The sequence below is a fragment of the Natrix helvetica genome, assembly GCF_964273705.1.
Source record: "Natrix helvetica genome assembly, chromosome: 1".
Taxonomy (NCBI): Eukaryota; Metazoa; Chordata; class Lepidosauria; order Squamata; family Natricidae; genus Natrix; species Natrix helvetica.
This window is the reverse complement of record NC_138548.1, coordinates 75,550,014-75,622,102: the sequence shown is the minus strand read 5'-3', so window position 1 is coordinate 75,622,102 and position 72,089 is coordinate 75,550,014. Positions and strand designations below refer to the sequence as shown.

The 72,089-nt window shown below is 39.9% G+C and overlaps 2 protein-coding genes across 2 annotated transcripts in view; both read right to left on the bottom strand.

The window, feature by feature from the left end:
- Nucleotides 1–4,448, bottom strand: part of SLC8A3 (solute carrier family 8 member A3) — a 251,075-nt gene extending 246,627 nt beyond the window's left edge. Inside the window, exon 1 of the mRNA XM_081937752.1 lies at nt 4,379–4,448. The gene's annotated coding sequence lies outside the window, so the exon portion shown is untranslated. The remainder of the gene's footprint in view (nt 1–4,378) is intronic.
- A 38,091-nt stretch (nt 4,449–42,539) lies between these two features.
- On the bottom strand, nt 42,540–69,613 carry COX16 (cytochrome c oxidase assembly factor COX16). The gene is made up of 4 exons (XM_081937782.1): nt 69,491–69,613; nt 56,461–56,538; nt 49,479–49,541; nt 42,540–43,390 (listed from the first exon to the last, which is right to left on the bottom strand). Exons 1-4 carry the CDS (start codon nt 69,548–69,550, stop codon nt 43,298–43,300), a joined length of 294 nt encoding a protein of 97 aa, XP_081793908.1. The 5' UTR covers nt 69,551–69,613; the 3' UTR covers nt 42,540–43,297.
- Between the last annotated feature and the right edge of the window lie 2,476 nt (nt 69,614–72,089).

The following is a 72,089-nucleotide window of genomic DNA, read 5'->3' as shown; positions in this document are numbered from 1 at the left end:
TTCATGAAAAACGGGCCCTTTTTTGCTCTTTTTTGCCCCCCACCCCCTCAGTACTCTGCAAGTTCCCCACAAGACTATTCATGCCTTTTTTAAAAAAAACAGGCCCGTTTTTGTGAAAAATGGGCTGTTTTGGGGAGATTTGCAGAATGCAAAAATATTTTTTTCCTTTCAGAAAGCTGTTTAGTTAGAAGGATTGATGAGAATTACATTGGTCAAGTGCTGTTCCTGCAGAAACAAAGTTTTAGGTGCTACAGGTTGTCAGCGATTTCCTTCTCCAGCACAGGGATAAATACACCTGGAAAAATCTACCTACCTACCTACTCTCTCTCTCTCTCTCTCTCTCTCTCTCTCTCTCTCTCTCTCTCTCTCTCTCTCTCTTTCCCTACCTACTGTATTTCTCTCCCCCCTCTATCTACCTATATACCAACCTACCTACTCTCTCTCTCCCCCACTACCTATCTACTGTATTTCTCTATTTTTCTCTCTATCCTTCTACCTACCAACCTATCTACTCTCTCTCTCTCCCTATCTATCTACTGTATTTCTCTCTCTATCTCTCTATTTCTCTTTGTATCCCTCTCCCTACCTATCTATCTACACACACTCTCTCTCCCTACCTACCTACTGTATTTCTCTCTTTATTTCTCTCTCTCTCCCTTTGTCTACCTACCTACCTACTCTTTCTTTCTCTCTCCCCCTACCTACCTACTGTATTTCTCTATTTTATCTCCCTCTCTATCCCTCTATCTACCTACTTAATTTTTTTAAAAAAATTGCCTCTTCAAAACCTGGGTGCGTCTTATACTCTGGTGCATCTTATACTCCGAAAAATATGGGTAGCTTGACTCCCTCTTCTTTGTGGCATCCCCTCAAATATTAGAACACTGCTATCATGTCACCCCTAGTCCTTCTTTTCACCAGACTAGAAATACCCAATTCCTGCAATATGTTCTTCATATGTTTTAGCCTCCAGTCCCCTAATCATCTTTGTTGCTCTTCTGTGCACTCTTTCCAGACTCAACATTTTTTCTCTTTCTCTGCATTTTTTCTTTTTCTGCAAATATCATTTGTATTTTACTTCCCTGATGCATAAAACTATGATAGATATTAAACCTGCTAATCAAAAGCAGCTTTCTTCACAGGCTATGTGGGATGGATTTATAGAATCTGTAGTCTAAGTAACAATCTGAGGGCTGCTAAATTAAGAAAGGCAGATTTTAGAAACCGGAGTTGCATGTCTGAATTAGATAAACAAATATTGACGGTTAGAAATCAAAGATCCCACTAGTAGTTGCATAACCTTCTCTTTAATTTGGGTTTTCCCTTTCCCTGTAATCACAGTATCCACTAAATATGCCTTCCTACTGCAAACAACTTCTATTTGCAGAAAAGACATCCCCATGGAATAGAAAGTCCACTAATTCAGGATAATTACTAACAGATACCACACCCAGGTAACTACACTGAAATTATAATGCAATATGTAAAAGAAAACCTCCATCAGCCAAAGTAGAAGGAAAGAAACTATTTTGGACCATTGAGCACAGCCATACATGAGTGAAAGGTTTTGGTTAGGAAGAGAAGAATCAGACACAATAATCTTTCATTATTTACACAGAACTCCCTCCAATCTCAGTGTATCCAAAGGTTGATGGTGAATTAATAATAGGCAGCCTAAGACTGGCTTCTGCCAGACAAATATTGAGCCATATAATAGGTCAGAAACCCACAGATTTCTCCTTCACCTCTTCTCCATCATGGATGAGAAGGTCAAGCTAAGAGGAATCGGTGGACTTAGGTATGTCTTATACAGCTCAGTCTTTAGCTGGGCTGTTTCCCTATCTCTGAATCAAATACAAATGTCTTTTCATTTCAACTACTGTAATTATGAAGACGAAATACATTAGAAAGTATTGTCGTGTTCCCTGTCCTATAACACTCTTAAGAGGCAATCTTATTTTAGACAGGAAAAATGGTAACTTGCTCTGAACAACTAATCTTTCCAACTGAGAAACCTCTACTTTGGAGCCACAATACATGCATTCAGTTGTGCATCTACTGAGGACACATTACCCGCTTTTCCAAAATAAGGGTTAAACATAAATGTATGGAATCTCAACATATGTGCACTAAAAGCACCATGCTAGTACTTTTGCAGTGACCTCACCACAGAACCACAAGATCTAAAAACAGCCAGGGGGAAAAAACAGCAACTAGAATTAAAGAGGCAGCAGTTGGAGAGTCTGAGGTCTTACAAGATTCTACCATCAAGTATTCCTTGTCCATCATTTTTCAGGGACTACTATGTTATTTGGATCAAGGCTGAGCAGAGGGCACATCTGGAAAGACGTTTATTTGTCTGGATAATTTGCGGTAGACTTCTTACTCCCATATGTTTAATGATGCAAGAATAATTCTGCTCCTCACTGTACAATTCATATTAAGAAATTTTACTTCTCTAGCAGGAAAAGGATGCCAAACATTTAATTCTTGAACCCATGCCTTTTGAATCAAATACTGGTTGATGGATCTTGGGATTTCATGGAAGAGACATAAGAGTCCACAAACCTGAAAACTACCTACCTACCCCCCTGTTGAAAGAAGCAGTAGAGTTATTTACCAGACAAAATAAGATAAGCTCTTCTTGAGTTCTTTTGGTTAAAAAATGAAAAGAGATTTTGTTGGGCTAACTTCCGCTTACAACACCCAGATAGGAAATGGAGGAAACCATAACAATTAAATAAGTTAAAACATACCAATGATACTCCTTCCAATTTACAATAATGTTCACTCTGCTCATATTTCCAACTCTTTCTTCACAGGAAATAGCATCAATTCTATAAGTGTCTCTTATGTTGAACTGGAAAAAAGTCTAAAAAGGTCCAGAAATCTTATGCAACCATCACTGTGTCTTAGCCTTTATTTTGGCTGCCCCAGAGGGAGAAGGCTACCTCCCTTAACTACATAAAGTTAAGACCCATCTGTTTCTCCTCTGGAATTACCCCCCCCCCCAGGAAAGAAAAGGAGTACTCAGTCCGGGACAGAGCTAAGGGCCCCTCGCAAGCATGGTCTCCCACCGCCACCCCTCCTTGCTCCCTATTAAAAGTCCCCTCTTCTCGTCCTATTTAGGGACGAGGATGGCGCAAGAGCTATATTTGCAAACGAGGTAAACACCACGGATGGAGCGCAACAGCTGCCAAAGATTAATCGTAGAGAGAAAGCGGCTGGCTTGCGCAGGCACTACTCCCTAAAAGGGGGTGGGGGTGAGGGGGGAATCCTTCGCCGGTTTCGGTTTGAAAGCAGCCTCGGATCCGGGATCCAACCACCAGGTCGGATCTTCCTTTTCCAATTCCAATCCCTCCTTTACTGTTTAAACGGGGCGGGAGGGGAGGGGAGATGGCCCCGGCGGGATTATTCTGCTCCTTATAACATTTTGCCACTTTGTACCGAACGGCAGTTTTTTTCCTTTGCCACCGGCGCGAGAATAAACGAAGCCGGCTGCCTCTGAATCTAGAAACCCGGCTTTCCCGGGGAAAGTAAAAGAAAAAAAGAAAGAAAAGAAACCGATTGCTTTTGAATTAATTCGGCCTCTCTTGCTCTCCAGGCCCTCCCTTGTCTTTAGTCTCCGGCCCTGAGAAGCCACCTCTGCCCTTTCTGTCTCCCCCCCCCCCCCGCCCGGTTTCCTGCGGCGTCTATCAGCAAGTTCGGCAGAAATTGGAATTCCGGGCTTGGGTTCAAGGAAGACCCCCCCTCCTCCTGCGCCTGGTGCATATTAGTAGTTACCCTGGTTTATAACTGGATTGGTCTTACACCGCTCTCCCCCACTGTCAAAGCCTGATCCCGGGTATAACCACTGCCAGGGAGAGGAGTTTTTTGAGCGGCCGCCCAAAGCAAGCGGGTGCAAAGCTTCAAACTACACCTCGGATGGAGCGCGCCAAGCCAGCAGACCGCCTCCTTCCCTGCAATTTCCCCCAGCAATTTTCTGTTGGTCTTGAGTGCGGAGCTGGGGGGGGGGGGGGGAAGAGGCTGCAACGGCGGCGGCAGTAGGCTTATCTCCTTCTGCAGGTTCAACACGCGCACGCCGCGCATAGAATTGCACGGGAGCAAAGACTCCGCTCCAACCAGGCAAGCAGGCGAGAAAAGAATAAATAAATAAGAAGTCAAGAACGCCTCTTGTTTTCATTTGCAGCGTTATACCTGTCAGGTTCCTGACGGCCGGTTTTGCAAAACCATCCCATTTCTCTCCCTCCAAAGCCTTCAGCCTCAAACAGGCAATAAATAGCAAGTCCACTTCGCTGGGCTGCAAACCTCCAGCTTGCATTGCGGGGATCGTGCTATTAAATTGGATCGACCCCCCCCCGCATCCCCCGAGACTTACCTTTCGGCGGGGGCGGGGGAGGACGTTCCTTCTTAACTCCCCCGTTACAGATCCTTCCCGAGTGTTTTTTTAGCGCGGTCTCATTGAATCCCCTGGTAGATTGTTGCCAGAATCTGCCGGGTGGGGAGGCGGGGGGGATCTCCTTGACATGTCAGTCGAAGTTGCCTTGCCTTCGGCCGCTACGAGTCAGGGGGAGAACATAGAGAACTGCTTAGCTTTCGGCCGTGTACAGAGGAATTGGGAAGGGAGGGGGGCGTGCGAGAGAGCAGGGAGCCGGGGGAAGAGGAGGAGGAGGAGGAGGATGAAGAAGCAGAGCGTGGAGTGGTGGGGAAGGCTAGAGAGGGAAGTGACGACTTGCAGTCCAAAGGATCGGCTGGGCTTTTCCCTCCCCTCTCACACCACCACCACCACCACCACCATCATCCAGTTTCAGAGGTTTCCCAGCATCTCGGCACCAACCGGGGAAGCTCAGAGCCCGCTTGGCTTGTGGACGAGAAGGTGGGCACAGCTCGCCTTGGGCACAACTGCTGCAGCGAGGGAAGGAAGGAACCAAATCAACAAAAGCCAATCTGCCAGCCTCTTCCAAGCTCCGCGTCACCCTGCCAGCCGGGAGCGAGAACTGCAAGCGAATTACAAGCCCTGCATATTTATCCTTCGCGACGCCGCGCGCAAGGAGGAGGAGGAGGAGGAAGGCGGCGGGGGAGGGAAAGGCGTTTCGGACTCAAACGAGGACTTTGAAGCAAAGCGCGAGGCTGGGAGCCACAGGCAAACCCCTCGCTATTCTAGGAGCCCGGCCAGGGGCGGCCTTTCGGCCGCAGAGGGAAGGACAGGCCGGCGGTCAAGGAGCGCTCGAGCTTGGTGGCTTGAACTCGGCCAGAGAAAACATGAGAGGCGAGGGAGGGTGAAGAGCGGGCGCAAACGTGGCGAAACGTACCAGCCAGCCCGAGTCCTTTGCGTTTGCCAAGGACCTCCCGGAGACCTTAAATTAGCCTTTTGGAAATTGCTTAGGAGAGCCCGCCTTGGGTTAGGCGGCGTGGCGATGTTGGGGAAGCCACCTGACCTGCTGGTCGAGCACGGAGGAGCCCGTCCACTTGGGAGCCTTTCTTCCCCCTAGTCAAATAACTACTTGGGAGGCAGCGGGAATATTTGAAGGCTAAAAATAGGACGTGCCGCCTGGCAAATAACTGCTTGACTTTAATAAGGAATGAGTTTGCTGGAAAATGTGGATTTGTTCAGCCTGGAAGAGGTTAACCCCTGAATGTTGGATCTGAGGGAAGCCAAGCAGAGAAGTTTCCTGACCCAGAATTGCCTCTATATTTATCAGAAGCAAGCACTGGGAAAGGAGCTTGAAGAAATGTGGCCCAGCTCTTCTTCTGTGGTGCTTTAGAGGGGGCAGCCTCCTTTGATGCAATGCCTACTAAATGTAATGGACTACAGCACCCATCAGCCTTCTGCTGTTCCATGGGAGCAGCAGGCTCTTAAGAAGTTCAATTGTCCTTTGGAATAAATGAGACCTACACACACACACACACACACACCACACACTTGAATTTGCAATAATTCACCAGGCTAGTTTTAAGATGAAGTGCCCTAATTTTCTTTTGCTTTGTAAACAACAGTGAGCTATCGGGTGAGCCAGACATTTCTGTAATGTTTGTTTCTGAACAATTTCTCTGTATCGTCAATCATCAAGAAATATATTACATTTTCCAGAGACTGGCTGTTGCTGATGAATCCTGAACACTCTTGTGAACAGCATTCAAGACCATTTTATGGCCTGAAACCTCTTGCTAAATTTGGAGAAAGAGGCTGAACGTGTGGGGAGTAGAACATTCAGACCCAAAAGGGTATTGCTAGAACAAGGTCTTTCAGTCTCGGCCACTTCAAGATGTGTGGAGTTCAACTTCCAGAATCCCCCAGCAAAAATATTGGAGAATTCTGGAAGTTGAATTCCACACACCAGTTACTGAGATTGAAAAACACTGTATTAGAATGAGAAACAGGCTTACTTCTAAGTAAAAACTTGCTCAGAGTAGCATTTTATTCATAGGAAGGATTCGTTCTAGTTGAAGCCATGGTGAGATACCAGGAATCTTGGTTTCACAAGTTCTCCTTTTCTAGCAGCCAATGCAGGAATTATTTCACTATATTTCTGGTTATTCCTGGATTCATTATACCCTCAGATCTTGGGTTGGTTCAAAATACTGCTTTTGATGCTTCTGCTGGATTCTAGGTTTGCTTTGCACACTGCTGTTAAGTTTTTAGATGGGCTGAATTCATCTTCTAGTGACTGGCTTAGTTGCAACTAAGACAAGGTACTAAAGCATTACGGGCTATAAGTTAAGAAGAATGTCCTGTTTTACTTAGTTCATCTCTGCCACCCAGATCATTATCCACTATAGTACTGATGAATTTCTCCCATGTATCACAGAGGCATCACATTAAGAGAAAAAATGGGCTGTGGGAAGGATTGGAAGAAAATTAGACAGGTGGTAACATGCAGCTGCTCTGAGAGGCACCTTCCAGTATTTGGAGGAAGTATATGAAGCAGCAAAGGAAAAACGGTAAATTTATTTCACAACAGAAGGTCAATTACATTTGTTAGGTTTCAGTATTTTGTCCACTTAGCATCTGTTGGCTATTTTAGGCAGGCGCAAACATGTTTCCTCCCCTTCCTTGGATCATCCTCCAGAGCAACTTTCATTGGACAGGGATAAAAATTGGGACTTTCAATCTAGTGCCCTTCCCTGCACTTACCAGCAAGGTCAAATGCAAAATATGAATATTGGGGGAAGCTCAGTGGTGGAAGAACCAACACTTTCTAATTACTCCCGTGTTCCCATTAGTCAAACAGGAAATGAATGGCTATTTCACTTTCCCCTTTTCCTACCATTTCTCCCCCTTTTTAATATTTCCCCTACCACTGATTTTCCATCGTTTCTCCATCCTTGCTTCTACACTTTTTTTCTTACTGGTTGTCCAGTTATAGAAGAAATCTTCTATAGGAAGGACCTGTATAAGGAGGACTTGTAAGCAGACCTTTTCCCAAAGAAAACCCTCCTTCTCTTTCAAGAAAGGGCAAACTCTGCCCACAGCCTGGAGTTCAATACTGACGGGGCTCAAGGTTGACTTGGCTTTCCATCCTTCTGAGGTTGGTAAAATGACTCATATTGTTGGGGGCAATATACTGGCATTGTAAACCACACAGAGGGTGCTGTAAAGCATTATGGGGTAGTATACAAGCCTAAATGCTACAGCAATGCTCTTGCTATTTTGGTCTATGACTGTACCTTCTTTAATCAATTAAACACATATATATTGTGATCATTGGGGACTTTTCAGACCATAGGACAGTATCTTAAATAGCTTTTCACCAAAGTTTGTGTTGCGGAGTTCCTAATCCTAGTTTCACAATTTTATTAAGCCTCACAGTTTTGCAAAATCCCTATCAAGACAGAGTGACAAACAGTGTTAAAGCCATTAACGGTTTGTTATGCGTAGAGCAAAGGTAACATAAAAATGTGCCAGTGTTATAGAGAGGGCATAATTTACACTATAATATTATCTATTGATTCATCTCCTGGAAGTTTGTTTATTATCTATCAAATTTATATTTGCAAATCTATATTAATTGATAAATTTAGTCACCAGGCACTATAAAAAATACCAATAAAACAATTCTGTGTAGTGTCTTATTTCAACTGTTTTCAAATAAGGCATCTTAAAAATTAGATTCATTTTTAAGTATGTTGGATAATTAGCACTGCATTTAGGCTATAAAACTCATTTGTGCTCCAACCCTATTTAACTTGAATGTCAAACTTGATTCCAAGAATGTCATTTGTCTTCTTTACAAAGGTTGCATGTGTTATTCCTCTATAAAGCGAGAATGGAGGGTTTTTCTCCCCAGATTGTTATTTACAAAACAACTACAAGCTGCTCCAATTAAAACAAGCAATTTTAGATGTAGCAAGCAGCAGCATGAACCAGTCTGCGATTAGAGCTGAAGAGTCACACCTGGTTAGTATTTGGATGGAAAAAGTCCAGCAATGAACCAGAACTATGCTGGGAAATGGGGAGGGGGGGAACAGATCTTGGAAGAAAACAATAATAAACCACTTGCAATATGCAACATGATCATGTCCATGAAGTCTCTAAGCAAGTGCTTCTTAAAGTGCTCCTACTTTCCCAACAACAACCCTGTGAGGTGGGTTGGACTGGGAGAGAGCGACTGGCCCAAAGTCGCGCCCAGCCAGCTTTCATGCCTAAGGCAGCACTAGAAGTCACAGTCTTCCAGCTTCTAGCTTGGTGCCTTAAGTCCACAACAACTTCAAGGTTGAGAAACATTATGCTCTCTTTCAAGTCTGCATAGACCAGGGGTGTCCAAACTTGGGAACTTTAAGACTTGTGGACTTCAACTCCCAGAATTCCCCAGCCAAGTCCACAAGTCTTAAAGTTCCCAAGTTTGGACACCCCCTGGCATAGATGGAATATTGTTTAGATCAAAGATATTCTATCCAAGGCTTTTTTTAAATTGCTATTCTATTTATTTGGGTTTCCACTCTTTTTCTTAACAAAATGTACCTTAGAATACATTTCTTCATTACCAAAATATTTTTCAATACTATCAAATGTCTAGTTCATATCAAAGTAATACAAAATGAGAAAAAGGCTAAATGATCACCTTTTTGATGATAGTTCTCTGTTTTTTTGTTGTATACGGTATATCTGTGCCTGATACTTTTTTTCCAGGAAGAAAGCCTGAAGAGTTGAACCAAGCAGTGATGGCAAAATATTAACTTCAAAATCTTTTTGTTGGATTAAAAACAATTAAACAACCTTAGATAAGACCTTTCAAATTGTTCTTAAAGAACTTTTTTGTTAGTTGCAAAGTTGTGTCTCACCCATCGTGACCCCATGGACAACAACTCCACCCTTCCTGTCCTCTACCATCCTCTGGTGTCCATTGAAGCTCACGCCTACTGTTTCAGTGACTCCATCCAGCCACCTCATTCTCTGCTGTCCCCTTCTTCTTTTGCCCTCAATCTTTCCCAGCATTAGGCTCTTCTCCAGTGTGTCCTTCCTTCTCATTAGATGGCCAAAGTATTTGAGTTTCAACCTCAGGATCTGGCCTTCTAAAGAGCAGTTAGGGTCGATCTCCTTCTTTGATCGTCTTGCAGTCCAAGGGACTCGCAAGAGTCTTCTTCAGCACCATAGTTCAAAGGCCTCAATTCTTTGGTGCTCAGCCTTTCTTGTGGTCTTAAAGAACTTACTGATCTAACAAAAATATATAACATGTCCTTAACTTCATCAAGTGAACCAGAAGTCTATAAAATAGCTAATGTAGTGCCAGTTTTTAAAATGAGGTCTAAAAGATCATACTTTACTGTCTATTCTGCATGAATTAATAAAAATTACAATTAAAGGGGGGGGGAGATCAATGTATATACAGGTAGTCCTCAACGTGGGACTATAATTGAATCCAGAGTTACAGTCATAAGTCATGCCAGGTGTTAAGCAGGTCACTATGTTGTGTTCACACAACAGTAACAACAATCCACTTCCATAATGTTCCAATCCCTCTTGATTTACAAAGCCAAGCACTGCAAGAATATATCTCCCAGGACATGACGGCTCAAATAAGTAGACTTATAGTAAAATTATGAAGTCATTGTGAATAAATTTCAGGTAAGGCTATGTATCAAATGTAAGCTCAAGTAATAACTCAATATTCAGACTTCCCACCCCTCTCTCTTCTGACCATTCTAAGTAAAAGGCTAGAAGTGAAACTTTTTTGGAATGGGAGAAACAGTTTGCACTTCTTCCTTATTTTTTAACTGTCCTCGTCCGATTTCAGATTGTTAATTTCTGTGTGAAAATTATCACAAAAGTACTAGAGCCTAAAATAATTTGTACAATACCGTTTCCTCAAAAATAAGACCTCCCCGACTAATAAACCCAATCTGGCTTTTGAGCACATGCGCTAATATAAGCCCTTTCCAAAAATAAGCCCTTCCCAAAAATAAGCCCTTCCCAAAAATATTGCAACACAGCAGCAGCCATGAGGTGACCACACTCGCAGCCTCCTGCACCTCAAAAATAATAAGACTTGCCTGAAAATAAGGCTAAGCGCTTATTTCAGGGGTCAAAAGAAAATAAGACCCTGTCTTATTTTCGGGGAAACGTGTTATGTAGCTGACCTCAGGAATTTATTGCACAAAAATGTAGTGATGGCAATCAACTTGGAGAGCTTTAAAACAGATTACATAAATTCACAGAGGATTAGTAAATCAATTATTACTAGCATTTGGGTTAGACCATATGTAGAGTGTAGATTCAGGACTCGTTTAGTCAAAGAAACCAGTTATTTTAAGACCAAATAAATATTCTGGATGGAAGCTTATATTCCTCAAATGCCTCTATAGGAAACTTAGCCTCAGTTCTATTATCTGTGGACACAGTCAAATGTCAGCACAGGAAATGTTTTATGACATTTTGTATTATGTCATAAACTGTTCTATAAAATTTGCCAAACTCTAATTTCACAGGAGTCATAGGTTCTAGATTTTGGATGCATTCTGTCAATTAGCCCATTTGAGGCACCTTGGTCTAAAAGGTTTTGCCCTGTGGTGCACAGTTTCTCCAGGTTAAAGGGAATGAGAGCTTTGGTAACATATAGATTATGAGTGAAATAAGAATTGTAAAAATATCTTTACCCTCCTTTGTCTGATATGTATTTACTAATTATTTTGCATTTCTTCCAAAAGTCACTAAACAAGCTTTCTGTGCTCTGGACCCTTCTAGATCATTGTTTCCAGCTTGTTGCTTTATGCAAACCATTACATTCTCATCAAAAGCATTTGCAATTAACACCAGATGAAAACCACTGGTCCATATTACAACTGCCAGATGTGCAAAAGAAACTTAGTTCATAGGGGCACTCAAAATTGCCATTTAAAATGAGCTAATGTTCTAATTACACAAGAATATTGGTGAATTGAAGTATATTGGCAATAATAATGTAACATCAGATATGATGCATAATACATGTACACAATTATTTTATTATTAGGCCCTAAAAAAGCTTCAGGGGGATACTTCATTTCAACAAATGCTTGCAAAAAGCAATATATCCCTTCTCTCATGGATGCTTCAAAAAGCAGAGCAGCAATGTTGCTTCATTTCAAGGCCTTGATTACCACGGAAGTTTCCAAATCCCTCCCCCTTATTTGTTAAAGCTCTTGTTAATTTATTTAAAACATTTAAAGACTAAAACAAATTACTACAATAAGGAAAAGAAGGTGAGAAAAGGCATAATTAAAGAGCCATGGTGACGCAGTAGTTAGAATGTAGTACTGCAGGCTACTTCTGCTGATTGCTGGCTGCCTGCAATTTGACAGTTCGAATCTCACCAGGCTCCAGGTCAACTCAGCCTTCCATCCGTCCAAGGTCAGTAAAATGAGGACCCAGATTATTGGGGGTAATATGCTGACTCTGTAAACTGCTTGAGAGGGAATAAATAAATAAATAAATAAATTTATTTTCAAGAAATAAACAGAATTTACAATGTCATTGATTAAATAATTGAATATCAATTATTTATCAAATAAAAACAAATTCATGATATCATGAAAAATAACCATGAATTTGATTTTTTTTTAAATTTTAGCCTGTTTCATATCTACAATTATACATAAACTTATACATTGTAAGTCGCTCAGGGTCTTCTGGAAGAAGGAGATGGATAACAAATTTAATAATCACTAAATCAGGACAAAACTCTAGACTTGCTATTGAGGTTACTACTATTTATCATTATCTAAAATAAATGCAGGTGATCTTATAAAAAAAAAGAAAAATGGAAGAATAACACACACACACACCCAAACAATCAGCAAAATCTTTTAATTGGCAATACTGGAAAAAATCTTGAGGTGTCACAAAGCATCTTGACAAGAAGGCTGATCTAAGGCTAAAGCTTATGCTAGGCCTTGACTAAGAAAATTGTGCTTCCTCCATATGAAGCCCTCTTGGGGATCATGTATAACTCATTGCACACCTGTTCCCATGTATAAAACCATAGCACACCCCTTCCTTAGCAGGTCTCTCATGGGCCAAAGTTTGAATGATAAACCTCTTAAAAATACTTGCCATCATTCCTCACTTTGGCTGGACTGATGGGAATTGTACACCACTGTACACCACTGTAACTAGGGGCATCCTGCCCCATACATCCCTACGACCAATCCGCTCTCACAGAGAGGGACTCCTCCGGGTGCCGTCCACTAAGCAATGCCAGAGGGCGGCGCCCAGGAGCAGGGCCTTCTCTGTGATGGGCCCAGCCCTCTGGAATGACCTCCCCCCCCCCGACATTAGGATTACTACCGACCTCCGCTCCTTCCGTACAAAACTCAAGACTCACCTTTTCCAACTAGCTGGCCTGGCTCAACTATAGTTTTATCTCCAATCCTCCTGGCAATTTTAAACTTTCTATACTTTAAAAATTTTAACTTGGGGTATTTTAATTTTTAACTTTATTATTATTGTTGTTTTTGTATTGTAACAATTGTTGTGACTTTATACCTCCTCCGTGTAATGTAATGTCTTATTGTGTAACATGTGATTTATTTATTGTACGCCGCCCCAAGTCCCTTTGTGGAGAGGGAGCGGCTAACAAGTCTAATAAATACAAATACAAATAGAAGATTCTAAGTGGGGACAGAGAAGCTGCCAGGAACCATTTGATCACAGGTGGCACTTCGAATTCAGCTTCCTTGCTCATCAGGACAGGAGTGTGACAGATATTTGTAATAACTGATTCTGGCTTAGTGATCCAGATTTTTATTTTTCTCTTCTTCCATTTCTCCTTAATCATTATTGATTGATCTGTCTAAACTAAGACAATGGCTATTGTACTTTGCCTTTCTATTATTATTCTTTTCATTAAAACATCTTTAAAATCTAACCACTAAAAGGATGGCTTGTTTTACTTCTCTGTGGATTTTTTTATCCTCTCAATTCTTTTTTTTTTTGGTAGAGCAGCTTCACTTCACTATTGCACTTATCTGCTTGTTCAGTTAATGCAAGAGATTCTTGCTCAGCATAGAAGTCACCTAAGGTTAGGGTTATTAATACAGAATCTTGCAGAGCAATGGACACTTTGTGATGCTTATGTGACTCTATTGCCTTTTAATTCCATTCCTACAGCAGCCTCTCAAGAAGGTTTTGTTCCAAAAGCTGATATCCAAATTATATAATAGTTCTCACCCTCGTTGCTAATCAATGGGAGGAACACAATATATAAGTGTAATACACCAGGTTTTCCTGGCATATCATTAACAGCTTCACCTGATGAATTTTTATTGGAATTGAAGCTATTAAAGCACTGGAACTTTGCCAGGAAAAAAAACCTAGCAGTTCCTATTAAAAGAATCTGGCTCACCTCAACTCAATTTGGGATCGTGAAGACCTATTGAAAGGGGGGGAGATGAAAAATATGGAAAAATGGGGTGGGGGGAATAGAATAAGATACCATAAGGTTTCTACCAATCTAAGCATACGAACTTGTACTTCAGGTTTTGCACTGCACCATTGTTAGCTTCCAAGTACTCCTTTGGAGTCTAGGGCCACCACAGCTTAGCCTCATAGTGTGCATGTGTTTTGTTTACACATACACACACAGAGTGCACATACCCTTTGAGTCCTGGCAACTGTCTAAACCAGGGGTCTCTAAACTTGGCGGCTTTAAGACTTGTGGACTTCAACTCCAGAATTCCTCAGCCAGAGTTTAGACCTGTCCCTGCAGTTTTCATGGCAAGATTTTTAGAAGTAGTTTGCTATTGCCTTCTTGGTAGGGCTGAGTGTGTGTTTCTGGTCCAAGACCACCCATCTGGCTTTGTGCCTTAGGCAGGACTAAAACTCACCATCCTACAATCTCTTGCCTGGTATCTTAATCACTATGCTAAATTGGCTCAAGCTTCACACTACTTGCCGAAATTCATTCTCCATCCAATTTTCTCATAGCATTTGGCATTCTAGGAGTCAGTGGTGCAGTGGCCTAGAGGTAGAGCTCTCACCTCACAATCTGGAGGCTGTGAGTTCAATCCTAGGTAGAGGCTGATATTTCTCTCTCTGGGCATACTGAGAATATATCTGCTGAAAAAAATTCCGCATTAGCGACAGGAAGGGCATCCAGCCAGTAAACACTGAGCTCTATTTAATTGCCCAGACTCCACTCAGCAGGGTATTATGGGGTCATTAAAAGAGAACGATGATTTGAACATTCTAGGAGAATCTGGTTATGATCAGTCCAACTTTGGTGGAATAAGGGGGATGGTGGTGGAGAAGGAAACTTAACAGCGCATCTTTCCCCTAGGCATTCTCTGAATTTAGAGGCCTTTCAAAGGAGATCCAGATTGTAGAGGTAGGAAGGAAGTCCCCCACTCCTATAAAGCGTGTAAAATAAAATCTGTGTGCTTGATATAGATGGTGTCATAGTTGTGAAACTCTTCTTTGGAGGGCATGGTTGACAATTGTTCATGTAAGGCCATTCTACTTGTTGATTTCTTGACCAATCATAAATCATAGCAACAATCCTTGAGCTCACATAGAGCTATAAAATGAGAGGAGGACAAATCTCTCAAGAAATCTTCTTACAGAAATTGGGTGGCTCTTGCTTGGACTTTTCCAGATGAATCCCTGTTTAGTATCAAAACAATAGACTCATGAGGCAGAGCCAGATGGTCACATTAAAATACTATTCATAATTCCTTGAGCTGGCCGAAAAGGATGCCAACATAAAATTTGCTGCCTTGATTTATGTGCTATTCTATTACAGTGGTGAGGCAGAGGTCTCATGTAGTCCCAAAAATTTTATGGCAGACAAATTAAGAAAAATGACAGGTGAATTTTGTGGCTTTGCTTCATCTCCCACCAAGCATTGGCTTTGCTTGTGAGAATCACAGATCATTCTTCCTAGAATGTAGTAGGGCAAGTATGGGCAAGTTGCCTGGGCAAATGTTAGAAGGAGCAAATGTATTCTGCACTCATGATCTGTTAGCTGGGTTGCTTCTGAATATGGGTTCACTGTTTTTCTGAAACAGCACTAAAACTGTGTTCAAAATTAGCCTGGCTGACAGGTCTCAAGCATGGAGGAAAAGTGTAGGGTGAAGTTGGAGACAATGGGTGACAAGAACTCTAGCCTCAATTGCTGTTGTGTTGTAGTGGCAACAAATTCAGCATCAGACTTGTCTATGGAGATCCTTAGTCATCCAGGTCATGGCTGACAAGACCTGGATGGCCAAGAATTTCCATAGGTATTTGGCTGTGCATTTTGGGATGAGCACCCTTCAAATGGATTGTGAACGGATTTCCCAAAAATTGCAGATTACAGGAGCCATATGTGCTTCACTTTGAGATGCAGACAACACAGACTCATCCCCAACAGCCTGCGCCTGTCTCCAACGGTGAAGGGACACAGAGCAGAAAACATCCTACAACCAAGAAAGCTTCATAAATATTTGCACTACTCAGGTGATCCTGAGGATCCTGAGGACTCAGATAAACCTTCAAGAAGCCTCAAGGACTCTCTAAAAGAGTGCAAATAACCAGCTTCCTGCATGGAATATAAATCCTTCCATTCCCCACCATCCACTCAGAGCTGAAGAAGCTTCTTGGATGAGAAGCGAAACATCTTCAAAGAAAAACCAGAAAGTCCAGTTGTCTCCTAAAAAAAAGTAACTTTGGGGCAGTACCAGACTTGTAATCTATAATTCCAGAAGGACCCTGCAGATGGTCACTAGGTTAAGCAAACCTCCCTTCACCAAGTAAACTGGAAAAAATATGGGCACATGAAATGACTTGAGAATAAAAACTATAATGCACCAGCGGTGGCAAAACCAGTGGTGGCAGAACAGCTGGAAGAACCTGGCTGCTTTGTTCAGTTTAAATCAATGTTTAAATCAACAGGACAAGAGCAAAGTGCTAATCAAGAAAGCACTAACCACTGCTGTATGTCTAATGCTCTTTCAAAAGAAAGCTAAACCTAGGTTTATGAGAAACCCACAAAGGTTTATGAGAAACCCACAAAGGTCCTGGTAGGTGTTTTGAAAGGTCCTGTTAGGTGTTTTGAAAAGTGTCAGTCAGGCACTATGATGGCCAATGCCACTAAGAAAGTCAGCTGTCTGGTTTTCCTAAGCCTAAACCAGAAACATCATGGAGGGCAATTCCCAGCAACAGGAGAGGGAGTGGGTCTACCCTACTAAAGCATTCAATAATATGCACCAAAGACAAATTCCTTGTTTGTCCAATCACACTTGGCCAATAAAGAATTCTCTAAGACAAAGCCTATCCCTGGCCATATCAGCAAAACATCTGTGATGAAATATGCTCAGTCACATTTATGGCCACAATTGTGTTGGGGAAAGCGGCAAAGCCTACTTCAAAATCACAATAGTTTTGCTGCTTCAACTGTGAGCTGGGGATAAAGAGGAAAGCAGTCATATTTATGTGCCACACATAAACAGCTACTAGGTCATAGTCATGCTTGGTTAGGGGGATATAAAGATAAGTTCCTAATGCAGTGTTCCTCAATCTCTCCAACTTTAAGAGGCATGGACTTTAACTCCCCAAATTCCCCAGCCAACGCTGCTGTAATAATTACCAGAACAGCAGAGAATCTATCCAGCTGCCTTTACTAATCATAATTTTGCCATCCAGAGTGATGCCATCTGGGCATGAATGCAGACCTTCCATCCGTAGGGTCTGGTAGTATTAAGTGAAGAATAACTGCCTTCAGAAAATAAGATTATTTACGGAAATCTGACCACGGTAGATCTTCCTTTCCCGGTCTCCAGCTGCAGCCATGGCTAATCATTTCCATGGTGTATCAAGAGATGTGAAATTGCTGTTTAATTTTATAAGTGTAATTTTCACACAAAAGGTGATGACCTAAAGCCTCAGTGTAGCCAATGCAATCACAGCAGCAAAATTATTCTCACTTTGCCTAGTTGCTCCACTGACCTCTTTCGTGGATATGTGGAAAGAGCTTTATCCAGTGTCATGCAAAGCAAAAGAGGATGAGTGTTTCCAGCACAAGCAAAATTGTTATTGTGATTATGAGGTTAGTCCACTGATTGAATGCATGTACATCATTGTCATCATCATTATTATAGAGACTGTAAAACAACGCACTTAAGGGCTTGCTTAGGAAAAGGCAATATGGATATGAAAATTTGAAAGATTGGCTGGACAAAGCCTCTGAAAATCTTGTCTTATGTTGCTGAATATTGAAACCCAGAGAGGACAATATGCAACTGTGCAAAGCAAAGTATCATCTGCAAGCATAGCTTATATTTCTAACAATATATTTGGGGCTTATCCATACCTGAGAAGTCTAGTAGAACGCAATATAGTGGATAGCTACTGTGAAAGGCTTTGTTTACCATGTTGTCTGGAGATGCTTTGTGATTGGCCACCTCCACCGTGGCAACTTTTTTGAGCATGTCCATAACATGCTTTCAGTGTTTCACCTGAATCCTTGCTTCCTTTTGTGTTAGCTCCTGAATTCATTGCTTAATTATTCAATATGCGTATTAGCCGACTCCCGATGACTCTGGACAGTTCGCTTAAAATATAAAAACTATAAAACAATAAAAACAATACATCAGTAAAAGAAAAAAGCAAAGATGCAAAAATCAGGAAGCAATGAATACATAGTTACCCCTCCAAAAGGGCTACACCAGGGGTGAAATGCTACCGGTTCTAACCGCCTCACTAGATTTCACTATTAGGCTATACCCAACCTAGCCAATTATCCTGGGCAAAAAGCCATGTTTCCAAGATCCTTTGAAGCTTCACCAGAGTGGAGGGTCTTCAGGATCTCAAGGGAAACCTCATTCCAGAGAAGAGATGCTTCTGCAGAGAAGATGCCCTTCTGGGGTCCTGATAGATAGTTTTGTTTAATCAAAGAAACCTGGAGTGTGCTAACCATGTTGCATTGAAACAGGCGGGCAGATACTAGGAAATGTACTATGTGATGTCTCAAGCAGCTGGGACCTTTGGCTTGATTTAGTAACTCAGTCCCAGTCCATGGCTCTGAAGCCTGAAATGTTTCAGGTAGAGAGAATAGGATCACAAAGTGAAGGGAGATATAATGACAGAATCCGAATGACTTCCTCCACATCTCATTTGACAAGTTTAATCAACTTGCAGATATCTACTTTTGTGATCAGTGGGTAGAAAACAGCAGTTGAACATTCTTACAGAGATGACCACATGTATCTTTAGTGTAGACCAGTGGTTCCCAAAGTGGGCGGTACCACCACCTGGGGGCGGTGGGATGGCTTAGGAGGGCACTAAGAGTCAAGGGGGCGGCAGAGGAGTGCTGGAGGTGGCCTCCTCTAGCGAGCCATTTAGAACCAGTTCGCTCACTCAACTCTGCCCATCCAGAAGCTGCTCGATCGCTCCCCCCACCCGTCGGCACTATGCTAGCCCTGCCCACTGCTCACTGATTGGCTGGCTCACCAATCGCCCTGCCTGCCTCTAAGAGCCCTATCTAAACCCAGTTACCTTTTTTCTGCTTGGCTTTCTATAGATAGGACTCTTAGAGTGGGCGGGGCGATTGGTGAGCCAGCCAATCAGTGAGCAGTGGGCAGGGCTAGCATAGTGCAGATGGACGGGGAGAGCGAGTGATCAAAAAGAGGCCCCTTCGCCTCCCTTTGCTCTCATTTTGTCTTGATGAGGTTGCTGCAGCTGCCGGGCGCAAATGGACGGAGGTAGCCAGAACGGCCCGAGCGGGCGAGTGAAGAAGGATCAGGTATGACACCGAGGCCCCTTCGCCTCCCTTTGCTCCCATTTTGTCTTGATGAGGTTGATGCAGCTGCCGGGCGTAAACGGACGAAGGTAGCCAGAACGGCCTGAGCGAGCGAGCGAAGGAGGATCAGGCAGGTAGCGGCAGGGCAGCCCGGGCGGGCGAGCGAGCGAGCTGCCTGATCCTCTTTCGCTTGCTCGCTCGCCCGGGCCACTCTGGCTACCTCCGTCCGTCCACATCAGAAGCTGCAGCGACTTCATCAAGACAAAATGGGAGCGAAGGGAGGTGAAGGGGCCTCGGTGCCCTGCCTGATCCTCCATCGCTCGCCAGCTCGCCCGGGCCACTCTGGCTACCTCCGTCTGTCTGCGCCCGGCAGCTGCAGCAACCTCATCAAGACAAAATGGGAGCAAAGGGAGGCAAAGGGGCCTTGGTGCCATGCCTGATCCTCCTTCGCTCGCTCGCTATTTTGCCTGCACAGGACTCTTCAGCAGAAGCACTTTGCTGGTGGCCAGACCTCCCCTCCCCGGGGTGACAGGCGGTAGTTTGCGTGGTGCGGCCAGTGCTAGGTGGTAAGCTCCTGCCGCCGTCCCCACCCCCGCGCCCAGGCTTGCAGGCGGCCATGCAGCCCTGTGCTATAAGCAAGCCAGGGATCTTTGCAAAGCTGCTGAATCCTAAGGGAGATGCGAATGGGACCAAAATTTGAAAAACAGGTGAAATTCTTTATGGAGACCAGAAGCAAACACACACACACACACACACACACACACACACACAGCAAAAGTGTCTGGTTTTGAATATAATCCTCCCTAGTGCTTGGGGGAAAAATAGAGGAACATTTGGATATACATTTTGAATTAACTTGGAAAGAAAATTGCTAAAATCACTTTTAGCTGTGTTCTGCATTAAGGGTTCATGCTGTAGCATTTCTTGTTGAATTAGCAGAGTAATATTTACAACAGCCAGCTAAGATAGTTTTATCTATCTTATAATGTGCGTGGGTAGAGGACTTATGGAAAATGTAATGTAGTTGTGGATGACCCTTTGCATGAGTTGTATTGGGAAAAATTATTATTATTATTATTATTATTATTATTATTATTATTATTATTATTATTATTATTATTATTATTATTATTATTATTATTATTATTATTATTATTATTAATAATAATAATAATAATAATAATAATAATAATAATAATAATAATAATAATAATAATAATAATAATAATAATAATAATAATAATAAGAAAATGATTCCCCAAAGAAGTAAAAGGCTACATTTTGCTAGAGTTATTCTTTGCTTCCAAACTGTTGAGGAAGGGGATTGGACTCCATTGTCTATATTTCCCTTTCCATCCCCATGGTTCTTTAGTGAAAATTATAACCCAAGAACATATAGATCTGTTAAAATGTTCCCATTCTCACTTTCCATATTGGAAATCCCTAGGTACCATGAAATAATCTCATCAAATAATTCAAGCAAATGTTGGTGACATTGAGCTGAAGCCAAAGTTCAAGAAATCGTACCAAGAGTTTTGGTTACAGAAATAAATTTCTGATCATTATCCTGCACTATGGACAGTAGTTAAGAAGATCCTTGTTGCATTTCCAACATCATATTTGGTGAAACGTGGCTTCAGTGTGGTCATCCAACTTCTCTCCAAGCAAAGAAATTGACTCCAGATTACTGAACGTGGTGATTTAAGACTCCTACTAAGTGACTTAAAACCAGACATTGGAAACTGGTATCACTTTATCAAGCCCATCCATCACATTAAGAATTTACTGAACAGTGAAGTAGTTACTAAATTTTACTAAGTTTACTATGTTACTAGTTACTAAGGTTCTTGATAAATCACTATCAGACTTTGAAAACCTGGTATCACTGGATCATGTTCAACAATTTTGTTATATTAACATTAACTACAAAGGTTTTTAAATTGGATTTTGAATAAATGTGCCATTAATTGTTACAGTTTTGAATTTTACTGTTACTATCTTCCTTCCATCGTGCAAACCGCCCAGTCACATAACTTACCGAGATACGCGCACCAAGCCACGCCCACAGAACCGGTCATAAAAAAATTTAATTCCACCACTGGGTGGGGGGCACTGAGGATCAGTTTGTAGCACCAAGTGGACTGAAAATGTTTGGGAACATTTGGGAACACCAGGTGGACTGAAAATGTTTGGGAACCACTGGTGTAGACTATAACCAGACTGAGCCCGAGAAAGGGGTCAAAAGCATCATCACTTCTCAAATCCCTTTGTGCCCAGAAGAGATCGAAGTCCAGCCCACCTTGAATTTCATTGATTCTTATTTACTGCCATTTTTCTTTGACTGTTAGTAGTTCAGATTCTTGTAGAGCACTTAAGCTTGCAATAAACCTTTATGTTTATTTGAATTGCCTGGACTTTTGATTCCCCAAGCTTGACATTTAGAACATATATGCTATCTCTAAGCAATAGTAAATGTTTTAAGAATTCCATTCTATTAATGAAAACCAAACATGCCACTATGTTAAAACATATGTTAATTTTCTTCAAAACCCTTCTCAGATGGAGGTTAAGCAATTTGTCCTTTTGCTGATCCATACAATTTTTATTACCCTGTTTGCCAATAATCTAGCATAATGCAGCATCCAGATGACATCTGGGAATTACAGAGAGAAACATTCTTGCTTCTAGTTTAGTAGTGCTCCTCTTGGTGCTATGGATCATTAGCTCTGCACTGCATCTTTTGAGCATCCGTTTTGGGCAGGAACTGAACCTGGCTGCAAGCTAGCCAAGTCACAGTTTGATGGGCAGAGATGGATGGGAGGTGGGGTTCTTGATTTCTGTTTCTCAGAAAGATATATAGCATTCATTTCTTTGCTCCCCTTGTTTTTCTGTGATGAATGGTCTGATAATGACAGGCGGTAGATTCAACTGACATGCCTAAAGACTAACAGGAAATTGGATATAAGATTTGACACTGTCTTTCAGAGGCTTTTGGAGTCACCCAAAGATATTCCATCAGACAGAAAACTCAATCTCATTCCCCCTTGGCTTCTTTCATGGAGCACATGTTCAATTTCCTGTCATCGGTTGTTATTTCTGTTACACAGCCACGGAATAGAAGTGTGAAGACAAGCCAATTTAGAGATTTGTGTGAATAAAATGTCAACTTATATGCACACTGCACACCCGATTGGGAAGTAAAACCTGTCGCTATTGTTTGTTGTTGTTGCTGCTTGTTGTTAAACAGCCAGCTCCTTGAAAGCAATATTGAGAATTATTTACAGGTAAAGGAAGATAGAACCAATATAACCTCAGAAGTGGTTGTAACAAACAGTAGAAGAGCAGCTCATAAGTTTATGAGAGAGGAACTATAGAACATTTTCCCAGAAGTCAGCAGGTTCTCCTTGAGGTCAAAATCCTTTCCTCTGTTATCCTCTTTTTGAATCATCAAATATTTGAATGTTTTAAAATCCTTTTTTTCTGTACTCTGTGTACATACAGATAGGCAGTGATCAGCCATATTTAATTATCTTTTTTGTGCTGCTTTCTGGGTTCTGGGAAGAAGTGCCCTTCTCTAACAGGAGAGTTCAGAAAAATAGGATAACTCTTCCATAGTTCAAGAAGGGAATATAATGAACTGTGAGAACAACCTTGAGAGACCAGAGGAAGAGCCATAGTCTAGCCCACATTCAACCCAAGAAAGAGGGTGGTTGGAAAAACCATTTCAGAAGGAAGTCTCATTGGTTTTCTAGAAAGTAAGGTAAGGGAGAGAAGAGGTGCTTTTCTAGACTTGCACGATTCGGTTACTGTAACCTTATAATACAGGTAGTCCTGACTTATCTATGGTAATTGGGACTGGCAACTCTGTCACTAATGTAGCAGGGGGCAGGAGTGAATAAAAGGAGGGTTTGGGAGGAAGGGGAGGAGACAGAAGGAGTGCAAGAGAAGGAAGGAGGGGCTTGGCTATGGGGAAGAGGAAGAGAAAAAAAGAGTGGGAAGCAGGGAGAGAGGAGGTAGATCAAGGGAGGGAAAGGAGATAAGGGAATAGTATGACAGAAGCTTCTGTGGGCCAAGCCTGAGGGAGAGAAGGGAATAGGATAGTAGAGGCTTCTGTGGGGCAAGCTTGAGGGAGAGAACAGTATAGGAGAGGAGAGGCTTCTGCGAGGCAAACCTGAGGGAGAGCAGGGGAAACAACAAAGGAGCAGAGGCTGTGGAAGGAGAGCCCAGCAGGCAGTTCAAGAGAGAGTGAAGATAGAGAAAGAGGAAGAAGCTCCAACCAGCCACCTGAATATCACCTCATCCATGACCTGCCTGCTGAGAGGAGGCTAACCATCACCCCATCACGTGACCCTGGCAAATAGAGGTGCATCAGAGAGGGATCAGGCTGGACTGGCAGCCACACAAAGAGAGCCAGGAGAACCCAGACTCCAGTGGACGTTACAAGGGTTAGCGCTACACTAATATAGTCATAAAGTGTGACATCATGTGTTCTCATTGACTTATGACAGCAGTTACGGCAGTCCCAGTTGCTATCTTTGGCAAATCCCACATGGTCAGAGCATTCCCATGGTTACATGGCCACATTTACGGGCCTTCCTTCTGACTTCCTCATCAACTTCGCTTGTTGGAAGCTGACAGCAAAGGTCACAAATGATGATCATGAGACTGGTACACTGCAATATTGTATTTGTGAGCTGGTCACCAGATGCTCAAATCACAATTACATAACCACAGAGATGCTGGAAAGGTCAGAATTACAAGGACTCATTGTAAGTCTCCCTTCACAGTACATACATGGTACATATATATGGCAAATGTTAATTTCCAACAGTTGCTAAATGAGTGGTCACTCAACAAGGATTAGTTGTAAAAAGTAGTTTAGCACTCTTGGTTTTGGCTTTTTGTGTGGAATATCTTGTAATGACAAGTATTACAATATTGTAATGATCAATATTTAAGTCAGAATCTGGGGTAAAGTTTATTCCACTCTCCCTCTCAGAAATGCTTTCAGTGCGACTGGCTGACATCACAACAAGATCGGTTGTGAAATGCGGATCTCTGCACTCCTGCACTGAGTTTTCCCCTTTGAGGGCCCAAAAGGAGCTAAAGCCACCCTATAGGGGTGGTGAAGGAAAGAAGGGTGGCCTGCAGGTCACGGGGGAGTCGGAACTCTCTTGCTTGATCCAGGGTTCTTCCCTCTTGCTTTCTACAAGAAGAGGCTGCCATCATGGCTGCCATGAAGCTGGGACAGCTGAGGCAACAAAGAAAGTGCAGGAGCAGTATAAATGAACAGTGATTGGAACTGGTTGAGATGATTCTCTTGCTACCTAAAATTTATTACTTAAAGGAAAAAATATCCAGGAAAGAGACTCTTAGAACTATTCGTCAAAGTGGTGAACAATTATTCAGAGAATAATTTCAGACCTGGAAGAAAGGAATTAAGGGAAGAAAAGCAATTTTTAAAAAATAAAATAAAATATAGAAAATTGGACTTCTAAGCTGGGTAGATGCTGTTTTGGAAAGGCATTTTAAACTGCTGGAACTTTTTACTTAAATAACGGACTTTGCTTCTATAAATTGAATTAAAATTGAATCAAATACCAGTTAGAATTGAGACAATGTTGAAACCTAAGCTGAGGGTGCCACCTACTGTTGAATAGAAAATATAACATACCCCTACAAGCGTGGGAAAACTTTTGATAAGAGGAATAAACAATATCTATCTGGAGACCTGTAGTGATAATTATTGTTCTATATTTATCTACTCTATGACCTTTGGAGGCTCAACTGTGAGACCAAGGAAGAGATCTAATTAAAACAACCTTTGAAGGTTAGGATATATGACTAAACTTATAAAATGGATTTTTACTTGCTGTGTCCCAATGTCCCCTTTTGTGACCAGCAAAGTCAATGGGGAAGCCAGATACGCTAAACAACCATGTTACTAACTTAACAACTGCAGTGATTCACTTAACAACTGTGGGAAGAAAAAAACAAATGTATAAAATGAGGCAAAATTCCTTTAACAAATATCTCACTTAACAACATAAATTTTGGGCTCAATTGTGGTCATAGGTTGAGGACTACCTATATTTAGATAGAAGTTTTTTATATTTTAAAAAACTTCTTTTAAATGTTAATGCTACCATTGACAAAAAAGAAAATTATGACATATTTAGATTAATATAAAAACCAAGTCATTTACTTAGTATGAAGATGTGAATTATTATACTTTCAAAGTTTCAGAGCTAAAATATGATTGCAGAGTTTCACTTTAACATCAAAGGGAGGCATATTAAAATGCTGGACTCTTTCACTGAGAACCGAGTGTCATCTCAATGTGCAGAGTTTAGAATGTGACTTTGCATAATAAAATTCACATAAAACAATTAAAAACTGCAGCAACAAAAAACAGCTATCAAGATTAAACAAACAAACAAATAAATAAATAAACAAATAAATAAATAAATACGGTAACTGACAATTGTTATGATCATTTTCTTGACTGCTGTATACGTTGATTTTGTATTGTTTTTAATTGCTTAACTGTTTCTTGCCCAAAGTTACTTGGCTGAGAAGGGCGGGTATAGAAATTAAATTAAATAAAATAATAAAATAAAACAGTTTAATAAGAAATAGTAGGTCACACGTTATGGTCAGGGAATAAACCTATATTTGTTGTTGTTATTTAATAATTCAATCACTTCTGATTCTCAGCTTCCGAATAGTCTTCAAGGGCAGCCCCATGTAGAGTGTACTGCAGTAGTCAAACTGTGAGGGGATGAAGGAATGACTGACTGTCTGAATTCCCCTCCTCCTGCCCAACAATGCTCTCTGCAGCTCTGCAAAGGCCTCTAACAATAAAAGGTTGCCCATAGATGTTCTAAGAGCAACTGAGTTTCAAATCTGCACCTGTGGGATATTTGTTGAAGAACAAAACAACTCAATAATGTATTTGAATATTGAGATATAAAATCCTTCAATATAAACAGCAATGAAAATGCTTAAGCAAGTACAAAGGAATACCTTACTGGTGTCTAGCAATGCTCTTGGAGTAGAGCATTCAAGAATCATAGCTGCCACTACAGAAGAAGCTATTTATTTATTTATTCATTTTCCTGACCAACCATCTTAGTTTTCAGATAAATGGCACCTGGAGAAGACTATCGAGAGACCCTGGCCTAATGGGGCAGTGGGATAGAAAAGCAAGTCTTCTTCAAAGCAATTACCATCTCTTTGCATTGTCTTCAGCGGGGAACAAGCAACTAGTTCTCTGATATGAATCCAAGTGAGCCATATCAGCTCAAATTCTGAATTCTGCATTTTAAACTACCGTCACCGATTTGTTAGCCATCTTCAAAGGATACCCATGTCTAAGGCACCACAGCAAATGGGACTTTATCATGACATTGGCAATTATGGGAAGGCTGCTATTTAATAACTATGCCATCTGTTCCTAGCTTCCCAAAACAAGATTTAAATGTGCAATTTTATTTTTAGAAAACACTGCATGACTCCCCAAAAATGAAAAGAAAAGGTAAGACAAGTAGTAAGGGAAAAGCGACAATCAATCAAAAACAATAGCTTCATTCCTTCTTTCTCTATCATGGTCATTAATCACTCCGAGTTGCCAAGGAGTATTACATGCCATCCGTCTCATATGGAGGAAAGGTTGGTTCTGTCAAAGGAGTAGCTTATCTATGAGAAAGGCAAGAATTTTGTGGTGCATCCACATTCTGCAATTTTTTTTGTTTCCCCCACGATTATTCTGTTCCACTCGCTGAGCTTACTCATGAATAAATAGATTCATTAATGGAGACCTGCCCCTTCATCCACCCTCCCACTTTCTAATCATTCCCACGATTCTTCAACTTTGCTGTCACCATCTGCAGATCAAAAATCCGCTCATCATATTAGCTCGATATTTCGGCTGATGCTCACAGAGGGCCCTTTTAGGACTTATTAAACAACTGCTTATCCTGAGCACAAAGAATGCTAGCAAATCAGCCCTTTCTGCTTCAAACTTTCAATTGCCAAGTTTACCATTTTGCCTTTCCAAGAGAATTTCTTGCACTCTAAACTACCCTTCCACTTTGTTTCGGAGAGATACATTTTGCCTTGAATTCTCTCTCTCTCACACACATACACACACACACACTCCCTCGGTGATGGAATTCAGCCAGTTCACACAAAGCAGTTGTTAAATTAATACACAAACACACACACACATGCTATCAAAGTGGATCCTTGGCACTGCACTACAATGGAGAAATGGACAACAGAGCAGCCAGCATGAGTCGGCCACTTTCCTTCCCTCGTGCTGGCCGCTCCATTGCCTGTTTCTCCATTGTAGTGCAGTGCAGTACCCAGGATCCATTTTGATAGGGAGGTGGAAATTTAACAACCAGTTTGCCCAGGTTCAGGTTGCCATCATGGGAGGCTCATCCTGCATGTGTGGTGGAGCTGGAGGACAGGGGTGGGCCACGCCTCCCACGACAGCCAACCTGATCCTGGGTGAATTGGTTGTTAAATTATTTCAATCCTACCACTGCATATACTCAGTTATGCATTTGTCTACATGTATTTGTGTGTGCAATTTTCGAGTGATTTGCAAAATATTCTTCCTAAAGGACTGGCACAAAGCCAGATGCAAGGGAAGATTAGTATTGAAAACAGCTATCTCAGTTTTTGGCAGCATTTGGCCGACTTCATCCGTTCTCAGAAACTAAGCATAATCAGGACTGGATGAGTGGCTGTAATCTAGGAAGTCTAAAAATCGAATCTAGGAAGTCTGAAAAAGCCCCAGAAGACGTGAGTGCAGACCACTTCTACATTATTGGCAGAAAAGCCATGCTCTGGTTTTCTATATATTCATAAAGTCAGCAAAAGACATGTATTATCCAATCCACACTTTGTCATATCACAGGGGATAACTAAGAACAGACATCTCCTGTGCTCATGCAGTCTGTATTCCAGGAGTTCTCAAAGGGCTTAGTTGATTCATTAAACTAGACTGGGACTAGACAGCCGTTCAGAAAAAAAAGAGCTATTCGATGACTGACAGCAGTCCAAACAGAGAGCTATTTGCATGTCCTTCGAAGGCATCTCCTCTCTTTCAGTGGGAAGCCATGGATTTGCCATGCCTAGTCTAATGACACAACCAATAGATGAGCAAGATTAATAACAACAAGGGATCTTTGGAATTAGAACCTCCAGCAATTTCTGGAGGTTGTTCAAATATGTTCACTATAGTTAGGAACTCCACTATGAGCCCTTCTCCTCCTCCACCACCTCCTCCTCCTCCTCCTCCTCCTCCTCCTCCTCCTCCTCCTCCTCCTCCTCCTCCTCCACCACCACATTGTCATTGCCCAATTGCTTGCTTCATCTCTGGGCCACCAGAAAGGGGATAATCCCTTTCCACCTCCCTGGCAAACAATAATAAATTATAAAAGACAATTTTCTCCGTTAACATGTCACCCAAATTTAGGTGCCTTGCCATGCCTAGTGGTAAGATCCAGGCTGTATCCTGAATGTGACTTTAAATTTACAAGAATGATTTTTCTTGGCTTTTCTCAGAGCACACTGCTAACTCTCCTGCAAAAAGCAATTTCCAATTAAGCACACCAGAAATCATTTTATAACCAGACCAAATGATTTGATTCTCCAACCCAAAATTGCCTGCCCTTTGTCTTTTCAAGCTGCCTGATTAGACTGAATGAAACCGAGGAGACAAAATATATTAAATCCCTGGATCCTTCTAGAAATTATACTATAGGGCCCCTATACGGGCAGTTCAGAAATGTGAGAAATAAATAGCATAGCATAGCATAGCATAGCATTGCATAGCATAGCATAGCATAGCATAGCATATCTGGGCAAATCCAAATCTGAAAGCTTCCAGGTTTTCCCCACCCAAAAGAAAGTTCAAGTCCCTGTCCAGCACCCACATGTCCATCACATGGTCCAATCAGGCACTATCCAAACCTGAAGATGTCTCCCAGTCACCTCTTCACAGCTAAAGTGCAAGATGGCCTTGACTTTCTGAGAAAAAATGTTATTTTGACTATCTATCACTCACACACTCTGTAGTCCCCCCTCCCATTTTTCCACAGTAGAAAATGTGGCAGGCCTGAAGGCCCAAATGTAAAAGATGGCTTCCAGGTCTGACAGCCAGGGCATACAAGGATGGGGGAAGTAATTTCAGAAAGATCAAGAGGGCAGCTGCAGCCCCCTTCTTGACTTATTTGAGCCCTGCCTGTGGGCACTCTTGAAGGAAGGTCCTTTTTAAAGTTCCTGATAATCATTACCTTCCAAATAATGGGCCCTGAACATGCTCAGCCTTTGCTCTGTCAGTTTCATGTGTTTTGCTTATTTAAGGTTTTCTCCCCCCCGCCCCCCAAAAAACCCCTGTTTTTTTAAATGTCTGAAAGTTGAGTCATAGCAACTGGATTTCTTTTTTCCTTCTTGTTGTTCATTTGTTTGAAAGGTTTCACTGCTTATCCGAGTAGTTTCTTCAGTCTCAACTTCCAGACAAGTCTGCCTGGATGACTGAGAATCTTCCCTGACATATTTTTTTTTTTAGTTGCAGTTTAACAATCAGGAACGTTCATGAAATGTGGTGACAAAAGTCAAGGCAGCAGCTGCAATGGTACAATAAGCCATCCAGACACACGTTGAAAATGAGATGGGTGGCAAATATATTTAATTAATAAATAATTGCGACTCTGCGGGTTTTTTTTAAAAAAAATGTGTCTCATAACACACACAAAGGATGAGGAGAGTTTCCAAAGCTCGGTTTGAATTTGCTCTCAAAGAGAATTATGCATTGTAAAAAAAAAAAAACTTGAAAGAATTAGCACAAGACAAACTAAGACCCCTTACTGCCCTTTTTTAAAAAAAATTGGTCACCCACTCTGTACCACATGCAACACAATCATGAATGGTAGAAGACATTTGAACATTACTCATTCCGTTGATTTGGATGTGATCTGGAAGCCGATGGCTCTGACCTCATTGCTCATGCAGGTTGAGATCTAGCTGAAGGGATGCTGTCTGAGCAGAATTCTCATTATTGTCACTGGCCCAGCTAAAAATAGCTGTCTTTACCCAGAAATAAGACATCGAGTCTCCTCCCTACTTCAAAGGGAGCAGTAGCTCCTCCTTCCCAAATGAATACCAGCTTGTGAATGCTTTCTTCTGCAGGAGATAACACTAGCTCAGTCTTCTTTAGTCTGGCATCATTCAAAGATGCTTGTACTATAAGCACATTACACAACTCTTTTGGGTGGGAGGTGTAATGGGACAAATTTGCAAGCTTCCAGGTTGGGAAAAGATGTTCTAGGACCCAGCAACACCACTTTGCAAGAAAAGTAGCTAACTTTCTATAAATGGATGGTGTTCTTCACATTAATTAATTTTGAAATGTTATTTTGAGTATTTTGGCATTCTTTGGGGTGGTTTGATTGAAATGTGTTAATACTGTGGCTATTGCAAATAAAATACTTGCAACCATCAAATGTCTCCTTTTATCAACAAGCTAGCAGTGTTTGTGTGATATAAGATTTAAAAAATGGCAAATACGTGTACTTCAATTAATTTCTCATTAGTTAATTGCTGAGCACTTCACTTTAACAGTACAATAGGAGTTCGTTTGGTGTGGGACTTTGGCTTTGGAAATGCCAGTGATCCCTACCTATTCCTTCATTTAGTCTTCCTTTTCCCCCAGGAGAAGACAATCCCTGCAGGCAAACAAAGAGGATGAAGCTTTTAGAATTGCAAGGCTTTTTCATTTGTGTGATATTCTATGCCTTCTTTATCCCTGTCTTTAATGTTTGTGTGTCTGTATGTGTGCGTGCCTGTGCTGCAGACAATGAAGTGATTCTCAGAGGGATGGTGCAAAGAGTATGAGATTTTCTGCAGAGACGGTATTGAAGACCAAAACGTGTTAAATTGAGGGCTAATGCAATCCACAAACTCAAGGGTTTCCACTTCATCCATTTGTATCTGGCAGTGAGTGACAAGGCATATTGGAGATACTTATCATGCCATAATGAACTTTCAAATAGAAAACAGCCACATAAAAGGAGCAAAGAAGAGTTTTCTTTGCAGACAGTAACTCTTCAATATAACCTTTCAACTTCTATTGCTTGTGGAGAAGAGAAACAAGACCGACCGCTCCCATTTATCTAAGGGATAAATAATCAGTTATCTGATATATATTACACACAGGGGGCATCCTCAGATTTACAAGAGGTGGATGGAAAGGTTAGCTTTGTTAGATAACAGGTTTAGTTAGAGGCACTCTGTTGTGCAACTTCACTGGTACTTCTTAGTGTGGAAGGAAGAACTGCCCTGAAACAAAGAAAACGTTACATGAGTCTGTCAAAATCAATTCTTTGGTGGTCTGACTGTCAGGCACACAGCTTAAGCACATAAGTTGCCACAGGGAAAAAAAGAGGAAAAAAGCTTATCCCGCTTAGAGTCACGTGAAAGCTGGCATTAGGTTTTGAAAGAAATATAGAAGAAACCAGAACAGGCAAACTAAAGGGTGATGGTCTAGATTGAGTAGGAGCAGGGGTGGGCTGCTGGGGGTTTGCAGGGATTCGGGAGAACCTCTAGTTAAGATTCTGTGCAGTTCAGAGAACCGCCAAATTCCACTCCTGGCTGGCCCCAACCACCCTACCCCTCCCAGGAGTCCCCACACGGCCCGTTTTGGATGTAGGTAAGTTCAGGGCAGTGGTGGGTTGCAGGCAGTACGGGCGTACCGGAGCCTGCCCGGAACACTGGATACCGTTCCTGATTGATCCAAGAGAAGTTCTTCAAGCCGGCGACAAAAGCGCAGCCACAAGCTGATGAAGTTGGGACAGCTCCGGAATGGAAGGAAACGGAATGGAAGGAAACGGAAAGAGAAAGTGTGTACAGCTAGCGAGGAAATTCTACTGTTTTAAAAGAGACTGTCCCCAAAAAACCACTAAAAGCTAAATTAAATTTGAGAACAGAAGAAATAAGCGGCGAAATTAAGCTTATTTAGGAGAGGCTATTTTATGGATGGAATTTGTGCAAAGCCTTTTAAAGTGAACGGATTAGTTTTTCTTCTACTTTTTTATTTTTGTAACCTATGGATTGAAACTCTTTTTTTATTTCTATATGAGTTTTTTCCCTTTTTTCTATTTTGCCTCATTTAAAAATTTTACTTCTTTTAAACCTGGAATACAAAAAAGATACAAAAGGAGTACAAACAGGTTTGTAACATTAGGGGGAAAGGAAACAACACTGCCACTTGGAGGCTGGAGGTTTGAGCCTTGGAAACATTGTACTTTCACTTCTCTCTTTGATCATTTCCATTTTGCACTTTAAGACCTTGCAGCTTGTTTACAGAGAGTGATAAGAAGAGCACGGAGTGTTTATGCAGGTGTTGTTTTGAACCTTATTGCCAGCTGGAGAAAAGTGAAAACAAGGTCTTACTGTGAGAGACTATAAATGAATTTGTGGTTAATCTAATAGAAAGCTAATAGAAAGCTTTGAAAGCCAGAGTGGCAGTGTTTACCAGTTGAAAGAATGGCACAATATCAACATCAAAAAGAAACTTTAATATTGCAAGAGATAATGTTTGGAATTCAAAAATTACCAGAAGTATCAGAGAGCATTGAGGAGAAACTGGAAAACATAGAGCATATAACAGCAAAATATGATGGAGAATTTCAATTGGAAAAGTGGAGGCTAGAGTCCTAAAAATGGAAGAGAAAAATGAGCACAAAGACAAGAAATTTGTTGACATCTACGGTGAATGGAGTGTGGTTGGAAATGGAGAGAGTGGAATATGGAAAGGGGAGCTAGATGGCCAGATGGCAAGGTATAGAAAAAGAAAAAAGAGAAGAATTGATGGATTTAAGGAGAGAAATCTTATCAGAAGCACTGTTGATGACCAAAGATATGCTGATTAAAGAAACAGATGGAGGGTATCGAGATTATATAAGATATGCAATAAGCAATGAGCTGCGAAGAGAAGTCCGCACAAATATTATCAAGGACATAATCAGAAGATTAATTCCACAAATGGCAAAAGACATAAGATTGCATTATTACTGGAAAGATACAGGTAGATATATGAAAGCTTATAACAAAATATTAGTTAAATTTAGTTAAATTTAGAGCATTATGTAAAAAATGAAGTGATAATGGATAATTGACAATGATAATAATGTATACCTAAGTAGTGGTTTGATAAGAATTAATTGGATATGAATGGTAAATGGTGACTATGAAAGGAAGATTAGAAATTTTGTTATGACATAAAAGCTAATAATTAAAAATTAAATCAAATCTAGTTAAACTTTGAGTATTAGGTCAAAAAATGTTATGATAATGGACTTAGTCAAATAAATGATTGATAATGATAATGATAATAACGTATATATATGTATTGGCTTAATAAAAGGAAATTGGATATATATTGTAAACAAGAATTTGGAAAGGAGGACTAGAAACTTGGTTACTAAATATTATTGATTTTTATTTAGAATAGGATTTTTATTTAGAATATCATTATTGGATGATATTGGAAATAGCTAACGAAATGCCATCATGTGGTTATGTTTTAAACTTTGGAATATTCTATGCAAAAGGACATTAAAACAATTATAGTCAAATGAAAATTGAGGTATGATGATAGTAATATCTGTAAATATATTTGATTTAAAATATATAATTTGATATGAATTATAGGTGATGACTGTGGAAGCGATGCACAAAAGCTTTTTGTAACAAATTGACACACTTTCGATAGTATGTAAAGAAAAAGGATTCTTTGTGTTGTGTTTGTTTGTGTTTATGCAAAAAGAAAAACTTGCAAAAAAAAGTCTTTGGTGCTTTTGTGCCCGTCGCATACAGTGCCTGCGCTCCGCTCTGCAGAGCAGCTGGAGCGTCGCAGAGGGTCACGGAGGGTCGCGGAGGCGCTAAGATGCATGCGCACACTGCGCGTCCATGTGGACACCGCTGGGCTTGTTCCAACCTTACTGGTTGGAACGGGATCTGGAACCCACCACTGGTTCAGGGTGTGTGTGTAGGCTCGGGGAAGGCAAAAAATGGGCCTACCGGAAGTTTGGTAAGGCGAGAAACAGGCCCATTTCTGGCCTCCGGAGGGCTTTCAGAACTGGGGAGGCTGTTTTTGCCCTACCAGAGGCTTGAGGAAAGCCTCCGGAGCCCAGGGAGGACAAAAACAGCCCCCCCTGCCATGGTGCAGGAGGCCGACTAGGCCATGCCCACCATGGCCATGCCCACTCAGCAACTGGGCAGAGAACCCTTGCTAAAAAAAATTTGAAGCCCACCCCTGGATAGGAGATGCTGCTGAGAGGTGATTGGACAAGATGCGGAGCAGAGGAAGGAGAAGCAGAGAGAGACAGGAACCAGATGATTCCTGGTCAGGGGAAAGAGGAAACCAAGATGTTGAAGCCAGAGAAGGAATATATAAAGAGATCGTTGAAAAGAATACACAGTCTTGGACTATGGAAAGTGGCAGAACAATTATCAGGTGGAAAACTGGGCAAGAGTGAGTTAACAGGACAGAGAATGGCAAGCTTTAATACAGTTTGGGTCAGGCAGTCAGAAAAAGTTATTAAAATTGCAAAGCCTGTAGATAATTATGTGTGGGAGGAGGAAAGCAACTAGAAGCTGTTGTGTTTTCTATTACAAAGTCACTTGATTATAATTCTTAGTATATTTTGTTATTTAGTTATCAAATGTGTTAAATTGTTAGTAGATTTTGTTTGTGTACCTACACAAACATGCGCACAAACAACTTCTACGAATTATTGTAAATATACTTTGCCTTACTTTGTATTCATTCTCTCTCGCTCTCTCCCTCCCTCCTTCCCTCCCTCTCTCCCCCTCCTCCTCCTCCTCCTCCTCCTCCTCCTCCTCCTCCTCCTCCTTCTCTCTCTCTCTCTCTCTCTCTCTCTCTCTCTCTCCTTTTTTTCAGGCATTAGTTATACCGCCCAATGGCATGTCATCTGCAAAACTGATAAGCCTTCTCTTCACATCTTTGTCCATGGCATCAGTAAACATTTTAAAGACTAAAAGTTTTCTGACATCCCATTTGGGATCTCTCTTCAATTGATATTGATGAACGCTTTCTGAATATGATTTACAAGCTGGCTACATATTCAGTTAACTATCTTGCCATCCAGCCTATATTTAACTAATTTACTAATTAGAATGTCTTTGTATACTTTGACAAGTATTTTGCTGTAATATATTATGTCTACACGTTCCCACAATCTTTCAGACAGTTATCCAATTAAAAAATAAGGTAAGATTAATTTCACAAGATTTTTCTTGATGAACTCATCTTTATTTCTGATAATTATCACATTGTTTTCAATGTGCTTATATTTTGATTTCTAGCCTTTTCCCAGATATTCACATCAGGTCTGTAGATCACTCAACCCCACCCCCACCCCATTTGTTCCTCAGTCATCTGGCACTTAACCAATTCTCCAGGATTTCTCAAATGTAATAGATAGTAGTTCAGCCAAACTACAGAGTTTCTTTAGTGCTCTATAATTTATTTCATCCAGTCCTGGAGATTTATTCCCAGTCCATGTTTCCATCACTCTCCAGTTTCATCCCTGCATCTCTTCATCACCATTATCTAATGAAACATATATTTTCTTGTCGTTAAAGACTGAACTAAAAAGGAGTAATAGACTAACTTTGCATTTTCCTTATTAGCTGTTAGTATTTTTTCATCTTCACTGAGAGGCTGATGTATCTTTCCTTTCATTTTCAACATATCTAAATAAGTTCTTAGCATTTTTCCTAAATCCAAGATAATTCCAAGCTTCAGCTTTCTAGCATCAGTCAATTTTGGGCTATTCGTATGGGCTTTGTGGGCCTTTCACTGATGACATCACCCTATTTCCACTACATATGTGTGCTGTTCTTCCCATTACACTATACATATGGTATTTAAGAATTTTACATAGTAGTGAAAAAGATCCTTTAATTTTAAATGAAACTTGGAATCTTTCATAACTGTTAGTCATCTTGCTTTGTGAGATTTAATAAATGTAAGAAAAAAGATTGAATTTACAGTATATCATTCGAAGCAGCAAAATATATTCAGGAAAAATAGACTAAGATTTACAAAGCTCATTATAAAAATAATGCATTACTCTGATGAAGGATTGTTTTATTATGATTGATTAAATCATAACTGCTTATTAATGTGATTCATGAACAGTTTGGTCATGTTTGCTCAACAAGGATGACTAAGATACTACATCTTCTATTTATCACACTTCCTTCTACTAGCAGGGCACAGTTGGGAATATTCCAATCAGTCGACTGGCAACCAATTTTGCTGTTCTCCAGCTGTTACAAAGAAGTTTAGGGACTGATCCTCCCCATTTTGGGGCAATTTTGCATTTCAGTTTGTTGGAGTGAAAAAATAAATGTGGTGGCACAACTGTGAACAGAATATGTACCTGAGAAAAGTAATACAGGGGACATAACCAGAGCCAGTTCGGTCTAGTAGTTAAGGCACCAGGCTAGAAAGTGGGAGACTGTGAATTCAAGTTCCACCTTAGCCATGAGAGCTATTGGGGTGACCTGGGACAGCCTCTCTCACTCCAACTCACCTTGCAGAGTTGTTGTGGTAGGTAAAATAGAAGGAGGAAGGTGTGTTGGATATGTTCGCTGCCTTGCGTAATTTGTAAAAACAAATACTTGGACTGTATACAGGAAGCACGCTAGGCAATTGAACCACTACCACATGACCTGCCTCCATAGAATTCTGAGGATCCGGTGGCAGGACAAGTTGCCAGACACAGATGTGTCTGCTCTCCAGAGCAGGCACATCTGTCATCAGTTCACACCCTGCTGATGAAAGCTCCGACATACTGGGCAGGCCATGTTGTTGCAAGGATGCCAGACCATCACATCCCCAAATAGCTCCTCTATGGTGAATTGTCTCAAGGAAAGTGAGACAAAGGAAGCAATACAAAGACACATTCAAAGCCTCCTTCAAGTCCCTAGATATTGACACCATCTCCTGGGAAACCCTGGCACAAGATCGATTGACATGGTGCACGCTGATCCACCAAGGCTGCTAGACATCTGAGGACCAAAGAACAACCACACCATAAGAGAAGCAAGCACTCCACAAAGCTAGAGCTGCAAATGATGCAATGTCTGCCCAACATGTGGCAGAACATTTCGTACCCATATAGGCCTTATCAGCCACCTGTGGACACATTGTGGACAGCCCACAACCTGTTAGATGTCAAGGTCCTCTTCGAACACAATGGATAAACATCAGCAAAAACAATAAAGGCAGGATACAACAGACAAATATCACCTACTTATTTCTTCATCCTTTTGACCCATGGGGCCACAGGAGATATATAAAAACTAAACTTGTCACATAGAAGAAGTGTCTAAACAGGAACTGTTTTATAGGTTCTTGTAAGGATATCCCTAATTGGCAAAAAGATTATTTAACTCCCTGGTCATCCATTTAAACACATAGTTGATTAGTTTGAGTTAGTTAAAACACAAACAGGGATAAATTGCTAATTCTTTTTGGTGTCCTTCCATTCTTCAAGAGAGAAGAATATTCTGAAATGGATAGAGGGAGGCATGTGCACGAGTGGTGGAGCTGAGCTGGGCAACAGCTCGCGTGACCACAGAGAGGGCTCCATGCATGCCACATGTGGCTTGCGTGCCATAGGTTCGCCATCACGGATATTGTTTAATCTTTTTAAATACATGATATTGTACAACATAGTTATGGCCATTATTTCCATAGTTGTGCGTATGAAGTTGTTATGGTACCTGATTAGAATGTGGTAGTCTTTCATTTTTGAGAGGAGGGAATATTTGTATTTTTTTAATACATTATATGAGTTTGATTTATGTTGGCACCCAGGCTTAAGATGCAGGACCATATAAATCTTTGAAAGAAAGGAAAATATCCTGAAAATTGAGAAAGCATCGGAAAAGCTGCAATGGCAAGCAATTCAATATTGTTACCAAATAAATCTGTAAGGATGTGTCTCATGTCACCAGCCGCCAAGCTGGTTTGTTTGTTTGTTTGTTTGTTTATTTATTTATTTTCAGGAAACATTCCATGAATTTAATTTGTGAGTGGGATGAACTTAAGAGACAATCTAAACCTCTCAGAGAACTCACTTTTCCCTGTCCTTCCTTCCGGAAATGACATTGGCCACCTTTGTAGGAAGTGGAAGATTCTAACTCTGTTTCAATAAAGTCCTAGACCTATTAATAAAAGACATTGACACAGCAGTATTGTATCAAATTATATTAGTGAAGTATTTTCCTTACTTGATATAGGTACATAAAGTTTAGGCAGGGACTTTTAGTAGTCCAGCCACACTAAATTGTTATATAATATGCCAGGAGTCGTACTTTAAAAAACAGATAGACGCAGGGCAAAATTTAGTCTGTAGTTTAATTTACATAAATAAAATGTATTTATGCAACATGTACGACTATGTCTCATATGTTTCATCATTTTTAAAAAATATCATTATACGAAAGCAGCTTTTAGGAAAAGCCTTTGATGCCTACACCCAGGGCTTTTACAGGTCACCGGTAGTCTATCTCTACTTTAGATGATTTTCTGGGGCTTAGATGGCAAAGAATGACCCAAGAAAACAAGAGACTTTGCAATGCAAGTCTTAACATTATCAAAATGTCCTGGGGGATTTTCTATATAATAAAAAGAAATATCTAGAGGCTTAAGCAGAAAGAAGTTTCTTAATACTTGACAACTGCACAGTCAGTCACTTTTTTTTGGAAGTGAGGGTGACACTGCTCCTATTAACTTTTTCAGGATTTTATTTTTCTGTAAAGCTGTAAGTCATTCAAAAATCATTGACAGGGATTGTGCATAAAGAACACAATCTAAATTTAAACGAATCAGGCAAGTTTGTACTCTGTAGCCAGGGACGGTGAATCTTTTGGGCTCAGCAATCAGAGGTGGGTTGCTCCCGATTCAGCCCGGTTCAGGCAAACTGGTAGTGGAATTCAGGCCTGGGTCGCAGAACTGGCAGTGACCCGGGCCTCCCACGCCCCCAAACCGGTTCCCTCGCTGTCACTGGGCTGCCATTTTGGTTTTTAGTGACTGCACATGCGCAGTTCACTTTAAGTTGTTCTGCGCATGCACAAAAAACAATTTACATTGAACAACGCAAGCGTGTACGTTTTGCAAACCGGTAGTAAAACCGGCAGCAACCCACCCCTGCTCAGCATGTCAAAAATTCAGAAAATGCCTAACTTGTTTTTGCTGGCATGTTATACCAAAGAGGGGAGGGAGGGAGAGAGGGAGAGGGAGAGGGAGAGTGGGAGAAGGAGAGAGGGAGGGAGGGAGGGAGAGAGAGAGAGAATAAATAAACACTGATATAATTGTAAATTTCTTTTATTTGTCTTTGTACCTCAGGGGGCAAAAAAAGACTCTTCCAGATATCTCTTGAGTTGTACAAGGCTTGGAAACCTCAGAAAATGCCCTTTTGTGGCCTTGCAGCCTCTGAAAACAGCAGGAAAACATGTCTCATTCTTGTGCCCTTTTTGAAGGGTCCAAAGGGGGCTTGAGAGCAGGGCCCTCTCAGATGACTTCCAGAGGGTGCAGAGGCCTGATGTGGCACCAAAAGTGACATGGTATGTCATCTGTGATTAATGTATCATACGTTTGGCATCACCGCTTTAAGCACGTTATAATTATTTGTTATAGTCTGCTCAATTCAGGCTCCAAAATGCTCAAAATACAGCAACAAGATGTTCCAAAGTTTTGACGCTCAGGATGCATTTGTAAAGAAAGCATTGCTCTCGTCAATTCCATGCCCAGGTTGCATTTACTCTATGCATTAGTTAAATTTATTCAGATTTACTCAGAAAAGCATGTAAGCTTCCAACCAACGATTCATATTGATTTCAAATGAAACAATGGAAACTATCCCTAATGTACCAGAAGGGATAAACAGTGAACAAAATAAAATTTATGATAGCTCTTATTCATGGTGTTTTCTTCTGCACTTGTTTATCTTGGTAAATACTCCACGTACAGTCCAATCTATGACATGACTATCCAAGCTGATCTGCATTCAGTAGGGTTTACACCCAGTGGCGGATTAAGGCTCACTGGTGCCCTAAGCACTCACAAATCTAGGCGCCCCCCCTCCTTTGTACATACTGTACAAATCTTTATTGGTTTTTTTTTTCTTTCTCAACTTTGTGGGCCCCCCTTGGGCCTGGTGCCCTAAGCATGTGCTTAGTCTGCTTAATGGTTAATACACCACTGTTTACACCTCAATAAGCATGAACAAGGATTATTATACTGCAGCTCAATGCCTAAAACTAAGTAACTTTTGTTTTTTTCTATGAGCTGGAATAGTCTTAGAGCAAAAGGTTTTCCAGTTTCATTTATTTTGCTTGCTACTTGAACTTACATTAATGAAAGGTGAGATACAAATATCTCTGAAATAAATATATTTTAAATAACGACACAAACAAAATGGCACAAATGAACAGAAGGCCTCATATGAATTATTCACAGCCTCCTGGAATCTAAATACATACAGAGCATGAGAAAATATTGCTGGAAGATGCTTGTACCTAAAACTGCTGCGTTAAAAAAATTTCCATAGCTTTATTGGATGACTTGTTGCACGTCAACACTCTCACTGATTTCATAGGAAAAAGCTGCCGCTAGCAAATTGCAGAGAATGAGGACAGTGAAGAATGAAATGTTTGGCAGGCAGAGTGAGCAATTTATGGGCCACAGAAACTCCTGTGGCTTTATGAACTTATATTTAGTCAAATGCCATTGCTGTATAGAACAAGAAATTAGTATATACTCGTGTAAACAAACAGAATTCTCTCTGGTAAATGATCATTGAATAGTTGAAATGCTCTCAAGGAAAGTAACCAAGGAAAATAACTGTTAGCTTTCCCCCATACAGAACTCAGTTGTCCAATATAATAGATTCCATGCCTAGCACTTGCACTTAAAAGGATTTCGGCTAAGAAAACAGGGATAGATCTCAATATTATGAGTACAGAATTCTCAACTCAGAGCAATTTCTATTTGGAACAGAAAGTATGGGCTGTAATCCTGAGTCAATGGCCTACAACACTATAGTTTTGGTTTGTCGAATATATCATGGCTAAGCAAAACAATACTGGCCAGGTTCACACAACATGAGAAAGAGATGAGCTTATCAACTGCAAAGGTCTCTGGAAAATCAGGGTTTGATCTTCTCTCCTCTCTCTTATTTAACATCTATGTTCTCTGCTGTTTGTGTTGGAGGCAACGTTTAAGGCTCCTATGTGAATGGGACGCCACTGGAGAAAATCATATGACAGTTTGGGATTTGGTATCATTAATATATTGATGGTAGTCTGCCTGTCAGTCAGTCAGTCAGTCAGTCTGCCTGTCTGCCTACACAAAAACTCCAATAGGTAAATAGGAAACTGAAAGGGATGATACTGAATTAGGTGCTACAATTATCAGTTTTTCTAAATTTTTGACTTGATTATGGGTTACTAATCTTAACATGGAATATAAATAGAGCAAATACTCCTCAAAAGAGTGGGGGATCATTATTTGAAAAAAAATTAAAACAATATAATTTGCCTATAAGAGACGCATAAGATCAACACAAGACATTCAAGATGAAGGCAGGTAGCTAGCTACAGTTTCTTCATCTTTTATCTTTTCTCATACTTTAGCATACAATAATGCTCTGCCGGAAGGAGTGTGGGGGGGAAATCCAATGCAGCCTCATACATTATGAGCCCTTAAAATGACTCACTTGAGAACATGTAAAACTTTTTTCTTTTGTTCAATCATGTCCAATTCTCAAATATTGCCTAGACAAATCCCTGAAGTTTATATAGCAAGGTTTTTCAGAAATGGTATGCCATTGCCTCCTTTCTAAGGCTAAAAGAAAGTGACTTGTCCAAAGTTACGCAGCTCGCTGTATTCCTAAGAGGGGGACTAAAACTCATGGTCTCCTGGTTTCTAGACTAGCTGCTTTAACCATTACACAAAACTGGCTCTCAAAACTGGAAGTCATTATGGTTAGCAATTACTTTGATTATGTGCCTCAAGTTGAGGTGAATTCTTAGGATATGCCTTGGACAACTGTTAGAATTGGATGTGCCTTGAAATGCTTCTTATCTTTAGGGTAGATCAGGGGTGTCAAACTCGATTTCATTGAGGGCCACATCAAGGTTGTGTTTGACCTTGGGGGCTGGGGTGGGTGTGGCCAGGGTGGGCATAGCCAGCTTGACGTCACTCATGTCGGGGGCACCTGTGGTGGCCCGAGCGCTCTGTCCGCAAAAACAGGCTTTCAATCTCTGTTTTCAGCCACAATGGCTCCTGCAGCCCTTTGCCAGCAAAAACGGAGCTGTGTGGCCCTCCCGAGCTCCATTTTTGCTGGCAGAGGCACTGCGGGCTGGTCCTTTGCTGTTTCCAGAATGGCCCTGAGGACCAGATCTAAACAACCTGTGGGCCGGATCAGGACCCTGGGCCTTGATTCTTCTGGGACAGATGAACAGCAGAATGAGAAGAATTGAGCATCATTCAATTTATCTTGAGAGACTCTCATGAACAAAGTATGTTAGGAAAAGTTACGTCAATGTCAGTTCCCCAAGAAACCATATTTTGATTACATACAGTATATTAAGTAAAGTTGCATACAAAAGTTAGGATGAATGGCAAATATAAATGGATATGGATGGAACAGATTTTTGTCCTAATAACACAAATCTAATAAAAGGGTAAGTGTCTGAAATTAAATTACTGGGACACAACTTACCTTTATATTTTGCCTTTCAAGTCATTAAGAACATAAAAACTCATGTTCTTAGCTATATTTATTTCACTGATGTAGCAATATCTATTGCCACGGCAAAGTTCAAAATATTTATTTATAAGGCTTCTGCTTAGCCATGCCAAACACAGCCATATACTTAATAGTTGATTCTATTCATTCACCCATCTTATTCATCTTACAGGAGGAAGAAAACAGTTCAAGGGCGCAACTAGTTAATCAGTGAGGTTGTTGGTTTTTAGGCAAAATTTACTGCTACTGCTGCTTCTCTCGATCAGACCCAGTCTCTTCCCATGGACGGGGCCCTCTGATGTTCTTCCAGTCATCAAATGAGGTTTCTTTTATTTTCTATGGAAAAAGAAAAGAAGAAGGGAAGTCATAATATAGAACATAGAAATATTGTTTATTTGCCTATTTCTGCAATATGTATGCTATTAAATGGGAAGTGTTCACAGAACATACTAAAAGCATCGTTCATTAATTGACTTAACCCCGTTTGTTGGAATCACACAACATACTGAACAATGAACTGCAAAGGCTCATACCGGCTGACTGTGAGACAAAACATAACAATAACAATGCACAACAATTATTTTGTTATAATAATAATAATAATAATAATAATAATAATAATAATAATAATAATAATAATAATAATAATAATAATAATAATAATAATGGTAATTTCAAAATGGAAAGATTATGGTATAAACGGGCTACGGTGGTCCCAGAGGTTATCAGCGCATTGAGTGCCATACCAAAAAATCTTGGACAGCACTTAGAAAATCAGCATATTGATAAAAAAAATTCCTCTGTCAATTATAAAAGGCCATGTTAGGAATGTAAGCTAACAGTTGGGTTAGCAATATATAAATCAGGATGGTAGTACTGTTGCTTTAAGTACTGCTGTAATGTGATTAGTTGCTGTTACCTCAAGCAGCCCTAAGAGGGAGCCAGAATGACTGTTAGCTCTCTGTTTGTTAGATGCTGATCATGAATACTGCTTGTTGATACTGCTTGTGAGTTACTGTGTTTTGGCTACTGTTAGCTACTTTGTGTGCTGAACTGAATATATGATACTGGACTGTGTTTGAAGGATCATTCCTTAACTGAGAACATTAATAACTGACTGACTGACCCCTGTATGACTTGGACTTTAAATTGAACTCTGAATATCTCTATATTTCCACATAGTAAACTACTATTATTTATACTATTCGGTGTCCCTGTATGCTGGTTTATGCGTGTTCTTCCATACCACTCTCATTACGCTTCTCTGCGCACTTGCTCTCCTAACGGGGAGCTTACTTACTTAACAGGCCATACTGCACATATACTATGCCAATACATTATGACATCCTAGGTTCTTGGGAAGAACTTGATGCAGATGAACATCAATGTCATGAAAAGAACTGGCAGCTGATGTGTATATGATAATACCGTGTTTCCCTGAAAATAAGACAGGGTCTTTTGACCCCCGAAATAAGAGCTTGGCCTTATTTTCGGGGAGGTCTTATTATTTTTGAGGTGCAGGAGGTGGCGAGTGGGGTCACCTCATGGCTGCTGCTGTGTTGCAATATTTTCAGGAAGGGCTTATTTTCGGGGGAGGGCTTATTTTAGCGCATACATTCAAAAACCCGATTGGGCTTATTATCGTGGGAGATCTTATTATTGAGGAAACAGGGCAATACGTGCAAATAGGGGAAGAATGACAGTGGCAAAACAAAGCAAAGATAGTGTCAGGGTTCCAAATAGCACCCAAAAGTAAATTAGAGTCCAAAGCAAAGTATTGCTCAAAGTTCTAATTTATTAAGAGAGCCATGTTGGCACATCTGGGAAAACCCGAATCTGAAAGCTTCCTGGTTTTCCACATCTAGTTGAAAGTTCAAGATCTTGCCCCCCACATCCACAAGTCCATCACATGGTCCAATCTTCCACTGCATGCTGGCAGTTCCACCCAACCTGTTCCGGTCAGGTGCAGAGGTGCAAAGACAAAGGATGACCTTGGCTTTCTAGAAAGAATTTTGTTATGGCTACATCACATGTCAATCCTACAATCCCCCCTCCCATTTTCCACAATAGAAAATGCATATTAGAATAATAGAAAGTGTGGCAGGCCAAAGATCCAAAAGAAAAGATGGCTGCAGGCCTGACAGATAGTAACAACAATAATAGATGTCTTGGGTGCAATTCCAAAACATCTGGATCATCACTTGAACCCTGTCAGCATTGATAAATTCACCATCAGTCATTAGCAAAAGTCACCTTTACTTGAAACAGCTTACATGTGTGACAATTATTTTAATATTATTAAACAGCAACATCTCCCTATCCCAGGTCCTTGGGAAGGACTTGATAGGTGGACAAAAATGCCAAATGCGGTCTAAACATCTGGCTGAGTATGAAACCAACTATAATCTAAAGTAGCAATAAGCTAGTTTATGGGGATGGGTGAGTATTGCAGTATGCAAACTCAACTATGACAATAAAAGATTGTAGAGATAAATAGTAAGGCAATATTCTAATAATGAACTCAAATAAAAGCATACTTTGGCATACTTTTTTCTCTGTAGCTAAAGTAAAAAAAAAATTGGGATTCCTGGGTTAAATGGATATGGTCGGAATCATTAATTTCCATCTGGCTCTTTTCAGCCTTCTTCGCTGTGCTCAGAAACTGTTATTACCTTATTACAATTTCTAGGGAAGGTGAAAACTACACAGAAAGCAAAAAGCAATACCCCTCCCCTTGTTCTAAGAAGCATTTTCCATTCTAAAGTAGTTCTAAACACCTTTTATCTAAAATAGTGTGCTTTGTGGGGTGGAAAAAGAAGGGAATGTGTGAAAACATTCTCTTCTGAACATGATCCATCAGCCTAAAACAAATTATTTCTTCAGCTCTCAGATCAACAAAATGAAATTCCCAGCTCAAATCTAGGTAATACTAGGTAATCCCTAATAAATGAAAAATAAGAGACTGTTGAGTGATTTATTATCCAAATTCATCACCACTGAAAAGTGCTAGATTTTCTAAAATAGAAATGACAATACAATAGATTGCAGCTCAACTCAGAGTAGCATCTCATTTTATTAGAATCAGGGGTGGGCAGCACGTATAACTTTAGTTATAGGGGGGCAGAGTTCGACCTTGAGGCCGCTCACTTGTGGGGTGCTGCAGGGGTCGGTCCTCTCGCCTCTCCTGTTCAACACATACATGAAGCCGCTGGGCGAGATCATTCGTGGGTTCGGGGTAGATTACCATCTGTACGCGGATGACACCCAGCTGTACATCTCTACCCCGAACCACCCCAACGATGCCGTCGAAGTGATGCCCCGGTGTCTGGAAGCCGTACGGATCTGGATGGGAAGTAACAGACTCAAGCTCAACCCGTCCAAGACGGAGTGGCTGTGGCTACCGGCACCCCGGTTCAACCAGTTGACTCCATCACTGGCCATTGGGGGTGAACATCTGGCCCCCGTAGATCGGGTACGCAATCTGGGCGTCCTCCTAGATGCCCGGCTGTCAATGGATGACCATGTGACAGCCGTGGCAAGGGGGGGCGTTTCACCAGGTTCGCCTGGTGTGCCAATTGCGTCCCCTATTGGACCGGGCCACCCTCCGCACAGTCACCCATGTGCTTGTGACGTCCCGGCTGGACTACTGTAACGTTCTCTACATGGGGCTCCCCTTGAGATGCACCCGAAGGCTGAAGTTGGTTCAGAATGCGGCCGCGCGGACAGTTTCGGGAGCCGCTAGGTACTCCCACGTGACACCTCTCCTGCGCGGGCTGCACTGGCTACCTGTGGCTTTTCGGGTGCGTTTCAAGGTGTTGATTATCATCTTTAAAGCGCTCCATGGCACAGGACCTAGATATTTGCGGGATCGCATCCTGCCCCATACATCCCTTCGGCTGATCCGCTCACACAGAGAGGGACTTCTCTGGGTGCCATCCACTAGGCTGTGCCAGCGGGCGACGCCCAGGGGAAGGGCCTTCTCTGTGATGGGCCCAACCCTCTGGAATGACCTTCCCCCTGATATCAGAACAACTACAGACCTCCGCTCCTTCCGTAAGAAGCTTAAAACCCACCTGTTCAATTTGGCCAGCCTGGCCTAATTCCAGCTTACCCACCTCAAGCCTGTATTTTTAAATTTTATGGGTTGGTTTTAGGCCGAGTTTTAATTTTTATCAATTGGTACAGGGCTTAAGGTTTAATTTGGTTTTAAGGGTATTTATTATGTATATGGTTTTTTAATGTGGTACCTGTACACCGCACCGAGTCCCTTCGGGGAGAGGGGGCGGTCTAGAAATCAAATAAAATTGAAAAATTGAAATTGAAAGTTAACAAAAATGATGCAACTGATTCATTCAGGATTATGAAAGAAGGTTGAAACAGTCAGTGGTGCTTTGAAATAGGCAATAAAACAATATTTTTAAAACTCAGGGAAAGTGAAATGGGAATGTTTGATTGTATATTGTCAGCTAGAAAGTCCCTTGTGTCTGGAAACTGAAAATTAACGAATTAGAACCAACACTCCCATCTTTCAGATTATATCATTATGTTCCAAATTAGAACATTATGTGATTGTTGCATCATTATTGTCCTTCAAGTATCTGAAGTGCAATCTGATTTAGACAGGGCACCTTGCTAGGCCTGCGTGTTTCAATACAAATATTACTTCCATACTGCTTTCCTACCTCCATAACTATTGGAAAAATTAGAGAATTGTTTGTATGTGCGTGTGTGCTTATGCATACATATACAGAGAGAGACAGAAAAAGCAGACATTTAATTCATATGCGTTTCCCACATAGTGATAAAAAACATTTTTATTATGTTTTTCACAGATACAAAATGGATTACAGCATTAAAATAAAGTATGTCAATAAAATTCAATTCCGTAACACTTCACCAACTACAGATCCAGTCAACATTGTCTGAGATCTAAAGTAGAGAATCATTAGCATATCTAAAATTAGGAGAATTTAGATGGGAGCAGATTCTCACTCTATTCTTCCCTCTTTGGTCATATGACTGACTATCTTGGGTTTATTTTTGATATTATGATTATTTTTGGGTTTAGACACTGATAGGTTTTGGTTTTCTTTCTATTGATGTGATATTCTGTCCAGCACAACATTTGAAGTTGGACTGATAAGTACTGTAAAACAGATACATTTATGTAAAGCCATTGCTTGTTTCTGTCCATTCCAATTCATGATCTTTAAGGGAAGTGACCCTGAATTCCCATTTCCCCTCCTCCACCCAGCAGCCTAGACAATGAAATAAGTGTATCAGCTAGAATCAGCTTTTTCATACTGAAAAGCTATGAAATTTTATTGGGCAGAAAGAGGTGCCTGAGATGTTCTTTTAGTTTCTATAGAGGATCAGATTAAAAATTTATGATAGTGAATATTCCATCTTTGTCTGTCACCATCACCTTCTGTCTAAAAGCTAGGAGAGATATACTTCATTATGTATATCTCTGCAAATGAAAGTGCATATACCATTTAATCCATTGTAATCCTGTTTTACTATTGTTTTCCTTGCTTCCCATCTTATCAATGAGGATATTTGTTTTACATTAGTTTCATTAAAAATGAATTAAGGAGCAGGATTCTTTTGCTGATTGTGTAATCAGTAGTACTGAATTAATTCCTCTGAAGAATGTAAAAAAAGGACTATTTTTGAGTTTTAGTTTTATAATTAGCAACAGCACTTAGATTTACTGTATATATCGTTTTACAGCCCTCTCTAAGCAGTTTACAGAGTCAGCATTTTGCCCCCAACAATCTGGGTCCTCATTTTACCAACTTCGGAAAGATGGAAAGCTAAGTCAACCTTGAGCCAGTGAGAATTTAGCTGCTGGCAGTCGGCAGAATTAGCCTGCAATGCTGCATTTTAACCACTGCACCACTACAGCTCTTTACCGGAGCATTTTGCTGTTCCTATTGGTTGGATTATGCCTATATATAAAATTTAACTTGGAATAGCATTAATGTCCATTTAAATAATATGTGAATCCATTTGATTTGGGGTTCTAAAATCTGGTATACATTTTAAACCTGAGCACCAAATGAGGCTAGAATTGTACAGCAAGTCCAAGGAGCTGATAGATTAACAGTCTGTATTACTAAAGAATAATACTTATTTGCAATAAGCCACATGGATCCTATCTTAAAGCTGGCAAAAGCAACACAACAATACATACACATTGTAATTGGATCTGCAGTTTTTCTTAACAGTAAAACTGCATTTGCAGCACTGTATGAACATGAAAAATGGGGGTTGCATCTTACAAAGATTTGAATTTTCAAAGCAATTTGTTTTTTCTGGGTCTCTATGAATCAAAGTTAAAGTTCATTTAATTTTAGACACAACTAGAATACATATTATAACCAAAGAGCCATATAATAAAGCAAATATACCAATATCATACCTCATATTCTTCTTCCAGTGTCACCTTACTCTTTTTGAGCTTTTTTTCCAATTCTGGATCCATCTGATTAATAAAATATAACAATTAAATACTTCTAATTAGAAAGAAAATGTAACCTATGAAGGACTGTAATTTTTCTGCACCTTCAAATATAGCCAATTCTCTTTATAGAGAAAAGGAAAAGGAATTCTTACACAGTTTATTCTCAGATAATCAAAATTCCAATAGGCTCTCTTATAGTAGGTTTGGCCAATAATTTATACTTAGCATGAAAACCTTAATTATTTCAAGTAAGAAGAAGAAAGATAAACTATATCATTATAAGCATGTTATTGATAATCTTTCATATTAATTTCTATTCATAAAATGGAAAGCTGAAATAAATCTCAAAGGAAGTTCAGGTTTATTTATTTTCATAGGTAAGAATGTTCCCTGAACCTTGGTTTAGACCAAAGCAATCACAAAATAAATAGCTCCAGATTGCAGAAGCCTCATTAAAATTCAATGTCTCAAGACTGATTATATTTACAAAACTCATTATCCAAGATTTTTCCCCCCATGCTGGAATGCTAGTAACTTGAAGAGAAATTCAACTGCCAGAAGTTAACTGAGGCATATATTAAGACATTGGGCTCTCAGAAAAATACTGAATTGATTGAACAAAATTTGGATGTCTGCTGTAGTGCTTTTAAAGTGGTAAGACGTTCTAGAACTATGGGGAAACAGACTAATAAGGCATAGAATCAACAGCGAAGTATTTGAGATTGAATGCAGTGATGATCAGTACAAAGAAAGTACATGGGAGCGCTTTTGTCATACACATATAATGTTTGAATATAGAAAACGTGTTCTCCCTCTCTTTTCAGTTTGCAATTCTGAGAGTAGCCTATAGTGCAATTTATTTTTTTCAACTAATTGATCTGTTTCTTACATTTTTTTCATTCTGGTGTAGCCAAGGTGGGCCCCATAAAATATTTAAGTCTGCCCCAATGTATTATTTCAGCTACATTATCAGAAAGGTCATTTGTTCAAACAATAACTGGAATAGAAAGACATGCTCATGTCACCTGTTATCATAATACACCCTCAAGCACATATTTCATGTTGAGTTAGCCAGTGCTATCTTCGGATGGATTTTAGCTGTGCTATTATGACAGGCTGTTAGAAAAAGAGAAGGGAAGGGAAGAGAATTTTTTTCCCCACTAAACGGAAAAAAAAATCTATATAAAATATAATTGTGGTGACTATTACCAACACTGTGTGAACAAAAATGAAATGAGCCCTCCTAATGGTATATAGCTGGAGAAAGCTGAGGAGCTAATTCTTGATTTGAGGCAAGTTTAAAACTGGAAGACCAATGAGAATCATAAAGCATAAAACTGGAAGATCCACAGAAAAGCAAGCTTGGCTTTAAAACGAATTAGCTTACTTTATATAGGACATAAACACTCAATCTAATCAGCCACAATAGTTTTCAAGTGCAGAAGCTGGATGCTGGGGACTTTTTAGCCTTGTTGATAAACTTCTATGAAGCAGCCAATTAGCTACTATTGCAGAAGAGCAATAGGTTAAATGGATTCTTTGGAGCCAATATGGTGTCATGGTAAAAAAAAAAGATTAAATTCCACTTCTTAGCATCATGGGGTGACCTAGGATGAGTCAACCTCTCTCAGGCTAATTTATCTCATAGAATTGTTATAGTGTTACTTTGAGTGTAATTCCATTTTTATTGTTTATATAAATATTTTATGGTTTTATCATTTTTAATTTTATAAGCCGTCCAGAGTCACCACTAGGCAAGATGGGCAGCAAATGAATCTAATAGACAGACAGACAGAAAGTCAGACATTCAAGAAAACCTTGTCTGAATGGTTAAATTACAAACAATTGAGAAAGCTTTATGAACGGTTAAATCACAATGGCTCTGATACTTAAGATTTATTTCCTCTTTCTGGCTATAGCCAAGATTCCAAAATGCAGGGACATAAGCTTTGGGTAATATAAGAGGAAGAAAGCAGACAATTAACATGGTCCAAATCTATTTAAAAATCAGTCTTATACAAGGCAGAAAATACTGCAATGAAAAGCTATTGAAGAACAAGATGCAAATTGTAAAAAAATGTGTTAGGTATGTAGAAAGGTAAGTGTGTATATACACACACACTATTCCATATATGTGCAATAGAAGAAAAAGTATGAAATTCAGAAAGTTGCACTCTAATAAGCAAAAGGCTAAACAAGACTAAACTATGAAGAGAGGAAGGAGAAATGAAGGTGTGGCTGACACCAAGAAGAGGTTAAAGGAAGTAGTCTAGACTTACAACCATTCAATGGAGTACCCCAAGGCTCTGTTTTGGGCACAGTACTCTTCAACATCTTCATCAATGATTTGGATGAGGGAATAAATGGGGAATTCATCAAATTTGCAGATGACACCAAGCTGGCAGGAATAGCCAACACTCCAGAAGACAGGCTTAAGATACAGAACATTGGGCACTATCTAATAAAATGAAATTCAATGGTGAAAAGAATAAGGTTCTACATTTAGGCAAGAAAAACGCAGAGGTACAGTATAGGTGGTACCTTGCTCAGTAGTAGTAACTGTGAAAGGGATCTTGGAGTCCTAGTAGGCAATCATTTAAATATGAGCCAGGAGTGTGCAGCAGCTGCCAAAAAAGCCAACACAGTTCTAGGCTGCATAAACAGAGGGATAGAATCAAGATCACGTGACGTGTTAATACCACTTTATAATGCCTTGGTATGGCCACACTTGGAATACTGCTTTCAGTTTTGGTTGTCATGATGTAAAAAAGATGTGGAGACTCTAGAAAGAGTGCAGAGAAGAGCAATAAAGATGATTAGGGGACTGGAGACTAAAACATATGAAGAACGGTTGCAGGAACTGGGTATATCTAGTTTAATAGAAAGAAGGACTAGGGGAGACATGATAGCAGTGTTCCAATATCTCAGGGGTTGCCACAAAGAAGAGGGAGTCAAACTATTCTCCAAGGCACCTGAGTGTAGAACAAGAAGCAATGGGTGGAAACTAATCAAGGAGAGAAGCAACTTAGAACTGAGGAGAAACTTCCTGACAGTTAGAACAATTAATCAGTGGAACAGCTTGCCTCCAGAAGTTGTGAATGCCCCAACACTGGAAGTCTTTAAGAAGAGGTTGGATAGCCATTTGTCTGGAACGGTATAGGGTTTCCTGCCTAGGCAGGGGGTTGGACTAGAAGACCTCCAAGGTCCCTTCCAACTCTGCTATTGTATTGTATTGTAAATGGGCCAAAACTCATTTAACAAATGTCTCACTTAGCAGCAGAAATTTTGGGCTCAATTGTGGTTGTAAGTCAAGGACTACCTGTATCTCTAATAGAAAAATATTCTAAAAATCTGTTCAGGCAATCACTATCTTTTATGAGACCATCTGAAGAACTACAAAATACATAAAGCTTGTGAATTCTAAAGAACTCTTTATCAAATAGTTAATTAAATGATGTGCTCTCCTGAATGGACTTCCTTAAAATGTAAAAATGCTCTCTGGTTCAGAGGAAATAAAAAATCATATTGAGACCATTTATTTACCACCTCTCCAATTAAAATTGTGTCAAAAAGACTTGATTCAACTTGACTTGAATGCCTATCTTGGTACATAAGTGCTTCTTTTGGAACTGTAACTGAATAGCCGGCTGACTCATCCTGAATATAATGGAAGAATAACGGGCAAGGGAATAAGAAAAGTAAGACACCTATGTTTAAAATATTAAAAGACAATTCCTGAAGGTGCCTTTGTAAAGCCTGTTTAATATGCTGTACCTGTACTTTTACAAACCACTTAAATAGCCTGAAGTGCAAGATTTGAAACAAAACGCCCTTGAGGCTTGGGTGCGAAAATGGAAATGTTTCATATTGCAATGCTTCAAAACTTTCCTTCTTCAAAAAGAATATTCTTGTCTGAAAATTTAACTTTGAATATGCAAACATGGGCTCGCATCTAATACTGTATCTTTATAGACAGAACTTTTAGGTCATCACGATTTCTTCTTTGCATCTGCTAAGAACTGACTTTTGTTTTTAAGTTTGATTAAAATTAGTTTATTCTATAACTTACTTTTCTTTCTATGTGGCCCTTTGGAACTCCAATTTTTTTAAAAAATCTGACTATATTGAAATGACACGTTCCCAAATATATTCCTCTTTGTGACTATCCAGAGACACATTACAATCAAATTCTATTACCTACCAAATAGATATTACCTACCTGCACAGTAGTAATTAGTTTCAAAATGGTGCCTCTCTGAAAGCAACTAGGAAATCTAATTTATGTAGGGTGTAAATAAATTATGGAATTTAATCCAGTCTTTTGATTTATATATGAACTGAAATGTTCTTGACGGTTTCATTAAAGGCATTAGATCTTTCATGCAATTGATTTCTCCTTGATGGTTTAAGGGTAATAAAATCAGGGCTCAGTTTAAGTTTTGTTAAATATCAGCTAAAATAGCTTCTGAGTGACATCTAGTAAACTTTTACAACAGTACAGGGGAAGTCTGTAAATTAAGTATTACCTTGTGCTTTTCAAACCGAAGTGCTTTATAAATATTTAAGTTTAAATCACTTCTAAAGCCCCTATAACAGGGGTCCCTAACCCCTGGGCTGTGGCCCACTACTGGGCCATGAGCCCTTTGGAACTGGGCTGCAAAGCAGTGAGCAAGTGTGTCTTCCCACTTGTGCAAGCAGCGGGAGAGCTTGTGCGTGCACTTCCATGTGCCTGAGTGGCAGCCATTTGACAGCCCTGGAAGATAAAGACTTGTTGTGACCCAGCAGGAGCCATTGGAGCTGCAACCAGACTCCGACAGTGAGGGGCCTTATGACTCAGCTCTGGATGTGTGGAGGACCCTGGACAGGGTTCCAAGCAGGGATCAGAGAGGCTGGTTGGCCACCAGGAAGCGCCTGAGGCATGGAGCAGTGGTGAAAGCCAAAGGGAGTGTGCTCCTGATGTCATGCATTGGAGCAGTGGGGAGAAGACAAGGGAGGTGGTTCTGGATGCCCGGCAATGGAGAGCTAATAGACGTAAAGAACAGCTACGCAGTTACAGGAGATAATTGGACCCAGGTGGTTGCAATTAGGCTCCTCTCAAGACTGTATAAAAAGAAATGACTTTGTGCAAACTGTTTGCAGGAATCAACTTATTTACCAGAGCTGGAGAAGCTATCAGGCCTTGTCTTATCTTGGCAGGCTGGATTGCTGCCAAGGTCTCATCTGTGCTGGATTGCTGCCAAGGTCTCGTCTGTGCTGGATTGCTGCCAAGGTCTCATCTGTGCTGGATTGCTGCCAAGGTCTAGTCTGTGCTGGATTGCTGCCAAGGTCTCATCTGTGCTGGATTGCTGCCAAGGTCTCATCTGTACTGGATTGCTGCCAAGGTCTCGTCTGTGCTGGATTGCTGCCAAGGTCTAGTCTGTGCTGGATTGCTGCCAAGGTCTAGTCTGTGCTGGATTGCTGCCAAGGTCTAGTCTGTGCTGGATTGCTGCCAAGGTCTAGTCTGTGCTGGATTGCTGCCATGGTCTCGTCTGTGCTGGATTGCTGCCAAGGTCTAGTCTGTGCTGGATTGCTGCCAAAGTCTCGTCTGTGCTGGATTGCTGCCAAGGTCTCGTCTGTGCTGGATTGCTGCCAAGGTCTCGTCTGTGCTGGATTGCTGCCAAGGTCTTGTCTGTGCTGGATTGCTGCCAAGGTCTAGTCTGTGTGTTAATAAATCATCATGCAGTATCTTTGCCTCGGCGTGCTTGGTGTATGAAGAGGGGGGGGTCAGAACAAAGACCTATCTTAGATAATGAGAGCTTGAAATTCTGAAAGGGTGCTTAGCCTCCAAACATGTCAGAAGCTATGAAGAGAAACGCCATCACCATGTTTCTTTCAAGGAGAGAGCAGTAATAATCAAGCTATCCTAGACCTGGAACTATACAAGAACAGCTTCCAGGCCTTTGCTCTTTCATGAGAAGCAACCCTGCAACTTCTATTGCTATTTTTGCTTGCCCTGCATTCACACACTTGGCTTGACATTCATGCAATTCCCTGCTGCCAAAAGTTTCGTCTGTCAGGAGTACCCTTATTTTATCATGGTATCTTCCCATCCCATGTGGTCCAACAGAGAAGGACCATTCCAGGTCCCTTTTCTGAAACAATATCACCAAGAGGTATGTGCTTTCTCAATAGCAGCCCCTTCCTTTTGGAATGAACTCCCCACACATGGTTGACTCCAACCTTGCAGATGTTTGGAAAGGCCATTAAGACTTTGCAGTTTACCTTGGTCAGGATAAATATAGGTGCCAATTGGCGAGCTTTAATGTATTTTAGTCCTCATCAACAATTAATTGCTTCAGCTTCCTGTATTGGTGTGTGTTACTTTTCTTTTGTATTTTTGTTTAATGGTTTTGTACACTGCCCTGGATCACATTAACCAATAAAGAAATAAAGCAGCAAACAAACAGTTTTATCACCACTTCTACCTTTCCCCTGCTAGTAGAATGCTGACAATTTATTTCAAGGAAAGCCCTACTGTTCTATTAATTGCTCTTGGGAAGTTTATAACACGGAACTAAAGTCTTTCAGATTTTATTCTCATAACTTTCTGTTTTGCACTGGCCGGCACAGGGATTGAATTTCCTTGAGTATAATGGCAGAAAAACTGCATATAAATGTAAAAAAATAAAATAGATGTAGACTCTCTTAACCTGTCTTGTGGGCAAAACTAAGGATGCAAATTGATTGATTGATATGAATGAATGAATGAATACATTGTTGTCAATGTACTGTTTTCTTGGGCTTTGAAAATGGGCAAGAAAAATACAATAGAAAAGACTTGTGTGGGATGAAAATTTCAAAATTTTCAGCTATATGTTGGAAAGTAAATACTGTCCTTCCCTTTAAAAGTTGGCTAATATTCTTGAATCTTATATCCTACAAGGAGAAGAATTCTGCTTACCTTGCCACGAATCTTTTGAATATCATATCGAATCTGTGCAAATTCACGGAGCCCAAATGACCCACCAACTATTAACACCTAAAATATTAAAATAAGGGAAAAATAATCAGGATAGGAAAGAACAGCCCAAGTATAAGATGATGAGAACCTGTCAGCCCAACATGCTGATTTTTCTTGCTAAATTATGGTAAAAGGACTTCAATAATAACATTGGATATTGTTTATATTAGCATCCTCATTGCAAGGACTGCAGTTTTCTAGTATCCCTATCTTTCTGTATCTCATTTGTCTGGAACTTTAAATTCAGCAATGCCTAGATTGTAACAGCTGAAGTAACAGTGATCGCTAGATAAATTCAGACACGAAGGTAAACAAAGATCCAGTTATGTTCCTGGAACTTTTCAAAAAAATAGGATCTTACATGTATGGTGGCTCTTCGGGTTCAAAAAATATGTGCTGTTGTACAGTTCATCTGTGGACACAGCGGTGACTCTACAGTCCCAAAGTGGAAGCACACTGTTGAAGACGAATTGCACATGAGAAACTTATGCATGATGGTGGAATGGCCATGGCACAACTCTCTCAGAAGAAGAGACCTTACTCCAGTGGCATGGGGGACCGTTATGGATGGAAACCTCTCTTGCTGCAGTGAATGACTAGAATGCTTATATGTGTGGTCCTATTATATAGTTAAATAAATTTCTGCTTCACCTACGTTTTCATCAATTCATTTATAGATTTAAATCACTAAGATTTAAGAGCAGAAATAATAAAACAAGAGCTATTGGCATGAAGAAACTAAAATGACCTTTTAGAATGAGATGCCATTAAAAATGCCTTCAAGTTTTAAAATGTAATTATGCTCTGCTATGCTGATTCCGACGCTTTCCTAATACTATTAAATCTTTAAACAAAAACATCAATTTTTAAAACTTTAAATCAAAAACCAAAGCAAAACTTATCTTCAAATCCAAACTGAATTTTGGCTGTTTACACAACCTATTTGTATCATTGTTGGAATCATTGCAAGAACTACTTACTACACATATTTTTTAACAAATGTTTTCCAAGTTTAAATTAGCAAAATAAGTGTTAATATTCTACATGCCAAACAAAATAACAAAAATTACCTGGAGTTATATTATATTTATTCTGCCTGTTGCAAAGTTATGAAAAAATATGTTACATCAGCAAAATGTTACATCCTTTCCATTTTACAAAATGTAATACCAATAATTCATATTAATGTATTTACACACATAGATTTGTCTATTAAGCCTTCAAGAATCCGACACAAGACAAAAGAAAAAAATATAAATAGATGACTATAAACCAAAAGCACATTACATCTGCATAGAATGTGTGGTACAAGAGATGTAACAAATTTGACATTTGGGTAGAACAATAGTGACTTAACAACCCTACTCTAGTTAAAGATGCTGAGTGATTACCAGCAGCTGGGCTTTGTGCCAGAGCCAAAGGAGCTTTCTTGGACAAGGAGGAAGCCATGAGATTACACAATTCACTTTTTGGAGGGGCAGTCCTTTTAGAGAAGTCTAGCAAGTTCCAGAAGGATCTTGTCAAATGGAGCGCCAGGAGCCACAGAAAATAACAGCATGCTCAAAGCCTCAGGTGAACACCATTTGCAGAACCTACTTTCTTTAGCACATTTTGGTGAAATAAACAGGTTAAAACAATTTTGCAACCATTTTTGTGGTGGTAGTTAAATGACCGCCTATTTTGTAAAGAGACCACCGTGGGCATTAAGTGAATGCTGTAGTTGTTAAATAAATCAGTGGTTCACTACGGAGCTAGTTTTCTTGAAAAATGGAAGCAACTGCAGTTTTCAGGCAGAAATATTCATAAATATGGTCATATAACTGCAGGATGCTGAGCTTCTAAAGTGTGGTCATGTGACTACATGGGGGGGATGGGCAACCATTAGAACTTTGAATCAAGGGCCTAAGTATCCTTTAAGTAGGTCTATGGAAACTTCAAACAGTTACTAAGCGAATGGTAGCAAGTCAAGCAAGTACTAATTTTGAATAGGATATGCAGATGGATACTTATGAGAGAATGAACAGCAGGTACACCAGAGAAATTAATAAAAATATATAAAGGTGTATTTTTGAAACCATTGTTGAAAATGTGAAAAACATCAGGGGACATTTTATCATGCCATGGTGGAATTGTGCGGAAGCGAAGAAATTGGGATACAAATTCATATAACCATGCAAAAGGTTTAAAGATAAATATTGTGAAGAAACCAGAACTGTTTTTTATTGGGACTTATGGACAATGGATTAGAAACGACTCATGGAAGATTAGTTTTGTAAATGGGAACTGCAGAAAGATCATTGTATGCTCAATGATGGAAGAATAATCAAATTCCCACAGTGGGGGAATGGATTGTGAAAATGTCAGAATTTGCTGAAATGGCAAAGTTGACCAATTTGATGTTAATGTTTCATGAACATCAGTAAATGTTTCATGAAGTGACATTAATGTTTCCTTAGCTGATTCTTAAAAACCTATTTCAATTTTCTTTCTGGAAAAAAAGCATGTTATGCTACAGAAAGCATCTGGCAAACTATTAAAGTTGGTTATCACTCATCAATATAGCAATTTGATACATTCACTCACACCTCTGATTATCCAATCACTTGCTATTCAGCACAACTCCAAAAGTTGAATTCTTTGTTAATAAAATAGGCAGCAATTGCTCCATCTCTGCAACTTGCTCTATTAGACTCTCCTCTCTTACCAGATGGACTTAACACATCTGTATAGCAATGGCACTTAAATTTATATAGTGCTTCATAGTGCTTTACAGCCCCTCTAAGCTGTTTACAAAGTCAGCATATTGCCCCCAACAATCTGGGTCCTCATTTTATCGACTTTCCCTTCAAAGAATGGAAGGCTGAATCAACCTTGAGTCGGTCAAGATCGAACTCCTGGCAGTGGACAGAGTCAGCCTGCAATACTGCAGTCTAACCTCTGCGGCGCCACTGGTCTGCATCATTGACTCTGAAAGCAAATCACAAAACTGCATTCATTTTATCTAAATCCCTAAATTTATGTTCACTGCTGGTAGTATAGATCGTCTACTGGAGAGAAGGAAAAAGGCAACAAATTTTACTTAAGGAACAAATATTTTATTTTCAAGTCTCTTGTGTAAGACTTCTGCTTCTCAAGCCCATAAACCATGAGCTGAATAGAGTTACTACTTAAAACCTAAAACTAGCAAAAATCCAAAAATCAAATGTACTTCATCTCGCTCTGTCTCTTTCTCTCTCTCTCAAAGGCCATCCAATTCAACCACAACAACAAAAATCTGAATTTTGTCTGAATTTCAGGCAACAACACTGCCTGTTCTTGGATAGGTTCGGAAAATGTTCACTGCTTTCCCTCAAAAATGGTAATCACTCATACAATATAGCAAGTCTTCTTATGTACAAGTGTGTTTTTATGATTGACAAAAAACATTGCAACTTAATTGACATTTGGCTGTAATAGCTAGTCTTTACCCATTAGTCTGTTAAATCAAAAGTTTTCTTTATTCATTACAAAACTGCAGAACTGGAAAAGTCAAGTGAAATACTATATTTCTCCCCCCCGCCCCTCTTTACTCAATAAGAATTGAAAAGGCATGGGATATTTCAATTTTGAAAAAAATTACAATCTGTGTAGTCTACCGTTACTATAAGGTTTCAATCTGACATCTGGAAACTGCAGCCCTTCATTTTTTCAATAGGCAAGTACAAGAGGCAATTTTGGCATGGAAATATTATTCAGCTTCTTTCTTAGAGAAAAATATATTACAATGTCTCTTGAATTTCTTATGTTTCAGACTAAGAGGCAATTTTATTTATCCTGCACTAGAGAACATACACCAACTAAAATATTTTTGCCCAAAATAAATTATTCTGCACTGTAGCAACATGTGATAACATTTTAAAAATGTAACAGTCTTCATAGTTTGTCACTTTTTCTGCTGAATGAAAATGGCTAACTGGAAGCAGATTTAGTAATTCAACCAATGAAAAATGAATTAAAGTGACTGCATACCCACAAAGAAATATATCATTATTAGCTTCCTTATTTAATTGATTTTACACATGCTGCCTTGCATAACAATGATAATGAAACAGCCTTGCACAATCTGGGTCTTATATAATCCATACTGAACGCTGTAACTCATTACTGACCCTCAATTTTGATTCTCAGTTCAACAAATGGTGCTTTAGCATGGATTAATAAAAGAGATTTTGTTGATAGTCATGGATTTTCTTGAAAATTTGCAGGAGGATTATTTATCTGGAAATGTAGGGATATTGCAAATGTTCTCCTTGGAATTTTCTTTTTGTCTGATAATTAGATGCATAACACTCAGTTTAAAGATCACCTGCCACTTTTTGTTGATCTGGCATGGAGTGATCCTGCAGATAAGAATGCATAGCACTGCAAACATCAACCATACAAATTCTGTTTGGGGGCGGGGGTAATTATGGTACCAGTTCAGAAATTGATGCTGGAAATAATAACATGCTATTACCATGTCTAAGAAGGACAAATAATGGCTTATATATTCTAAAATAACTGGCATTATGAGCACCATGAAGCCACAGCTCTCACATCATTGACCTGTATTAAACATGTAAGGCAGAAGTTACTTTTTAAAAAACTTTTTAAAGTCAACTTCACGTTATTCAAAATTCCATGTCATATTACAAGGTTTGTAGACCACATTTTCTCTTGATAAACTACTAAGCAAAGCAGCCAGGTAGTAAATCATGGACGTTAAATAGGTAAAGGCATGTGACTAGGCATGTTCTTTTTTTAAAAAAAAATATTTATTTTCCTAGAAGTGATTTATTTTCCTAACATTTCTTGACTGTAAAAGAGATGGCTCATCCAATGTAGTTTATATTGCTAAAAGCAATGTAAATTACACTTAATGTTACTCATAGGCACACAAACAGCTGTACTTCTGTGCAGAACTGAAGTTTGATCAATTCAAGTTGAGCTGCTGGCTCAATTCAGTAAGAGAGGCTTCTGCACAAGTGTCGACATCTATGTCTAAGAACCACCCTTATCAGCTCAAAATAGTGTAGCTGCTCTGTAAGAACTATCTTTTCACCTGCTATGCAGTGTTGCTTCAATCTAAGTTTTGATCAAAGTGAAACACTTCATGGAAAATGTGTACATAACTCTTGACCTTCACACATGTTTGGGGTACAGTTTACAGTAATACATGATTGATTCTAGATAAACCGCTCATTCTATGGCATCTTTTATGTGAGAGACAAATGCAACTTTAACACTCTCCACCCATCTTGGAGAAACATAATGGAGACTGTATGTTTGCACAAAGCATCCCACTGAGCAAAAGACAACGTGAACAGAAACAAGTAACAGCTCTGGGCAAGGAAATGTATAAAAGCATAACAGTCTTGTTAGGTCAAGCCAAAGGACCATCCAGTCCACAGTGTAATGATGTCAATCTGAATGTTTTTAGGAAGCTCATAAGCCTGGAATGGAGAAAAATAACTCCCTCCCCTTGTTGCCTCCTAGTAACTTACTTTTAAGATTTTCACTTAAGATTCAAAAGGGTGTAAATAGAAATCGATATTAAGAGTTACTCAAAACCTCCATGAATTTGTCCGGTCCCATTCAAATTGGCTAACAATAGCACAACTGTTGGCAGCAAAATTCCACAATTTAACTATGTTCTGTATATTAAAAAATATTTCTGTAAGCCGTGTGTCTCCCTATATTTCAATGGATAACCTCAAGTTTTAACATGGTGAGGAGAAGAAATTTCTTTTTACCTGATCTATGCCATTCATGATGATTTTACATTTGTCTATCGTGTCTCCATTTACATTCCTTTGATCCAAGCTATAGAATTGTCATTACTGTTGTCCTTCCTTATGGCAGAACAGCTTCAATTCCCAAATACACTTTTGTACCTCTTCTGGCTCAATAATGTCATTCTTAAATGTCTGTGGAGATACTCAGGTCATGGTTGTCCCAAAGGTGCTTTTTCAAGAGGCAACTGGACTTTGCAGTTGCCTCTTGAAAAAGCACCTTTAGGATGTCCTTCTTAAACCATGTTGTAAATATTGTATCTAGTACTCCAAATATAGTGTCACATTTATGTAAAGGCATTATTATATTGTCGGTTCTATTTCCAATTCCCTTTCTCATGATTCCAAACATGGAATTATAAACGTTTTCACAGCAATTGCACACTGGGTTATTTTCACTCACATTCCCTTTCCTTTCCATTACTAGTTCAGATTCCATTCTTACACAGGTGAAGTTTGGATCAGACTGGAGACAAATTGATGCTTAAAAAAAAATAAAAAAACATTTTTATTTACATTTGTTTTTTTTATTTAAATTGGATTTTTTAAATTTTTTTAATTAAATTTATTTTAATAAAATGCTTTTGGAGCAAAAAATCTCTTAAGATAGTTTTCTATTTAAGATACAGTAATAATTTAGTTTATTCAGCATGAAATGGAGCTTACTTATGTGGCATGAAGTTGTATATTCTGCAATATTAGGACTGTCGGTGAGTCAACAACGGGTGAGAGGAGGAACTGCTAGGGGACAGAGGTGACAGCTGCTCTGTAAATATTATGATCTGAATCGAGTTGATTTAAGTCAAGACTTTTTACTAGTGATTTATATCATGATTTAAATTGACTTGATTTAAATCAAATTCACACTGGTTTGGATTGTCATTTCCCTTTGCCAAGATGCGTCAAAGTAACTTATTTATGTTGGATTTTGTTTGATATTTTGGAGCCCATTCAGTCAATTTGAAGAGATTCTTTTTGAACTCTTTCACAATCTCTTTTTGATTTTACCACTTCAGATTGACACCGTGATCAAAAATGACCACCTCACCACTTATTCGTACAGGCACTGCTTGGCAGTGAGATGTAAAGCATATATATTTAATAATAATAATACAATTATCCACAAAGAACCCTACTATACATAACTCACCAGGATGTGAATTGCTCATTTATTTCTACTTTTTGTGTTTTAGTTATTAACCAGTTGCCAATCTCTGAGATCGCCTGCATTTTTATATGACAGCTGAATTTTCTGACAATGACCTTTGACAAAGACTTTCCAATCTATTTTATTCTATATCTATTGGGTGTTGCTTTTCTGCTTGCTTATAGACACTATCTGTTCCAACATCTTGTTGAAGTTATAGCAACAGTATAATGCCCTACTAGTTTATATGCTATTGTTTTTATACATTTTGGACTTGTTCCAAAGATATCTCAGAGCCTCAATCAAAAGCTCTAGCCCTCGCACCTTCATCTTATCCATACGTTAATGCTATTTAGCACTACCTGTTTAACTGCCCTTGCTTATACAGCAGTTTTAAGAGAGGCATCTTGATTGCTCCATATTCATCAACAATCCAACAAATTTGGCGTCCAGTACTGCCTGACTAGTTTTTTCCTACATCACTGTTTAACACATGAATAAATATCACTTACCCTTCTCTTGCATGGATGTTTAACTCATAAGTTTGCTTCACTGACATTTATAAAGGAGTGTCAACAGTTTGTCACTATGGTTGTGATGCTTCAACAGCTGGGAATTCCTTGTGGCTGGAGAGTACGTGCACTCTCAACCTCTTTCAGTACAACATTTTCAGCATGGAAATATATGTACAGGATAAAACACACAAGGAGGTTCATGGGGGTGGGGGGGGGTCCTTAAGCAAGATTAACACATGTAGTTCAAAATTGGTGAGGGAATACAGAAGGCATTTTGCAAATCTAATTTTAACAAGGCAGGCTATATTCCATAGTGCAAGCATGAGTAAATGGTTCTTTGAACCACACTGTAGTCATTTTGAATTACAGGCTTGGCCAATTCAGAATGAACACCGTTGGAACGGTCTGACAAGCAACTCTATTGTGGAGAGTCAAAAACAACTTCCCCTCAACGTTTCTCCAAAGAAGGACACACTGCATTATTTGATAGATTTTATGCATCGCATCTCTTCCCTGAACTCAAGGCATCATATGTACCATTCCACCTATTATTTCCAATGCTGTGAAGTAGATTGGGCTGAGAGCAGGTGATTGGTCCAAGTTTATTCAATGTGCTTTCATGGCTGAGGGTAAACATGAACTTGGATCTCACCAGTCCTAGTCCAACACCTAATTAGCACACTACACTGGCTCAATTTTTTAAAAATTTGTGTCCATGTTACAATAAAATATGCATTTCACTTCTTTTTCATAATTAAAGGAAATATGGCAAATGACAAAGAACTAGCAAATCTAAAGAACAAAAAAAGATTGGAGGAGGTAAATCTACATGCTAATGCCAAGAAAAGAGACTTATCAGAATCTGAAAATTATCATGTAATATTCTTATTTCAGGTGAAAGCAAAATACTGATTGGGATGATTGAACACAGATCACAGCACAATGCCAGATGTTAAAGATTGTTTTAGAAATAGCAGAGGAACACAACACAATACTACTGATGTGTACTAAATAATTGAGAAAGCCAAGGGATACCAAAAAGAAGTCAGTGTGTGCTTCACTGATTATAGAAGGCTTTGGTTGCATTGATTATACCAAGCTGTGGAATGTGCTGGACATATGGAAATGCCAAAACATGACAAAAGAGGCTAGTTTGGGGTCGGTAATGGAGTGAGACTATACACTTCCCTTATTTATTCAATTTGTATATGAAATATATATTGAGGGATGACCATATGTATACTACTGAAAGATGTGAAAGGCCAGTTTGGGGACAATCCTCCTGGAGAAAATCTATCTAAGGAATACCAACTTGATTACACTGGACAAGAAGTAATAGATAGAAACTAATCAAGGATACCAAGAACTAAGGAAAATTTTCCTGACAGTTAGAACAATCAATCAGTCAAACAGTTTGCCTTCAGAAGTTGTGGTACTCCAACACTGGAGGTTTTTAAGAAGAGATTGGACAACCACATGTCTGAAATGGTTTAGGGTTTCCTACCTGAGCAGGGGGTTGGACTAGAAGACCTCCAAGGTTCCTTCCAACTTTGTTATTCTGTTAAAATATTTGAGAATAACAGATACAACCAATTTCATTGTATTTAAGTACAATGACAATAAAGATTATACTTATATCAGCCAGGAACAAAAGAGTAATATAATATTGAGGCATTAGCTCAGAAGTAAATGCTGCAACTCTTTCCATTAGGCACTCACTTGGTTACTGAAATGAACTACAGCAAAGCTAGTTAATTACAACCCTCACAAACCTAATAGTAGGAGGTGATGAGAATCACAAAGTAAAACACTGGTTAATGGTGAGAGTATTTGACTAAGAGCAGTGAAGTCGTGACAGAATATGCTGAATTCACCACTTTCATTGCACAATGCAAAGTTTGTGTTAAGTAGCTCTTTAAGTGGTCTTTATTTTTCTTCCTTTTGCATAAGCACGTACTGAAGGTAATAATATTTCATTTTGGGGTAGGTCCTATGATCAAAATATAAACTGAATCAGCAACTTGTTCATTAAATGAAGTGGTTGCTAAGTGAAACTGTGTCTGGTCTTATAATCTGATTTGTGGGAGAGAAAATGTTTGAGTCAAGAAGAGGAATCAAACAGGGGATTAGTCTGGAATCCATCTGTGGGCCTGAGAGGGCAAAGTGTGACCTCCACTGAATGCTGTTGAACCTTATTTAGTTTTACCTACCGGCAATAAACAGCTAATTGAACTTTTCAAGTATGGATCTGCTCAGTGACGTGCGGTGAGGTTTATGGCTGGTGAGGCTGATGACATCATCAGCGCGAGCTGCGGTCCCCTTCATGTTGACTCAGGAAGGCGGGGAATGGGACCACGTGTGCAGGAGGCTGAAGCTGCCTCAGCCTCCTGCACACGTGGTCCCATTCCCCTCCTTCCTGACTCCTGAGTCAACATGAAGGGGACCACGGAGTGCACTCCGCGGGACCGCAGCTCACGCTCTGCGGTCCCCTTCATGTTGACTCGGGAAGGCGGGGACTGGGACCACATGTGCAGGAGGGAGGCTGAGACTATAGGAGCCTCCTGCACACGTGGTCCCATTCCCAGACCACGTGTGCAGAAGGCTCCTCAGCACCTTTTCCCTTTCCCTTTTTTTTTATTTTCATGATGAGAGCGGTGAGGCTCTGCCTCCCCTGCCTCCCCTGACCGCACGTCCCTGGATCTGCTTATACAGGCCTGACATTACTGTAGTTTTTCTTTGGCTGTAAATCTACAAAGGTCATAAATGCAAAAACTAATCAGAAACTTACTTTTTAATCACTGCCGTAAATGTGAAGGGCCACTTTATGTGACAGTTGCTAAATGAGGACTACCTGTAATTGCAGGACAATGCTGTTCTGGAAGGGACAGAAAACAGCAAGGTTTTCAAGCTTTATCTACCCATTGCCACCTGTGTGCCTGCTCAACATCTTTTTCTTATAATCAGTAGTTGAAACAATAAAATTGGATTGACACAAAATTCAGGCCCAGGAATAGACACGGGGAAGAGTTTACCATTCAGGTCAGATTCTTTTTTTCTATCTGTTTCGTGAATCAGCTCTTTTAAACACCATTAAAAACAAGCTTATTTGTCCAATTATATAATTTTAGCTTGATGAACAATTCGTTATAGCAGTGTCAGAAAACTTGCCATCCCCTTGCAGTAAGCAAAAGTCACATAGGGTGAGTCACCAGGTGCTGCAACCCTGATCAGAAATTGACTGTAATGTTTCTTTTATTGCATTTTACAAACTGGAGCGCCACCTACTGTATTTGAGAGCCAAGTGCACTATAAGCTGTAAAAAGGAAATGCATAGTTCATTTTCTCTTTGAAATCAAGTGTGGGGCTTATTATAAAAAAGGAAATGGCAAGGAAATAGGAAAACCCCAAAAGGAGAGAAAGCTCTTACAAGAGGACCCAGATATGTCCACCTAAGGACCAGTGAAAAGTGATTCCATGTAAACTAACTTAAGGAAGGCAGGATGTAAGTAACAAAAATATATGCCATAAATTTTGTTCTTTTGAATTTCCTCAGAGTAGCAACTGGCTGTGAGGAAGAAAATAAAGGAATTGTACCCCCGAGTTGTAGGGTGAATTCTTCCAGAACTCAGAAGCAATCTAATACTCCCAGTCTTCTAGATTCAGTGAGTACATACAATTACAATTTAGTTTTATTTTGTATGCAGTAAGGTTTTACCCAGTTTCCTTCATCCTCCCTCATTCCGAAGCCTCATCATCATTTTGGATGGGTCTACCCATTGTTCCTTTTTCTCCCTTAAAATCTAATCATATTCTTCAAGCTAAATCCCATTAATTTTTATAATTGTTGTGTGTCCTTTACAAATTCTAAATATTATTTTAAATAGACATATTTGTGCCAATTTGCTTTTTAAACAGAACAGTTACAATTTGGTAAAGTGCCCCAGAGGACCTAGAGTTTGCTAGAGAGACTCAAAGATACAGTGTTTAAGGTGTGACTGTTTTTTCCAATTAGAGATTTTCTTCTCCTTTTTGGTTATAGCCTTTCTCTTCTAATGGAGGGAAGGAAAAGAAGGTAGTGGCAGCATATATCAACTCCTAATAAAAACTGATGCAAAAAATATGTGCAATTTTATAATAAAAAGAGAGAGCATTCTTAAAATATTAAATAGTTTTCAAAACAACAGGCAGTTTCATGATGATGACAAAATGTGTGTGGTGATCTTACATGCAAGGAGTGAAGTTTGCATTGTGAAATTGTAGTACATATTTACAGTATCTCCTTATAGACATCAGTAGATAGGTCTCTAGTGAATTGGATGAGAAACCGACATTCAAAGGGTTCACTGAAGAAGTGAATTTTGTTTGAAATTGTAAAGGAGAATAGGTACTATACTATTTGCAGCCACCACACAGAAAAAGTTATTGTACATGGTGGGTTTCAGGCTTAGTCTGGACAATTAAACTTCAGAATGTGGAAGCAAAGATTTTCCCTGTGACATTCTATAGCAGTGAAAATTGGACTTTAAAGAGAGATTGAAATACTTTTTTCATTCTGTGTTTCTGTACTTATCCCACCTTTATTGTTTTTATAAATAACTCAAAGCAGACGACATACAGTATCTCATACTTTTTCCTATTTTCCCCACAACAGTCCTGTGAAGTATGTTGGGTTGAGAATGACAGCCCAAGAAAACATACTGACAAACAAATGCACCTTTGAAAAAAAAATCAAGCCAGAGTTCTCACTTGAGACACAAATTACTAGCAAAAGTTATCATATTTTGAGCACATTATGTGAAGACTTAGCTGCCTCAGGGAAAGGTGGAAGGATAGTCAAGGACTCAAATTGTAGTAGTAATGCATGTACTGACAGAAGATCTGAAAGACAATGTTAGGGACAGCTCATTGTGGAGTAAAGCTAAAATATATGATCACTACAAAGAATCAACACTGACTTCATGGCACTTAAAGGGTTAATTTATACAAGTCATTCCACAACACTGTTGTCTTCAACCAAGTGTTGTCCAATATTTATTATCCTCATCCAGATAGTCAAGTGAATAATGGGACATGTAGTCCAATCCCTCTGGAGAGCTGTGGATTGAGAAACGCTGAATGACTACTGGTGTAAGCCATCCATACATATAGAAAGGAAAGGGCACAATGCAAATAATGACATCCTGCTCAGAATGAGGAATATTTCCAATGTTTCCTCTTCCAAGTGGCAAACGCACGCCCCCTTTCTCAGACTGACATGAGTGGCCTCCAACGACGAGCGAGCCTCGAAGAAAAAGGTGAGCCTTCAATAGGATTTTAGCCAATAGAATTTCTCACTTGTTCGTCCCAAAGAATGCGTGGGAGCAGCCCTTACGCCGCGACTCCTGAGAATACCGTCTCCTCTATGGTATGGTTACCTGCAAAGTGCAACCACTTACTAGCTCCCCCTCCCCTTCCAAGCACCAAATTAGCTGCCCTTCGTCCTATCACCGACCGCTCACCATCATCGGGAGTCCATATTGTAGCGATTTGTTCTTCCGCAGCCTTTGCATCCAGGCCATGGCTCACTGTGTAGCCTCGGAGGGAGATCATCATTTTACCGGTGCCGCGATCCAGCAGAAATTTCATTCCGCTGGATTCGGAGGCCGGAAGCAACAAGGTTCCGCTTCTCGAAAGGGCGCACAGGCGAAAGGCTGAATGCAGGACGATCCGGCAGTGGAGGAGTGAAAGAGATCTCGTGAAGGCTCCCTGGCGAGTCTAATCACGGAACAGTTCTGCCACTGTTCGATGTAAAGCAAAGCAATACTAGGCCATAAAGTTTCGCCAACGACACTCCGTTCTTCAGGTAATTGAAGTGTCAGATTGGGTGCATCACCCTGCACTTTTCATATTGTGCTTCTGCTCGGAAGCAAGTTCAAAAGGGCTAAAGATACATGTGATAGTAGCTTAATCTCTTCAACTAAAGATCTGTAGAGATATTTCTCTTTCTCGTTTCTCTTGACTGAATGAGACCGTTTCCTCTTCTAAGTACTTTTTTCCGGACTGTGAAACGTTGCTGGTGCTGGACATTGCGGGATCCTAGCATCTGATCTCAGCGATCAAAAGGACCGCTCAGACCGCCCTCTCTTTGCTGCACCCACAATTGACCTTATTCAATTCTCCTGCCATCAGTCAGGTTACATAGAAATACCTCTTTTTCTAGAAAGAAAGCTCTGGTTGGTGAGCTACGTTCTGTCAATAAAAATCTCCTTCAGAAACATGCACTGCCCCAGATGCTCTCATCACGGCTGACATAGCAGTAGTAACATAATATTTAGCAGGCAATGCAAGGCATACTGAAACGGGCTACTAAATGAATGAAGATCTGGGAAACGGGGTGGGTTTAGTGGAATTTCCTAAAACTGATTGAAAATAAATGTATTGCTCAAGGTCAGTTAAGTGTTTAAAATATTTCAGGGTGACCCAGAATATTGTATTTAATTTCTCCACTAGATGGCACCTTCTTTACGTCAAATGTTGATACGTCAAATACTTTTTCTTTCTACTTGTAAAGAATTACATTCTGAAAACATGAAGGATATCAGCTGGAAGGCACCTTAGATGTCTTCTACTCCAAACCCCTGCACATAGCAGGTGACCTTATTTCATCCCGGACAAATGGTTGTCCAATCTTTTCTTGAAAACCTCCAGTGATGGGGCACTCTCAGCTCCAAAAGGCAAGCGCTTCCACTGATTAATTGCTCTCACTTTCAATAAATGTCTCCCATAGTTTCAGGTTGGATCTCTCTTCTACCCATTGTTTCTTGTCTTACCCTCGGATGCTTTCAAAAACATGTTGCTCCCCTCTTCTTGGAGTCAGCTCCTCAAATATTGGAAGACTGCTGTCATCACTAATTCTTCTCTTTGTTAGACTAGACATACCCAATTCCTGCAACTGTTTATCATACGGGTTAGCTTCCAGTCCCCTAATCATATTTGCTGTTCTTCTCTGCACCACTCAGACTTCAGTGCCCAAAAGAGAAGGCATGCATATTGGGCCAGGAACCTGCAATAACCTAAACTAGCACTTTTCAATTTCAACCAGGAACTTGCAATAACCTAAACTAGCACTTCCCTAAATTTCCCAGCCAGCATCTAATTCAGCATAGTGGTGTGTTCTGGAACCATCTAGGTTCCAAAAAATTCAATTTTTTAAAGCTTTTTGAAGTATGATCCATGCAGGATTTGGATTTATACACATTTTTTTTCCAGAATCAAGATAACACTGTGTTATACTGCTTCTCAACCAGAGGCTCTGAAAGGAATGCAAAGAACTACCTTCAAAAATAAATTTGTCATAGAATTCTGCTTTAAAGAAGTAAGAGAAGTAATGCTTACCATAAATATGGGGCTCTTAGTCTTTTACCAAGAATACTGTGTCTGACATAATGTATTTAGTATTGAATGACTTTTACATAGATATTTATAAGACAAAATCTATGTTTAAAAGTCCACATTAATGACAACACAAATGCATCAAAAGATGCAAATCTGACTTTCAATGAAAACTGTCGTGAACTTAAAGTTAATTTTGAGCCAACATTCACCAGCAATCAGTCTTAGCATGGCCTAAACCACAACATTTAATTTTCAAATAAACTTGAGTCACAGAACTATATATTTAAAAACTAAAATGCTGCAAGATTGTTTGAAGTTGTTTTACAGTTATTTTACTATATATTTCAATTATGTTTTTTATTAAGCTTTTAATGTATTGTTTTAAAATTATTCTTATTATCCACCTTGAGTGCCATCTGCTGGAGAAAAGCAGGATATATAAACCTCATAAATATAGAAAAATGTACTTGGATGTCTAGCTGCAGTTCCATTTTAAAATGGTAATGATACTGCTGTCTGTTAAACCTGCAGTAGAGATGAACAGTGTATTTTAGGTTTCTCAGTGCTGGAGACAAAGAGACAGGATGTATTTATTTGATTGATTTTTATCCCACTTTTCACTCAAAAGTTCAAGTGGTGTACATAAAGTTTCCACATATTTTTCTCAGTCAACAACAAATTGGCGCGCTGAGAGTAGTGATTAGCTTTCAGTCTTCCAGTCAA

Coding starts and splice junctions, on each gene's coding strand:
- COX16 (XM_081937782.1), bottom strand. CDS start 69,550: ATGGCCTGGATGCAAAGGCTGCGGAAGAACAAATCGCTACAATATGGA. Junction 56,539..69,490: donor AATATGGACTCCCGATGATG/GTGAGCGGTCGG, acceptor TTAATATTTTAG/GTGTTAATAGTTGGTGGGTC. Junction 43,391..49,478: donor CACTGGAAGAAGAATATGAG/GTATGATATTGG, acceptor CTTTTTCCATAG/AAAATAAAAGAAACCTCATT.